The sequence below is a fragment of the Nicotiana tabacum genome, chromosome 18 (assembly GCF_000715075.1).
Source record: "Nicotiana tabacum cultivar K326 chromosome 18, ASM71507v2, whole genome shotgun sequence".
NCBI lineage: Eukaryota > Viridiplantae > Streptophyta > Magnoliopsida > Solanales > Solanaceae > Nicotiana > Nicotiana tabacum.
The window spans coordinates 13,779,745-13,851,833 of NC_134097.1; the positions used below are offsets into that span (position 1 = coordinate 13,779,745).

Consider the following 72,089-nt stretch of genomic DNA (forward strand, 5'->3'; position numbering starts at 1 on the left):
CACTTGGCTCAGTTCTGAGAAATGGTTTTGAAAGAGTTTGTTTTCTGGACTCTCCGTAATGCGTGGCGCATAAGGTTTGAACTGTTGCGTCAGGTCACTATGACGGTGTCAGAATATGCCATTAGGTTCAATAAGTTAGCCCGTCATACTCCTACTTTACTTCCTACAGCCAGAAGTGAGTCCACAGACTCATTAAAGGACTCAATTATGATCGTAAAATTTTGTACGACTTAGGATCTACAGGTTGATACTTCATTTCTGCTAGTGATAGAAATTACCAAGATATTAGAACGTATTTGTGGTGGGGAAAAAGGAAACTAAGGAGACCAAGAGGTTTCGAGGTTCTGGAGGATTCAGTGGATTTTACTCTGCAAGTATAAATTATTATGGCGGGGGCTCAAGCAGTCGGCCAGCCCAGTCCGCACATCGGATTACTCGGGGTGTTCCAGTAAGTTCTTTTAATGCACCACCGATATGAGTTTCGTACAATGGTTATTCCAGTTAACTGACACAGACTCAGTATGAGAAGCCAAACCCGCAAAGGGGTTGTTATGAATGCGGTGATACTAGGCACATCATGAGAAAATTGTCCCAGACTTGAGAGAGACATATTTCATCAAAGCACTCAGGCTACGTGCCCCATTGCAGTTATTACACCACCCACACGACCAGTTAGGGGTGAAGGATGGGCGGGTAGATGGCGTCCTAGAGGTGGAGGCCCAGCCATTGATATATTGTTTTTTATGGTATGGCTGAGGTCGTTACATCAGATGGTATCGTTACAGGTACGACCTCGATTTAATATAAAGGAATAATTTTCTTAATTTGATTCGGTTTAGAGTATCGAGACGAGTCCTCCTATTGTGCTCCACTTATGAGTGAGCTTCGTAATTCTATAATCTACTTATGTGTTTACTCATATTGGGAGATTCTATGGAGATAACTACGCCTATAATTCCATGATGGTCACTAATAAGAGCTGCGAGGTTAAAGGTGGCTTTCTGTTACTCATTTCGGTAAGTTTTGATGTAATTTTTGGATAATTAATTACAAATTATGAATTATATACCCTACCGGTGTGGGATTTATTATGTGTTGTGATTTTGTTTAACGGAAATTATTTAAAAGGAGAAAATGGAAAGTTTCAATTGGCACGATGTGCATATAACGTGTAATTTAGAACTGAGGGCGAGATCCTCGCATTTTAATATAAATTGATATGCTTAAACCGGTCTACGAGCTGCGGTGGAAGTTATATAAGGACGAGATCCTTGTGAGGAAAATTCTTGTGTTTAAGTTCTCCCTTGTGATATTAAATTTGTACTATAGTACTAATAGGGAGTCATGCCTGTTCGCATTATTTGAAAATTCTTGTATAAAATTCTCTATGCATACTTGCCAAATTCGTGTTGTAATTATTGAGTTTTAACCTACGAGGTAGGTGCCCACCTAGGTGGCGTTAAATGTGACTCGTTAATTCGGGTAAATAATTATGAGGTCTTCATGCCTCGCATCTCGTTATCAGTATTATGAAGGTTTAAAACGAGATTTTTATTAACATGAAGTTAATTGACGATTCTATAATTGATTATGAACAACTACTAAGACTAGATTGACCCAGAAGGGTGCTCCGTTCAGGTGGACCGAAGAGTGTGAGGAGAGCTTTCAAAAGCTCAAGACAACTTTGACTACAACCCAGTATTGGTATTACTTACAGGTTCGAGGTCTTACACGGTGTATTGTGATGCATGTCGTATTGAACTTGGTGCAGTATTAATGCAAGATGACAGAGTGATTGCTTATGCATCGTGGCAGTCGAAAGTCCATGAGAAGAATTATCCTATTCATGACTTAGAATTGGCAGCCATTTATCATGCGCTGAAGATTTGGAGACACTACCTCTACGGCATGTCATATGAAGTATTCACAAATCATCATAGTCTACGGTATCTATTCAGATAAAAAGATCTTAATTTGAGGCAGAGAAGATGGTTGGAGCTGTTGAAAGACTATGATATCACCATTTTGTATCGCCTTGAAAAGGCTAATGTGGTAGCCGATGCTTTGAGTAGAAAGGCTGAGAGTATGGGCATCCTTGCATATATTCCACTTGGTGAGAGGCTGTTAGCTGCAGCCTACAGATGTTCAGACTTTGGCCAATCAGTTTGTGAGCGCATCAGAGAGCGACAATATGATTATCCTCATTTGCTTGTCCTTAAGGACACGGTGCATCATGGTGGTTCCAAGCAGGTTGATGTGGGAGATGATGAAGTTTTGCGGATGCAAGGTCGTATTTGTGTTCCTAATGTGGATGGGTTTCATGAATTAATTCTTGAAGAGGCTCACAGTTTTCGGTATTCTATTCATCCGGGTGCTGCCAAAATGTATCAATATTTATGGCAACATTATTGGTGGAGGAGAATGAAAAAGGATATAGTTGCATATGTAGCTTGGTGTCTGAATTGTCAGCAAGTTAAGTACGAGCATCAGAGACTTGGTGGTTTGCTTCAGAATTAGAAATTCCTGAGTGGAAGTGGGAGCGTATCACTATGGATTTTGTTGTTGGATTCCCATGAACTCAGAGAAAGTTTGACGCAGTATGGATCATTATAGACAGGTTAACCAAGTTAGCACATTTCATTCCAGTGGCAATTACCTATTCTTCAGAGCGGTTAGCTGAGATTTACATCCGCGAGATTGTCTGCCTTCACGGCGTGCCCGTGTCTATCATTTCTGATCGAGGTATACAGTTCACCTCGCACTTCTAGATGGCTGTACAACGTGATTTACGCACATGGGTTGAGTTGAGTACAACATTTTATCTACAGACAGACGGACAGTCAGAGCACACTATTCAGATATTGGAAGATATGCTTCGCGCTTGTGTTATAGATTTTGGAGTTTCTTGAGATCAGTTCTTGCCACTTGCGAAGTTTTCCTATAATAACAACTATCAGTCGAGCATTCAGATGGCTCCATATGAAGCATTATACGGTAGACGGTGTCGTTCGCTAGTTGGCTGGTTTGAACCGGGAGAGGCTCGATTATTGGGTACCGATTTGGTGCAGGATGCCTTGGATAAGGTCAAGATTATTCAGGATCGACTTCGCACAACTCAGTCTAGGCAAAAGAGTTATGCCGATCATAACGTTCGTGATATTGCATTCATGGTTAGAGAAAGAGTATTGTTCCGGGTTTCACCTACGAAAGGTGTAATGAGGTTCGGAAAGAAGGGCAAGTTGAGCCCTAGGTATATAGGACCCTTTGAAATTCTTTAAAGGGAGGGTGAAGTAGCCTACATGCTTGCATTACCACCTAGTTTATCAGCAGTTCATCCGGTGTTCCATGTGTCTATGCTCCGAAATATCATGGTGATCCGTCCCATGTGTTAGATTTCAGCTCAGCCCAATTGAACAAGGATTTGACTTATGAGGAGGAGTCGATAGCTATTCTAGCCCGGGCAGGTCCAACAGTTGAGGTCTAAGAGTTATCCATCAGTTCGAGTGCAATGGAGAGGTCAGTCGGTAGAAGCATCTACATGGGAGTCTGAGTCGGACATGCTGAGTAAATATCCACACATTTTCACCAACTGAGGTACTTTTCTAATTTCGTTCGAGGACAAGCGTTTATTTTAGAGGTGAAGAATGTGATGACCCAAAATGTCATCTTTAATTTAAACATTCATTTATGTGTTCTATGACCACGAAAAGCACTATTCATCATTCCTCGACTTGCGTGCGCAGTCCGAATAATTTTTCGGAAAAAGTTTTATATGAAAAATTGATTAAAATGTGAAATAAAGATGTAAAACTCAACTGAGTTGACTTCGGTCAATGTTTTGAGAAAACTGACCCGGATCAGTATTTTGACAGTTCCAATAGGTCCGTATCGTGATTTGAGACTTGAGCGTATGTCCGAAATCGAATTCAAAGGTCCCTAGCTCAAATTATCGCTATTTAACGGAAACTAGAAATATAAAGACTAAAGATTTTCAAAGTTTGATCGTGGAGTTGACTTTATTGATATCAGACTCGGATTGAGATTCCGAAAATTGGAGTAGATCCATTATGTTATTTATGACTTGTGTGCCAAATTTGAAGTTATTCCGGATTCATTTAACATGTTTCAGCACAAGTTTTATAAATTGAAAAGTTTAAAACTCAAAAGTCCGAATCGAGGTGTGATTTTTAATTTCGATGTTGTTTGACGTGATTTGAAACCCCCAGTAAATCCGTATTATGTTTCAGGACTTGTTGGAATATTCGGACGGGGTTCCGAGGGGCTCGGGTGAGTTTCAGGTGGTTTCAGACCATTTCTAGGCTATTTTTATCTGCTGGTTTTTGGCTATAGCAGTGTTCTATGCGATCGTGGGTAATTGTTCGCGATCGCGATGAGTAAAATGGGAGAAATTGACCAGTGCTTCGCGATCGCGGATTACCTTTTATGATCGCGTAGAGGAAACTTCTGCTGCACTGACCCAAATTTAGAAGCTTATATCTCGCAATCTATAAGGAATTGGAGATGATCCAAAAATGAAAGTTGTATCCTTTTTTGTCTAGTTTTCATAAAAGTAAACGATTTGGCATTTGGGGTTGTGTACAAAAAGTTATGATTAGTACACTACAGGCTGTCCGGGAAGATGTTTGGAAATCGCGATGAAGAAATTTGTGTTGCACATGGCTGACTTTGACAGCTTATATCTCGAAATGTAAAAGGAATTAGGAGATGGCCAAAACGTGAAAGTTGTAGATATTGGTGTCTAGTTTTTAGAAAGATAGCCATTTGTTATTTGGAGTTTTGTACAAATAGTTATGACCATTATACTAGAGGTTGTCCGGAAGAGTTGGAGAAGGTTGTTGGAAAAATTTGTTCTTCGCGATGGCGGGAGAATGGCCGCGATCGCATAGAGTAAAAAATACTAGAAATTTTTTTTGCTTCGCGATCGCATAGGGTAAATGACTGGGCAACAGAACTTAAGTTCTGGAAATGGAATTTCATCCCATTTTTCACTTCTCACGATTTTGAGCTCGGGTAAGAAGATTTTTGGGCGATTTTCATGGAAAAACATTGAGGTAAGTGTTCATTATCCTATATTAATTATATTTCATGATTTCATACTCATTTACATCATGAATCCGTAAATTTATGGAAGAAAAATCAGATTTTTATAAAATCTTCCAAAAAAGTAAAACTGAGATTTGAAGGTCAATCCGATATTGGAATTCGATAATTTTTATATGGTTGAACTCGTATCGGAACGGTTGTTCGGATTTTGTGTGTTTTTTGGGATTCGAGACGTGGGTCCCACAGTCAAATTTTAAAATGAATTTTGGATTTTAATCCGAAATATTAGTAAAATTCATATGGAATTAATTCCTACGATTCGTGTTGAGTATATTGAATTGTTTGTGACTAGATTTAAAATTTTCGGACACTAATTCGCGAGGAAAGGGTGTATTGAAATCTGGAGTTGGTTGTAAATCGAGGTAAGTATCATGGTCAACCTTGACTTGAGGGAATAGAACCCTTGAATGATTTGTTATATGAAATTCATGTGAACGACGTATAGGCGAGGTGACGAGTGCCTATATGTCGTCAAATTAATTGTTAGCATAATTATTTAAAATCATAAATTATTTTGAGACATAAATTAGTTATTATATTAATTATTTCTCACATATTCCTTACTCAATATTATGCCTTGAATCCATGCTATAATTGTTACATATTTATTTGACTTATGTGACTTAATTGCTACTTGACATTTAGTATATTAGAAATTAAATTGCCTATTTTCTTCCTGATTTCCTCAATTAATTGCTACTTGTCATTACTTGTTCCTAAATAATTTATAAATATTGTGTTCATTGTTGCCTAATAATTTCTTACTGAACGTGGTATTTATTAGAGTATTTTTATTATATTTAAGAGTTGTTAAATTATATTGTTGGAGCGGGTTGTACGCCACAACGAAGATGAAAAGGAATATATTAGGAGATCGGGTTGCACGCCGCAACGGATTATATTTTAAGTTTATATTGTTGGAGCGAGTTACACGCTGCAACAGAAATTTATTGAAGAATTATATTGTTGGAGTGGGTTGCACGCCGCAATGGAAATGGATTGAAATAATAGTTGGTTATGACTGCCGAGTTGGCTTCAACTATTAAAATGAGTTACTTGTTTTATTTCTATTATTGTTGTTATTACTATTATTGCGTACATGTTAATGTAAGTGACCTTCCTTAGCCTCGTCACTACTTCGTCGAGGTTAGGCTAAGTACTTACAGAGTACATGTAGTCGGTTGTACTCATACTATACTCTGCACTTCTTGTGCAGATTCCTGAGTTGGTCCTAGCGGTGTATTGTAGATTTTGCTCGGATTCAGCTACAAGTGGAGACTTGAGGTATAGCTGCACGACGTTCGCAGTTCTGAAGTCCCCTTCTACTTTATTTTAGCTGTGTGCTTTCTTTCATACAACTTTATTTTATTCAGACCCTTGTTTATATTATTCTAGAAACTCGTGCACTTGTGACTCCAGTTTTGGGATAGTATTTTAGACATCGCTATTATTATGGATTATTCACTTTATTTTAGACTTTATTTCCGCACTTGTTTCTTTGTTATTAAGAAATCTAAATTTTTTTTAAAAAAATAGTTTAAATTATTCTAACGTTGGCTTGCCTAGCAAGTGAAATATTATGCGTCATCACGATACCGAAGGTGGAAATTTTGGGTCGTGACATATTTCTTTCACATGGAACACTAATAGTCCACATTTTTTAATAAAGTGATACACTTTTAGTTACATGTTTGATATGAAAAAAAAATATTTTCCGGAAAATATTTTTCAATTTTCTCATGTTTGGTTGGCTTAAATATTTTGGAAAATATTTTCCTCATGAACTCATTTTCCTCCAATTGGAGAAAAATATTTTCCCTGTCAAGAGAAGAAAACATTTTCCAAAATATTTCTTCAACCTTCCACACCCTTTTCTTCAATCTTTTCTTCACTATTTACATTTTCTGGCCATATACATAGATTATACATTTATTATACATAATTATACACATATAATACTTAAATTATACATATATTATACATCTACCGGATATTTTTAGTTTAAGTAGTTGGGTAGGCGGCTATTTGGGTTAATTCGTTTTTTTTTTTTATGATTTAGAAAAAGTATTTTTCTTTCATTTCAACAAAATAATGTAGCAAAAAGTATTTTCTTTTTATGATATAGATAAAGTATTTTCTTTCATTTTAACAAAATAAGTACTTTTTTTCATGTTGTAGAAAGAGTACTTTCTTTTTCAACCAAAAAAAGAGTATTTTCTTTTTAGTTGCGTGACACAAATTTCAACATTGTTTTTGCGAGAAAAGGTAAAGCAACACATTATTCCCTTTAGGTTTTTGTAAATTTTTAAAAGAATAATTAAATTCTTGAAGAAAATATAGTTTTGAAAACGTTGGGTAATTGGGGTTGGGAGAAGGGGACGGGAGGGGGAAGGGGAGCACGAGAAACATGGGGAATTGGGAGAAGGGGGAGGGGGTAAGAAAAGTAGCAAAAAACAATTTCTAAAAAATATTTTATTCTCTAAACAAACCAACCAAACAAACAAGGAAAAATAAATGATAACAACTCATTTTCTAGGAAAATATTTTCCTATGGAATTTTATTTTTTCATATCAAACACTACTAGAAATTCGGCAAAAACCGACTAAGGTCGACCGATCAACTTTGGTCGGTCAAACAACCGGCCAAAAAACCGACCAAAGTTGGTCGATTTTTCAAAATATTTTTTTTATTAAATTTTTTTTTACGAAACCGACCAACTTTGGTTGGTTTTCTTTGGCGCAAAAATGCGGGAAACTATTTTTGAGTCCCGCAAAATTTATTTTTCAAGAAACCGACCAATTTTGGTCGGTATTTCAATTAAAATAAATAAAAATTAATATTAAAAAAACCGACCAAAATTGGTCGGTTAATTCGGCCGGTCATTTTAAAAAACCGACCAACTTTGGTCGGTTATTTTTGTGCAAAAATACAATTAAAGAGTATAAATCAAATAAAAGACAGTCTTAAAATAAAATGCACCTATCCTGCCACAGTACAGACCCCGGTTCGATTCCCAGATGGTGAATCTTTTGATTACATAATTAAAAAACCGACCAACTTTGGTCGGTTTTTTTTTGCAATATTTTTTTTTTTTGAATTTAATTGACCGACCAACGTTGGTCGGTAATTTCCGACCAACTTTGATCGGTATGCCTTTCCGACCGTCAAAATACCGTCCACACATAAATGGTCGCGTTTTAGTCAGTAATTTGCCATAACCGACCAACTTTGGTCGGCTTTTTTGGTCGGTGTTTAGCGGATTTCTAGTAGTGAAACATGGAGACTAAAAGTGTACCACTTTATTAAAGAATGTGGATTATTTGTGCTCCATATAAAAAAAAATAGGATTAGTTTGAGTTAAAGTACAAAGATAGTTGACTATTTGGGACATTGTTTTCCTCTAAAGACTATACAACAATAACAACAATAACAACAACCCAGTATAATTCACTAGTGGGGTCTGGAGAGGATAGTTTGGATAGAGAGGCTTTTTGGATACACCCTCGTCTTACTCTCTCCAAAAACTCCCTCCTTGCTAAAGCTAAACACTATATATTTCAAAATTGGCGTCCAACCAATTTCTACCTAACATCAATGATATGGTGCCCTTATCCTATTTCGAATTTTCAACTTCTAATCTCTAAGTTGTTGGTTTGTTGAAAAGGGGAGAATTCATACATACACAAAAACAGAGAGGAGCAACCATTACATAATCTGTGTTGACTCAGTATATATCTCAGAATTTTCATCTTCAACATCAATTAAAAAGGTTAGTCAACCATGGTCTTAGCTAAACAAAGTTTATTTAACTGAATTTTTATATCTGCAATCGTGTTTTCTGCAATGACTTTCTCCAGTTTCTTTGTATTCTTTCTCCTGATTAGGTTTTATGTATATTTTATACATCAGATTTTGAGAACATGAAAGGAAGGGAAGGAACAGTTACAACAATGGAAAGAGGAAAAGAAATTGAAGGAGAAAGAGAGAAAGGGAAAGCAATCAAATTATCGGTATGTCATACAATTTGTACAATCATATATAAAAGGGAAGGCACACAACCCTTAATAGTAGTATCTGTTCAAAGTTACAAATAGGTTTCTGCCAGAAGAAAACCAAAGTGTTTTTTCTCTCACTCGCTCATAAATCGTTTTTCAAATTTTCTCCCTAATATAAGTAATACTAAGAATTCTCGAAAGAGGAAGCCTTTGAATTTATGATAATGGGACCCTCAACAGTAATTTCAGTCAAAAGCTACAATTATATACAATTTGAATATAACCTTTTATTGAACAAAATGTGGTAAAAAAATTATATATACATACAACTTATATAAAATTATGTTAGTTGTATATATTGTATGCCGTTTATACAATCGACATATAAGATATATACAATTTACTTAATGGTTGCCAAAATATAGACCGAGTCAAAAAGGAAGAGAAAAGCCTTGCCTTCATCTATTGAGTAACAAGAATATATATACAAATAGTAAATCCTAGTCCTAACAAATATAAAAAAAATACACCTACCACTTCTACTCGAAAAGTTGTCACCCGTCTTCCCTAAATTATGTGCATAAACACACGGATCATATTAGTAACATAATCATACAAACGGATTGACCGTACATTGTGCTCATAAGGGATTTTTCCGTCCAAAGTTAAGAACGATGTTCGATTAATCAAATGACATGCCGTCAAATACATTCCCCTAAAACTCTATAGGTAAATTACCTTGAAAATGCAAGGCCCGTGCTACATTCAATATGTGATGATGTTTTCTTTTCACTCTTCCATTCTGCTCTCTTCACAGTTTGGCTACTTCTTTCTTATCAATCAATAAAAAACTCTACTAGCACGCGAATAATCATCTTCAATAATAAAAAATACGATGCACCTCAAGACTAAGTCATTCGATAAAGTACCCATAAATTACAATGAATTAATTCACAAATGCTAGAAACTCTAAAATTACTCAAAGAAATTTTTTTCTCTCCTTTGTTTTGTCCGATGACACACATCACAACTCTTATACAAAACGTCATTTTTTTTTAAATCTACAACAAAAATTGATTAGGTCACTTATAGAGAAGGATGTCCCAAATGCTTGTACCAAAGATTCAACAAGTCAACGCCACTTATCTTCAGCGCACACACCCTCGACTTGTTCTAAAAAAAGTAGAATCCATCTCTTCGTTCACACACTCCAGTCAACATCCTTGAGGTGATGTCATGTATAACACATAAAATTTTAATGCATAGGAAAAAAATCTGAGTGATCCATCAATCGCGATAGATATCAATTGCACGTTAAGCCGGACACACAAAGAATATTTTTCAAAACCAAATTTCCTACAAGCGTTGTTGAACCCTCGTTGGTGGCTACAACATTGCTTTCATCAGGCGAAGCACAGGACATCTATATATTTTTCGCACATTATGTAATAATTTTAAACAACCTGTCATATGATTAGATGCCCATGTGTCAATGATCCTTTATGATCTTTCTTTGTGATTCCAATATGTTAATTTTTGAGGTTATGCCTCTTTTCCTCTCCCTAAATTGATCCTCTAACCTTTGAATCTTAGTACTCAGTGGGCAACAAAGAAATATAAAGATGAAAACGGAGAGACACGATGTGATTAAATGCTAGGTTTAAGTGATTATTTCCTCCTTTGCTTAATCACCTCTACTTACTTTACTTCACCTCATACTTACACACAAGCACGAATCCCTTTCTTAAAACTAATGACTTATGTTACTCTTCTAACACCTTATATAGAATGAATAACTTCAAATAGAATGATCATAAGAAATATTAAGAGAAAGGGATTGAAAAAAAAACTAATGACTTATGTTACTCTTCTAACACCTTATATAGAAGGGAAAATGCATAAGTACTCCCTCACCTATAGTCAGATTTCCAACTACACACTTTATCTTTGCGGGGGTCCTATTATCCTCTGAACTATTTTGAAGTAGAATAAATTCATCCTTAAAATACCACAATATTGTTTTAGGAGGTGAACCACACTCGCTTGACACGTGGTATTTCATTAAAGTTTTTATTTATTTCTTATTCTCTTCCTCATTTTCTCTTCTTTTTTCCTTTCTCCTTTCTCTATTTGATTTATGTCACCTAACCAAGCTGAACAACAAGGATTCACCCTAATGTCTTCAATCAGTGACATTTTTTTTTTTTTGGTTATGCTTGGCTTAAGGTCTTTAATGGCTATTGTGGTTGAGGGTTTTGGATGGTGGTTGTGGGCGGCGTAATCAAAATTAAAAGGTGAGTGATGGTGAATGATCTTGAGTATATATGTGCTGTTGGGTTAGAAAAAAAATTCTTTCGGTTAAAATTTCATTGACACCATTTTTTCCGGCGTAGAAAAGATTTTCCGATGATAGATATTTTTTCAGATCTGAGTATATTTTGTTTTGCATATGAATAAATCTTTTTGAGAGTGTTATTGTGTGTGAAAGGAAGAGAAAGAAGAAGCATATTAGCATGATAAATGAAAGAAGAAAAGCCGGACAACGTCGCCGACGAATGATGTCAAAAAGTGAAGACGAAACTGTAGGAGAAAAGAAAAGAAGTAAAAAAAGAAGTCTTAAGGAAAAGAACATAAAAAAGGAAACGTGAGAAATTATATATTTAATTTTAAAATATTAAGAAAGTAAATTTTTTCTAGAAATTAAAATTATAATTTTGCCTCTCACTCTCTCATGGAGAATGAAATACACACGCTCTGCCACATAAGCCTTTAGGGTGCAAATAATTCTATTTCAAAATAGTTCAGGGGTAATAGAACCCCCCGTAAAGATAAAGTGTGTAGTTGGAAATCCGACTATAGGTCATGGAGGTACTTATGCATTTTCTCTATATAGAATGAATAACTTTAAATAGAATGATCATAAGAAATATTAAGAGAAAGGGATTGAAAAAGAAAATCAAAGTAAATCGCCAACAATGGTACCTTGCCTTCTCTTCTATTACATGACTGTATCTATATTCATTCTATTTTTTTTCACGGAAGATAATGGAGCCATTGATTTGTTATATACGTGAAGGGAAATCAACTGAGTTACGATCAAGCGGACTCAATATTGTTGGAGCCATGGGGAGGCACTGGTGGATCAGAATGGAATTACATGCTGAAAAGTCCTATTAAAGAAATATTGATTACTCATGGAGATGTTATAGACTCCATCATGTTCAAAACCATTATTGAACAAGGTACTACCATCGACTCACCAAAGTTTGGTGGGGATGGTGGTCGAAGAGATAAGGTAAGTCCAAAAATATTGTGGTCAACATATTTATTTCTCGTAATTGTCACGTTCTTCTCAAGTTTATTTTGTGTCATGTCATAGCAACGAGCTTAAATTATGTAAAAAAAATTTAATTATTAAGACAATTAAACCAGTTATAACAGGTTATTCGTTTATCTTACAACCTTCAAGTTACCTTATCAAACTCTTCATATGAAAAATCATGTTATAGATTAACTTAATATGATAGTGTAGTAACGTTTTGCAATTTTAGTATACACAGTGTAAAATCTATAGTTATATAAGCATCTTTCAAGTCAAAGATATGAATGAACTTGTTGCTTCATATTTAAGTTTGCTGCTTCCTTTGCATTGGGAGGATTCAACTAAGTGTCCAAATTTGCTTTAGGTCAGGGATTTTGAATCCTAATATGACATGCTTGCACTTTTCTGAATTCTTGTCAAAGTTTCCGACTCTGCTACTTATTTAACCGATATGTAATTTGCAATAATCTCAGGTTGTTATTGAGGCGACTCCATTGGAATATTTAACAGGCATCAAGGGGACATTTGGACGTTTTTACGACCATTCGGTTATAAAATCTCTATGTTTTATAACTAATGCAAAGAATTATGGACCATTTGGGTGTGAGGCTGTGGAACCCCATTTTCACTTGTGATGAAAGAAGGTGTAGCTATTGTGGGATTTCACGGGCGTTCTGGGTTGTACCTTGATGCTATTGGTGTTTATTTGCAGAAACTTGCTCCTCCCACTTCAGCAAAGGAACTTATGGTTGAAGACATTGAAATCCGTGACGTATGTTGTGATTATTCCCACCTTCACATAATCACCTCTACTTCCGTTTCTTCACTTCATACTTCAGCAAATGAACCCGAAGCTAAAAAATATTGAGGCAAATGAATGTATGGTTGAAGAAATTGAAATCCATGACGTCTATACTTACTTTTTCTCTTAATATCATGAATCGGATAAATTTTATTTCTTGTTTGTTCTATTTTATATCTTCCCGATTAATTGTGACTTTATATACTAAACCAACAAATGCATGCCATGTGTCGGCACATAAAGTTCTTTCACTTAATATATATTCTTTCGTTATTAAATCGCTTAACCATTATAAGTTAGTATGATTTGGTATAAATACCGAGTATGAGCAAGTTTTTGCTACCAGAGACATGTGCATTCACTATTTTATAACAAAGAATAGGAACTTATTGATAGAATTATAAACTTCTTGTTGTAAGAATAAAGAAAAAAACAACTAAACATTATAAAGCTTATCAATCCTGGTTAGTTATGATTTTCAAGAGGTTGTGTTTATTATGTTTGACAGTTATTTCTATTCATCTCTTCCTCGGAATGGTTAGAATAAATCTTCACTAAATCGTCCATCCCCCCTTTTAGTGCATAATGTAGTAAACCGTTTTCTTGACATGCTTATTTTGGATACATAACTAGTTGCTCAAACTCTAAGAACATAATATATAGAGAATTAACTGTCTTTCTTTGTGAAAATTTGATATAATGTTTGGTCTTTTGGCAGGTGTCATTTTATACCCTTCGCAAGGACACTCTCAATGTTCTGGATTTCATAGAGAGCTTAAAGAATGGAGAAATTCAAAAAGCTGTTGACGTGGATCTAACTGAAAAGATGGTATTGGAGCTGGACTTCCTCCTTTTGAATCTCCATCATCTTTCCAAGTATCATGCTGAACAACTTTCTCCATTCATGACAGAATATGAGATTCTTCAGAATGTATGTGGCAATATAAGAGATTTCCACGAGTTGATAGTGAATGGTTGCGTTGGGCATGAGATTGTTGAATATGTCTTACCTCAGTTTCAACTAATGGCTGAGAGAGTAGGACGCTTCCTATGGCCTAATCAAATTGGTGGGCACTCTCGACTCTTCAAGCTAGAACATCTATTATTTGAGATTATTCCAACTCAGTTGGAGGTTATGCACATATGTTTTACAAATTTGAACGCTTCAACATCAGCAGAAGTTGGACACTTTATTAAGCAGCTCCTAGAAACCTCTCCGGACATTCTTAGAGAATATTTAATTCATCTACAAGAGCACATGATAAATGTTATTACCGCTAGCACTCCAGGGGCTCGAAACATTCATATCATGATAGAGTTCCTATTAATCATTCTCACTGATGTGCCTAAGGACTTTATTCATACTAGCAAGTTGTTTGAATTCCTAGCACGTGTTGGAGCACTTACCAGGGACGTATCAGTTATTGCTCGCGACTTAGAAGAGAAATCAAAGAATGGAGAGAGTACCAATGTAACAAACAGTGCAACTCTAGGCTTGCTTGAAAATATTGAACTCCTGAAGAGAGAACTCAAAGATGTTTACTTGAAAGCTCCAGACTCATCTCAACTCTGCTTTCCCATGAGTGACGGACCCCTGTTCATGCATCTTCTACTTAGACACATAAATGACTTGCTCAATTCCAATGCTTATTTAGTTGCTTTGATAAAGGAAGAAATCAGGCTGGTGAAAGAAAATCTAGAATTCATAAGATCTTTCTTCGGGAATGTTCAACAAGAATTGTATAAAGATCTCTGGGCAGGTATTTTAGATGTGGCATACGTGACAAAAGATGTCATTGATTCAATTATTGTAAGAGATAATGGTCTCTTACATCTTATTTTCTCACTTCCCGTTGCCATAAAAAAGATCAATCTTATCAAAGAAGATGTCTCAAATTTATTTGAGAAGATTCGCAAGAACATGGGCGTCATTGTTGTAAACTCTCCCAACAAGCCATTTGAGCGCAAGTCATCAATAGCTGGAAAAATAATCGTAGGTTTTAAAGAGGAGACATACTTGATAATTAGGAAGCTCACCAGTGGACCAAAAACGCTAGATGTCATTTCGATCACTGGTATGCCGGGTTCCGGTAAAACTACTTTGGCGTACAAAGTGTATAATGATAAGTCAGTTTTTGGGCATTTTGACATCCGTGCATGGTGTACAATCGATCAAAAGTATGACGAGATGGAGTTGCTGAAAAAACTATTTAGTCAAGTTACTGGCTCAGCTTTGAAATTCAGTGAGAATATTGATGTTGCTGATGAGCTACGAAAATATCTATTTGGAAAGAGGTACCTTATAGTCTTAGATGATTTGTGGGACACTGCAGCATGGGATGAGTTGACAAGACCTTTTCCTGAAGTTGAGAAAGGAAGTCGAGTTATTTTGACGACTCGAGAAAAGAAAGTGGCTATGCATGCACAACGCCACAGTGATCCTCTTGACCTTCGATTGCTAAGACTAGAAGAAAGTTGGGAGTTATTAGAGAAAAAGGTCTTTGGAAAAGAAAGTTGCCCTGATGAACTAGTGGATGTTGGAGAAGAGATAGTCCAAAACTGTAAACGGCTTCCTTTGGTGGTTGATTTGATTGCTGGAGTCATTGCAAGGAAGGAAAAGAAAAGGAGTGTGTGGCTTGAAGTTCGAAATAATTTGAATTCCTTCATTTTCCAGAAAGAAGAAGACGTGATGAAGGTTATAGAATTAAGTTATGACCATTTACCTGATCCCTTAAAGTCGTGCTTACTTTACTTTGCAAGTTATCGGAAGGACAGAGCAATTCCAGTCGAACTTTTGAAAAGACTCTGGAGTGCCGAAGGATTTGCGGAACACACAGAGATGAACAGTGTGGAAGAAGTGATGGATGTTTATTTGGATAATTTAATTTCCAGTAGCTTGGTAATTTCTTTCAATGAGATAGGTAAACACCCGACTTGCCAAATTCATGATCTCGTGCACGACTTTTGTTTGATAAAAGCAAGAGAGGAAAAGTTGTTTGACGAGATAAGTTCAAGTGCTCCATCATCATCTTCTTCAGATCCGATGCCATGTCAAATGAACATTGAATATGGTCAGTGGCACTTTGGGCATAACAATTTTTCCCTCTTCCATTCAAAAAATAAAAGGCATTCTTGTAAACATCTCTATTCTTTGAGGATAACTGACCACATATATCATGACAATAGTCTTCTTCATGATATATGCCACCTAAGACACTTCAGGCCACTTAGAGTGTTGCAACTGGATAGCTTTTTTATCACGGCGAATGATTCTTTGCTGAATAAAATATGCACATTGGTTCATTTGAGGTACTTATACATTCGGACAGAAGTTAAATCTCTGCCTTCGTCTTTTTCAAATCTCTGGAATCTGGAAACTCTATGGGTGAATAAAAATGGACCCCCCCTTGGTAATATTACCAACAATTTGGAGTCTTGTAAAGTTGCGAGTGCTGGGCATAGATGATTGTTCTTTCTTTGATTTGGATACAAATGAACCAATACTGGTAGCAGAGGACTCAAAGTTAGTGAGCTTGAGATTACTACGGGGACTCGAAGTTTCCTATACAAAAGACATAGAGGATATTTTCAAAAGGTTTCCCAATCTTCAAGAGCTTCGATTTGAACTCAAGGAATCATGGGATTGTTCAACAGGGCGATATTGGTTCCCGAAATTGGACTTCCTAAATGAACTAGAATCTCTCAAAGTAACTTTTAAAAGTTCAAATTCAAATGATAGTGCGCTCTCTGTAGCGACAAATCGGCTTTGGGATTTTCACTTCCCTTCGAGTGTGAAAATGTTGTGTTTGTGTGAGTTTCCTCTGACATCCGATTTACTATCAACAATAGGAAGACTGTCCAACCTTGAACAGCTGTACCTTAAAAACGCAATCATCGAGGGGGAAGAATGGAACATGGGGGAGGAAGACACCTTCCAGAATCTCAAATGTTTGACATTGCAGCGAGTGAATCTTGCTAAGTGGGAGGTTAGAGAGGAATCCTTTCCTGCGCTTGAGAAATTACGACTGCGGTACTGTCGTAAGCTTAAGGAGATTCCGCCTAGTTTCGGGGATATTTGTTCCTTAAAAAGTATCGAACTGGTGAGGAGCCGTCAACTTGAATCATCTGCTCTGAAGATTAAGCAAGATGTTGAAGATATGATGGGGGATATTCAGGTCCTTGTTTATAACTGATCAAGTCTTGAGCACTTTTACCCTTGGAAAATATGTGAGTATAGACGAATTTATTATCTCCTCATTTTTATTGTATGTGGCAGAGTTTGAGCAGTGGAATCTTCTTTTGCAGAATGCATGTAAGGAATACATCCAGCTTTAGAGGCTAAAGATAAATCCAGCATTCTCCCTGCTAGTTACATTTGTTCTTTCAAATTGTTATCTCTTTTCTTCTTCGGCATGGCTTGAATTGTTTGCATATCATATGTTACTCCTCAAGTCCAGAAACATACATGGGAGTGCAATGATGGAATAATGCTTTAGGAAGTAGATTTGGAGGATAGCAAGAAGTGGGCAACCTCTGTACTATATGAATGTTATCTTATATCTCAGCTTTTTCAAGTTTTTATTTATCTTTCACCATCAGTCCAGCATAGAGTTTTAATTGTGATGCAGGCTGGTGGAATTCACACGCACCAAGAATCAGCCCATAGACGCATTTGAAGATGTGAATTCACTTTACATAACAGTGAAGAAAGAGTAGATGGTGGTGCAACTTCAACTGTAATGCAGAAAATTCAAATTCTCCTGTCTTTATACCTACCTCGCTGACTGCCACTAAGTTGTGAACACAATCCAACGCTAATAAAAAGAGCAGACTAACTATAATGTATTTTCCATTCTCCTAGAGATTCATAGTACTTTCTGCAAACAAATATCGTCGCCTCAAAGGCTAAAGAAAGCGACTGATGATAATTTAGGCATGTTAGCCGAAGATGTGTAATGAACTATGAATAGCATAAGATTTTAAGCCCGACAAAAAGGGTGTGAGAAATCTGATGTCGGGGAACACAAGATTACAATAGGAGACTAATTAATATCATTTAATGAACTCCACAGTGCGATAAGTTTGTAGTTTCGAAGCAATTTAATCAATTGTAAAGAGAAGAGCCTATAAATAGGCAAATAGCAGATACTAAAAGTTCAACAAATGGAATTCCATTTGCATCATGTTGAAAGGTCATGACATGCAATTGACAACAACAACAAACCCAGTGTAATCCCACGAGTGGGATTTGGGGAGGGTAGTCAGAGGCGAATCCACGACTTAAATGCTATGGGTTCAACTTTTGAAATTTTTAATATTGAACCCGTTATATTTTTAAAGCTATGGGTTTATATCTACTGTTTGCTGCAATTTTAGTAGATTCTTACCCATAATTTATGCTCCGCATTAAATGTTATGGATTCAGTTGAACTCGTTATCTTAATATTACATATGCCCCTGAAGGTAGTGTGTACGAAGCCTTACCCCTACCTTGTGCAGGTCGAGAGACTGTTTTCGATAGACTCTCGACTCGGTCTAACAAAGTCGCAACATTAAAGCAACAAATATATAACAATGAAAAGAGTCATGGAAAATAGCACATACACGGGTGTACATGTCCCCTCCCGCCCAAAAATATAATAGTAACATTGTTCAACAGCACAACATGAAGAGTTCAAACTCTTTATTTGTAACTAATTCAGTATTGTCAAAGGCGCGGTTAAAGCGCTCTTAAGCCCTGAAGTGAGCACAAATCATGTTGAGCGCTTCGCGTCGCTTAGCGGGCACTTCAGTGTCGTGATCACGGCTCTAAAGCATGCTTTTCCTTGCCAATGAGCATAATCATGAAGATCGACACCAAAACGATTTATATTTTCCTTTACTATACTTTTTTTCAATTTCTTTGTCCATATATTTGTTACTCATGCTTATAATTATTAGTTTTGGACTACACTTGCATATCTGTATATTTTTTCTCCATTCACCAGATCTTCATTAAAGCTCACGCTTTATTTGCGCCTTGTGCTTAAAGCCCCAATGGACCTGAGAGTCTTTTTGTACTTTTCGCCTTTGATAATACTAAACTAATTGCTGTGAAGTCGCTCAACAAATGGTAAAATTAATGGGATATGAGCTTCGATCCTCTCCATAACTTTTAGCTCCCAATGTTCCCACCACAACTAGCAGTGCAAATACACAAGGCCCGGGCAAATAAATGCATGAGAAAGATTAACATAGAACTAATAACCTGCACTCTTCCTAAACAGAAGCCACAGAGCAATTCCTGATGTTGCATCTTCATTAATTATCCAAACAAAGTTATGTTAGGTTTCGAATTCCAATGATGACTAAAAACAAAATTTAAACACACTCTACTAATGTATCTATCACGCGTGCAGGTTAACTATTCAAATCACAAGAAGGAAAGTGCATCAGAGTAGGGAAGAAACAAAGGAAGGTCCAACGGAAACTATCACATTCAAATCCTTATATCAAGTGCGTACATCAGGAAAACAAGGAAATAAAGTGAATCAATCAACTATGCAAAATAGACAGAAGACTATCAAGGAAGGAGGAGGGAATCAATCAATTGTGCAAAATCAACGGAAGACTCAACTTCAGTGATTGGAAATAAGTTCAAGGCAAATCCAACATATTAACTAAGGATGAATCTGGCCCTGCTTCGTGCGCTGGATTCAAGAGGCAACCCTTGGGTCCTACTCTTAGAATACATTGCCTCGAAAGGAAAATTATATAATCAATGATTTTCCAAAATCTCATAGAAAGGAACCAACAGCCTCATTAAGCTCTATATAAGAAGAGAAGAAAGGACTGGGATTTTACGCAACTTTCATACAAGCTTTCATTCTTTCTACTTCTTACAAAAACACTGTATTCCTAAGCTTACTAGTGTCGCAAAAGATAGAGAGAAAAAAGAAAACGATTGAAAGATTGTGTCAAGAATTTATTTGTAACTCGTTTGTGGTAAACGTGAAGAAAATCACACTCTCATTTGTAACTATTCGATTGAAGATCTAAGAGAACCCTGGTGACCCAAGGGAACTGGATGTAGATGCTACATCAGTACACGAACTAGTACAAAAATCTATGTCTCTCCTATTTATTTTTATTACTCTCCGTTACTTTTATGAATTGTGTGCAGAACCTTGGTAGTCAACTAAGAACAAAGTTAGTCGACTAAAGAATTTTTACAATTCACCCCTCCCCCCTCCTTGTACTTTCAATTGATATTAGAGCAAGTCTCACACTCAAAGAAAAATATTTGCTTAAAAGCAAAGTGAGTAAAAAATCATGTGAACAAACACTGTTGTTGGAGCAGTATTTCAAGAAGGAACTTCACAAGTCAGGCCACCTACTTCAATTGACAGTATTTATCACATTGGAAAGTGCGCATGGAACCATATGCAAAGTTATATGACATCCAAGTCTGGCGTGTCATCAAAAAGGGAGATCTTCCTATGCCACGAGGAAAAAAGGACAAAACTACTAAAGGCCAGGTATCTTTTGATCCACTAGACTTAGATGATTATACTGACGAACAGGCTGATGTGGTGCAAGTAATTGCCGAAGTCAAGAACCTCATGTATAATGCAATAAGTGGTGAGGAATATGAAAAGATCTCAAGCTATGAGATTGTGAAGCAAATATGGGACAAGCTAGAAGTTACCTATAAAGGAACAAAAATAGTACATAGCAGAATAATAATAATAATAATAATAATAATAATAATAATAATAATAATAATAATAATAATAATAATAATAATAATAATAATAGGAGGAGGAGGAGGAGGAGAAGAAGAAGAAGAAGAAGAAGGAGAAGGAGAAGGAGAAGAAGGAGAATAAGAGAAAAATATAGCTATGCTCTCCAAAGTAGTATCAAGCATATTGAGAAGAAACCGAAATAGCATAAGAGGCAAAACAAACTTCAGGAATGAAAAACAATAGTGAATGAAAACGACAAGAATGATGGAAGATGCTATGAATGTGGAAAACATGGTCATATTCAAGCAGAATGCCCTGAACTAAAAAGAAACTCAACAAAAATTATCAAAAGAAGAAACCGCTTGGAGCATGGAACGATGAAGAAGGATCTGATCATGAGGAGATAGCCAACATGTGTTTCATGGCGATTAGAGATGAAGAAGAATCCGACCACGAGGAAGTAAATGAGTTAGGTCTCATGACAGACGAAGGAACAAGTGATGTGCGTTCACCAATGTGTCCTAAATGCAATGAACTTCAAGAATTTATTGATATTGCCTTTGCAGATATTGAAAATGTTCTACACGAACTTCGAAAGATTCAACGAAAAAAGAAAGGCTGGGAACTAAAACTAAAAGTATGTGAAATTAAAAGAGACATGCTTCAGGAAGAAGTTCATGAACTTCAATTACAGCTGAATGAATTACGAATATCCACCAGCCATAGTTCTATCAAATTAAACCATTCAACTCCTCATAAAACTCATTTGGGGCAAACAATTCTTCCTCATGCATTCGCTGTGGTAAAAATGGTCACCGATCTAATCACTGCAGGTTTAGAGATGAAAGGGAAAAAATCCCTTAGAATTTTAATGGTCCCTCTTGCTTTTATTGTGGAAAGTATGGTCATATATCTAATCATTGTAGGTTTAGGAACAATAGAAGCTGGGTTTGGCGACCTAAGGCATCAAATCTGGCAAACAATCAGAAAACTAACTAATCAGGGGTACGTAAAAATAAGTAATTTTTTATTGTAGGAACATCGCAAGAAGAATCGAAGAGAAAAATAGTATCTTGATAGCGCGTGTTCCAGCACATGACATGTGAAAAACAACTTTTCAAAACAGTCACTAAACTTGATAGTGGGTCAGTCACCTTTGGAGACAAATCAAAAGGGAATGTAATTGGTATTGGAAAAGTCCCTCTCAACTCATCTTACGATGTGGACGAAGTCTACCCTGTGGATGAACTTGGATACAACCTGCTCAACATTAACCAGCTATGTGTCAATGATTATGCGGTTCGGTTTAAAAGGCATGGGTGAATCATTGAAGACGAATCAGGTAAAATCATTCTATCTGAAAGTAGAAATAGAAATGTGTACACCCTTTGTAATATTGATATCATGTCAAATAAAATCTATCTAGTCTCTATAATTGGTGATCCTTGGGTATGGCATAGAAACATTGGTCACGCTAGCATGCATACTATTCAAAAACTTTCTAAATAGGATCTCGTCATTGGTCTTCCAAAAATTAGATTTTTCAAAAGATCATATTTGTGATGCATGTCAATTAGGTAAACAAACCAAATCTTCTCTCAAAATCAAAGACATTGTTTCTACTACAAAACCTCTTCAATTGTTGCACATGGATCTCTTTAGCCCAACCAGGACTGCTAGTATTGGTGGTAGAAATTATACTTTTGTTATATTGGATGATTTTCTCGATTCACCTGGATTATTTTCTTGAGTCATAAAGATGAAGCATTGAAGAATTTTGTAGTCTTATGCAAAAAGGTTCAGCGAGAAAGAGGATATTATATCTCTTCCATAATAAGTGATCATGGAGGAGATTTGAAAGCAAAGAATTATAAAATTTCTGCAATGACCAGGGAATCTCCCACAACTTCTCATCCCCCATATAGCCACAATAAAATGGAGTAGTGGAGTGCAAAAATAGAACTCTTCAAGATATGACAAGTACTATGATTGCAGAAAACTCACTTCCACACCACTTCTATGCAGAAGCAGTAAGCACTGCATGCCATATTATCAACAGCTGTCTATCTAATAAGACCTATTCTCAAAAAGACTCCCTATGAGCAATGGAAAGGTAAACGACCCAACATTAGTTATTTTTACCCATTTGGATGCAAATGCTTTATTCACAACAACAAAAAGGACAACCTTGGTAAGTTTGATCCAAAAAGTGACGAATGTATTTTTCTCGGATACTCTCCGTCAAGTAGTGCATACAGAGTTTACAATAAACAAACCTTATCTATTGAAGGATCTGTTCATGTTGTGTTTATTGATACTGACCCATCTTCGAGGAATGAGAAACTTCTTGATGATGAGGAAATTACTATAGTTCTAAAATATGTTCAAGCAGTTGAGGACACACATAAAGGAGTCGCTGATCAACAACATCATTCGACTGACAGTCACATGGAAAATCAGGAATCACATACACATGAACCATCAAGTCCTGTTGAAAAGGAAACACCTACAGTTGTACCAAACAAATGGAAAAGTAAACCTAGATATCCCCATAAATTTATCATTGTTGTTTCTCAAGAAGGCATGAAAACTAGAAGATCGCAAAAGAAGACTTCAAATATTTCTCTCATTTCACAGTTTGAATTAAAAAAGGTAGATGAGGCCCCTGGAGATGATTGTTGGATAAGTGCATTGCAAGAGAAACTTGATCAATTAAAAAAGAATAAGGTATGGAAGCTTATTCCTAAACCTCCTAACGCATCCATTGTTGGAACAAAATGGGTCTACAGGAATAAGCTAAATGAGTCCGGCTAAGTAGTAAGAAATAAAGCCAGATTGGTCGCTCAAGGATACTCTCAACAAAAAGGAATTGATTATGAAGAAACATTTGCTCCAGTTGCTAGTTAGAATTAATTATTATTCTACTAGCTTATGTTGCCCATAAGTGCTTTAGATTATTTCAGATGGATGTAAAAAGTGCGTTCTTAAATGGATTCATATCTAAGGATGTATGAAAGTCAAGCAACCCCCATGGTTTGTAAATGAGTCTTTTCCGAACCATGTCTACAAGTTGTCTAAAGCTCTATATGGTCTTAAATAAGCTCCTAGAGCATGGTATAAAAGGCTAAGCTCTTTCTTAGTCAATCATGGCTTTAATCGAAGTAATATTGACACCACTCTTTTCATCAAACATTCAGAAAAAGTAATTTGATTGTACAAATTTACGTTGATGATATCATTTTTGGAAGTACTGACTCAGAATTATGCAAAGACGTTTCAAATATCATGAAAAGAGAATTTGAGATGAATATGATGGGAGAATTAACATTCTTCCTTGGGATGAAAATCAAGCAATCCCAAAAAGGGATCTTTATCAGCCAAACAAAGTACACAAAAAATCTTATAAAGAAGTTTGGTATGTCCGATGCCAAAGCTATAGGGACTCCCATGAGTCTGTCAACCATCCTTGATGAAGAGAGAAATGGTAAGAGCATTGATGAAACAATGTATTGGTATGATTGGATCTTTACTTTATCTTACTGCAAGTCGACCAGATATTATGTTCGACGTTGTTAAGTCACAAGGTATCATTCAACTCCCAAAGAGTCTCATTTAACTGTTGTTAAATGAATTATTAAATAACTGATAGGACAGTCGACTATGGACTATGGTATGAAAGCTTAAATATTGTTTATCTCAAAGGTTTCTCAGATGCAGATTTTGCAGGTGACAATTGACAAAAAACGTACGAGGGAACTTCTCAGTTACTGGAAAAGTCACTTATTTTCTGGCATGGCAAGAAACAAAATTGTGTTGCATTGTCTACTACTGAAGTAGAATATCTGGTTGTATGCAACTGTTGCACACAAGTTCTATGGATTATGCATCAACTTTTAGATTATGATTTCTATTTCAAATTTGTTCAAATTATGTGTGACAATACTAGTGTTATTTGTCTTTCTAAAAGTTATGTGCATCATTCTAGAGCTAAGTGCATTGAAATCAAGCATCATTTTATTCGTGATCATGTTGCAAAAGGTGATATTGTATTAGAATTTGTTAACACTGAAAATTAGCTTGTCGATATTTTTACGAAACCTCTGCTTGAAGAAAGATTTTGTTCCTTTCGCGATAAAATAGGTATATTTTTAATTTCCTTATAATTCTCATCAGTTCCATATTTGTTTCGAAATTCTTTTACAATGTTTTAAAATTTCCGCCTAAAAAATCTTTTATTGATTGTTTACTCTTTGCATGCATTAATTATGTGATTGACGATGTTTCTCTAGAAGGCAACTTTTCAGTTGTCTTTCACACGTCTCTCTCTAGTTGAGGCAACTTTTCATCACCCATCTCTCTCTTTATTAGACACCCCCTCGTTCATATCTCACTCGCACAGACACACTCAGAAACCCTGTTTTCTTCTCATGGCTAAATCCAAACCCTCTCCATCTTTCCTATGTCTCGAAGAAGTCACCGGTTAAAACAAAATTACCCACACTGATGAACCTATTGACATTGAATCATCATAGGGCTCAGATCATCAAGTGTTTTGAAGAAGAATCCAGTTATTCTCTAGAGGAAACTCTCATTACTCAAAAAAGGGGCCGGCAAATGACTAATGGAGTCGAATCTCAAACAATCATCACAGAAGAAAGGGAAAATCAAAAGTGTGGATTTAGTCCCTAAGGATAAGATGAACTTCTATGGTCCTGAGGAGAAGTCCAAATTGGTTGCCTACAAAGGGAAGTCGATTGCTTATGGATGCACTATAAGTTTAAAATCTATGAAGAATTTTCACTATGATGTTGTCTATGTATTTTAAACTCAAAAACTCTTATCTCTATTTGCTATTGTTGGTGATACCGTTTATGAAAAGCATGTGCATATGTTTTATGCAAACTTGTTTGTGAATGACAAAGATGATTTGGAATTTATGGTTCTTGGGACTTGCATCATTCTTGATTCTTATCAGTTTGAAAATATCTTTTCAACTAAGTTTGTTGGGTATAGTTTCTTTGTACAACATTCATGGCCTGATGATTTTGAAGTATCTTTTGAGGATGCAAAAAGTGTTCTGTCTAAAAATCCCTTGATATAGGTCGCAGGAACCTAAATTTTTTAGCATCGCGTGTTAATCCACATTATTGCTACCACACTCCCACCTTTCATTGGGTCCCTTAGCACCTTGTCTATCATACATGTGTTTGTTTTGTATTGTCTTATTAATGAAAAAGCTATTGATTGGTTCACCTGGATACGTTAATTCATACTTGAGAGTATTAGGTATGTCTCTTCCTCTGCTAACAGTTTGCCCTATGGCCTACTAATCTCTCATATTTTGAAAGTGATGAATGTGGATTTATCTCCATTTCCCCCCTAAGATCTTCTCTAGCACTTATGACAAAACAACATTTGCTATGATGGGGTACACCTTAGTTGAAAGGACTTGGGTCAAGAAAGACATAGCCCTAGAATCTACAACCCCAACATAACAGGGTACTGAAGGAATTAAGTCTGAAGTCAACCAATCTTCATCCTCATATCAGTTATTACTAATGCAACAAAACATTGTAGGTATCAAGGATTTGCTAACCATTATGCAGGAACAGGTAGACAAAATCAGGGAAGTGACAAAGGAAACCGAAGCAGATGTGGCTAGATTAAGAATCAATCTTCAGACCACAAAAAGACAAAGGATTAGGACTATACAAGATGTCACTGATCGTTTAATTAAAGTCACCAAGGAGATTGATGCCTCTTATGACAATTTCTGCACCAAAATGATCGACACTCTGAAGTATTTCCTTGGAAGGAATTGTTGTATGGGATGTTTAAACCAGGACTACTTGGTTGTATATATAAGTACTGCATGATTGTTATTTTATGTCATTATCTGTCATTTTCTATGTATCTTTTCTTGTTCTTTTTTATTGATATCAAAGGGGGAGAAGAAAAGGAGTATAAAGATAGGGGGCGCAAGACATGTGGAGCATGAAGACGGCGGAGCACAACATATAAAAGGATACAATGTGAAGGAAAGTGTTACAAAATCCTTGAAACTCTTTTGTTTATTGTCATCATCAAAAAGAGGGAGATTGTTATGTTTTAAATTTCAACGATGACTCAAAATAAAAGTTAAACACTCTCTACTAATGTATCTACCACGTGTTCATGTTAACTATTCAAATCACAAGAAGGAAAGTGCATCAGAGTAGGAAAGAAACAAAGGAAGGTCCAATGACAACTATCATATTCAAATCCTTCTATCAAGTGCGTACATCATGAAATAAGGAAGGAAAGTGAATCAATCAACTATGCAAAATAGATGGAAGACTATCAAGGAAGGAAAGGGAATCAACCAATTATGCAAAATCAACGGAAGACTCAACTTCAATGATTGGAAAGAAGTTCAAGGCAGATTCCACATATTAACTAAGGATGAATCTGGCCTTGCTTCGTGTGCTGGATTCAAGAGGCAACCCTTGGGTCCTACTCTTAGAATACATTAATTCAAAAGGAAAATCATATAATCAACGATTTTCAAAAATCATAGAGAAAGGAACCAATAACCTCATCAAGCTCTATATAAGAAGAGAAGAAAGGACTTGGGATTTTACTCAGCTTTCATATAAGTTTACAATCTTTCTATTTCTTACAAAATATTGTATTCCTAAGCTTACTAGTGTCTCAAAAGATAGAGAGAAAAAAGAAATTGATTGAAAGGTTGTGTCAAGAATTCATTTGTAACTCATTTGTGGTAAACGTGAAGAAAACAACATTTGTAACTATTCGATTGAAGATCTAAAAGAACCCTTGTGACCCAAGGGAACTGGATGTAGGTTCCACATCGGTACACGAACTAGTATAAAAATCTTTGTCTCTCCTATTTATTTTTATTACTGTCTGTTACTTTTATTTGTTGTACTAACATTTATCTGCAGAACCTTGGTAGTCAACTAAGAACAAAGTTAGTCGACTAAAGAATTTTTACAATTCACCCCCTCTTGTACTTTCAAGTTAGGGGCGTCGAACCTCCGTCCTGCCATTGTCCTATATATGTAAAGTTTATTGATAGCACAACTTTCTGGTCTCATTTACAGATCACCCCTCTCATCTATAACTTCAACATTAAGCTCTGGTAACTTATGACCTAGCCGCTTACATGCTCCAAAACTTACTGAACCATAGTCTCCAGCTTTGTAGGATTGGCCAACATAGCCTCAGTGCGAAAGAAGCAATATTTGATCTCCAACCAACTTACTGAGGCTTTAAAAAGCAGAGAGCACGTAGTGGAGGCCTAGACCATTATCCCCAGCAAAAGCTATGGAAGCATCTTTAACTTCTTAGCATGGACCCAATGTACTCAAACATACAATCTATAATGAGTCCAGAAAGCCAAAGTTGACGCAATTCCTTGCAGTGTTGCACAATTTCCCCAATACCATCATCAAGTGGTCTAATGGTTAAGTAATCAGGAGTTTGAGGCTTGATTATACACGAATAAAATCAGATCATGTTAGGACAATTCCTTGCAATAGTAACTAAGCAGGCAGTCTAGAGAGGGAGAGAATCATCTCGATAATAGAAATGTATACATTGCTTAAACAGGTACTATGCCTAGCTCGCGTTACAGTACTATTCTGAAATCCACTAGGAAAAGATCAAAATGCAAAAGTTAACAGAGAAATTGGTATCACATTAACTGGAAATTGATGATAGAGGGAATTGCAGATCAGAAAAACAAAAGATTTTCTCTCCCTTTTCTCTAGATTTTCTCTCACTATGACCCAGCCCAATGACAAACCACCTCAGGACCCACCAGATCTATCAAAGCCCGCACCTAGTGAAAAAGCGACAACTAACCTAAAACCAATTCCCACATCGACACGTAGCCTAAACCCACCTACCACCACCCCTAAATTTCTTCTGATCACCAAATCTGGAAACCCCAAATTCATGAAGGAAGTGGAGAAATCCACTAGTTCTCAGTTAGAGGTACATCTGGAAAACAATAACAGCGACGATGATTCTAAAACACCAGAACAAGAGACTTCTGGGCAATCGAAGATGGAAGATGAAGTTCCAAATTCTCAAGAAGCAAAGACTAACCACAATAGTAAGAGTTCAGTTCAGAATTTCCCAAAGGTATCATCAAACTTTGATAAGATTAATCACAATAAGAAGGCAAATGCATCAGAGGCTCCAAATAGGAATGAACAGATGGGTGCTAATCCGACTAGGCCAGCATCAAATCAATGCCAGAGTGAAATATCTATGAATCCACATGGTGTTGGGATTAGAATACCTACCACAACTATGAATAGACAAAATAATCCAGGTACTTCCAAACCATCTCTTACGGCTGCTGTTCAGGCAAAGTTGGCAATTGGGAATTCAGGTAAAACCCCAGTTTCAATCAAACATGGTATGCATCTTGGAAAAACAACTGTCTTTTTCATTGTTAGGGATTACTTTGTGAATCTTGCTCAAGATTGTAAATTTACAATTATTGGGAAGCTTTATAGGGGAAAACCAACGATGGAAGACTTAAGGAAAGAGTTTGTTAGTCAATTTCAGCTTAGGGGAACTGTTAAAATTTCACATTTTGATCATCAACATGTGTATCTGGATTTTGATAATGAAGTTGATTTTACTCATGTGGGAACTCGATCATTTGTGAATATTGGAATAGCCCCAATGAAAATCATGAAATAGACCCTAGATTTTAGGCCAGAAGTGGAAACATCTATTGTTCTAGTTTGAATCTTAACACATCAGCTGCCATGGCATCTATTCAGGTGGGACGTTGTTTCTAGAATGGTAATTGCAATTTGGAATGTTGTAGCTCCTGATATGGCCACATATTCCTAGTCTAGAGGAAATGTGACTAAGATCAAATTTGAAATTGACTTGCTAAAACCAAAGTTAAATGAGTTATGGATTGGATTCAACACTTTAGATGGCAAGGAATGTGGGGTATTGATGAAGATTGAATATTAGGGTGCCCCTAGCTATTGTCAATATTGCTTCATGCAGGGCCATTTGAAAAGTCAGTGTAGAAATAAAATAAGGGATTAGAGGAACAAAGCTCAAGTGGAAGAAAAGCAGGTAAGTGCCAATCTCACAGAGATGGGGGATGATTTTCCTCACAGAGATGGGGGATGATTTTCAGAGTGTAACCAGAAGAAGGAGAACAAGAGATAATCCAACAAAAGCAAAACCATAAGTAACCACTAGCAAACCACATGTCACACAAACTAACAAACACAATAGCAGGAAGAGTAATGGGGTAGTTTTCAAGGAACCAAGCATCACACATTCAGAAAAAAGTATAGTAGAAGTTCCAGGCAAGGGTAAAGGAATTGATAAAATTCTAGAGGAGGTGAATGAGACATTCAGGGTTAGGGAAATTATGGAAAATCAGGAGAAGATATCCACAAAGAATCCAAATAAGCAGAAAAAACAAAAGAGAATAAACAAGGAAAGAAACAAGTCAAATGGCAAGAACAACAAGTGTCAAATATACAAAATGAGGAAGTAGAGGCAAATACAAATATTTCTAGACAAGAGATAGTGGGCAATAAAATAGAAAAGTTGAGGATGGTGAAGGAAGATCAGGAGGTAGACAAGTCAATGAACACTAGGGAAGAGCAAGCTACATTAGAGAAAATAGTTTCTGAATCACCTGAAATGACTCTTACGGAATTAGCAAGATACGTGAAGGGTAGAAACACAACACCTACTACTCTTATGGAGAAAAACAATGTTGGAACAGGTATAAAGCAAAATGATAACAATAAGAAGACCTCATTTGTAAAGGAGAGGCTAAGTAGACAAAGGGAGGAAGCGACCACATCTCATGTTATTGATCCTGGACAAGTGCAAAATGCTTTCAACAAGTTAATATGTGGAACCAACTTGGAGACCTCACAGAAGAAACTTGAGATTGACAAGGAGAGTCCAGGAGAACTGTCTGAATCGTTTGAGGATGAAGAGGATAGTGCAAAAGAGGCCGATTTTGAGGATGGTGAAAGCTCAGAAGATAGTGGTGACTATGCTAGTGTTGACAATGAGGATAAGAGTGAAGGCAATAGCGAAGATAGTGATGAGAATATGGAGTCACTTATTTAAGCTTTTTCTCCTCAAACTAACCCAAATGAAAACTTTGACATGGTAGTGGATGAAATACTTGGCAAGGCTCATCCGCCACCTAGAGACAGATCAAATCCAAAGAGAGGTACTGGTTCAAAAAGAGGAAGGGGTGGCAGGCAATCCAACAAACACCCTGTGAGCTTATCACAAGGTCAAAAACTCTCTGAATAAGTTTATCATGATTAAGTCTCCTTTTTGGAATTGTAGGAGCATAAAATCTATGGGGTGCCCTTGAGAGACTTAGACAAATGATTAGAAGCTAGAAATTTCCAATTATTGCAATATCAAAACTTTTCTACAAGGTTGATAAACTGAAAAAATACAAAAGAATGTTGGGTTATGAAAATACATTATCCAATGTTAATAGTTAGATATGGGTATTTTGGGATGAACTAGTGGTATGTCAGGTGGTGCAGTCTGATGAGCAACAAGTTACATGTGAAGTGACAGTGGATGGAAGTTCCCTTTTGATGTCATTTGTTTATGATAAATGTTAAGGAAGTGAGAGAGAATTCCTATGGGATAGTCTTAAGCTTATTTTTGATACATATAAGATATCCTGGATTGTGGCTGGAGACTTTAACTGCATTCTTTATCCTATAGAAAAATGGGAGAAAGTTCACATAGAATGGCTAAACGTATAGCCTTTTTACAGTGTATCATAGATTGTGACTGGATGGATGCTAGGTATACTGGCTCCAATTTTATTTGGTGTAATGGATGGAGTCAAATAGGAGAGTTTGGAAGAGATTGGATAGAGTGCTGGTGAATCAAGAATGGATGAATCAGTTTGCTACTACAAATGTCTCACACTTAGTTAGAACTGGTTTTGAATATCATTTCCCTCTATTCATCAAAGTGATTTCCAAGAGTAAGGAACCTATTAAATATTTTAAATTCTTGGACTTTTGGGTTAATGAACCTGACTTCATGGAGGTGGTGGAACAAGTATGGAATGAGGAGATTAATGGCTCTCCATTGTGGAGATTTTATTTGAAACTAAAGAATACGTCAAAGAGGATATATGAGTGGTGTAGAAACTCTATTGGTAACCTTTTTGATAAATTAAAGGAGCTAGAAGATAGGGTAGCAGACCTAGAGGCTATATCCATTGCTGATAACTCTGAATACTATAGAACTGCTCTTAACCAGGTTAATGTAAAACTGATTAGAGTAGTAAAGAAAGATGAGAATTATTGGAAACAGAAAGCTGGGATCAGATGGTTTGTAGAGGGTGAAGTCTATTCCAATTTTTTTCATTCAATTGTTAAGGGAAGGAAGAAGAGAATTTCTCTCAAGAAAATAAGGAAGGAGGATGGAAATTAAATTGATTGAGGGGAAGACATAGCCAATGAAGCTGTGGAAATTTTTCAGAAATAAGTTTCTCAGGAAATACATAATAGAGACCTATTACTAGTGAACCTACTACCAATTATTATAGGGAGTGGAGATAATTTGGCACAGAATGTTATCCCTACGATAGAGGAAATATGGGATGTGGTGATGTCGATGAGCAGCCATAGTGCAATAGGACCTGATGGAATGTCTGAAAAGTTCTATCATTCTTGTTTGGAGATCATCAAGAATGATATTTTACTAATGATACTTAATTTTTTTGCAGGTACTGAATTACCAAAGGCATTCACACATACATGCCTTGTACTCATACTTAAGGTGGAGTGCCCACAGCAGTTTAGTGAACTCAGACCAATAAGTCTAAGTAACTTCACCTGTAAGATCATCTCAAAGTTGTTGAATCAGAGACTGGCCCCATTGATGCAGAAAATGATCTTTCCTAACCAAACAGGCTTTATTAAAAGGGAGATCAATCAATAAAAATATTATGTTGACTTATGAGATAGTATATAGCATCAGAAAGCCTAAGCAGCATGGAAATGTAGTACTGAAGCTTAACATGACAAAGGCTTATGACAGAGTTGAATGGGACTATCTATGCCAAGTACTTAGACAACTTAGATTCAATGAACTATGGATAGACAGAGTATGGAGGACCCTGTCAAATGTATGGTACTCAGTGAATATAAATAGGGGTAGATATGGTTTCTTTAAGTCAACCAGAGGAATCAAGCAGGTGGGCCCTTTATCACCCTCATTATTTGTCATAGGAGCTAAACCTCTTTCAATATTGATAGTTAGTTTAGTAAATGGTGGATTTATTCCTTATGTTGTTGATAGGAAAGAGCCTTTTATTACTCATTTATACTATGTGGATGATACTGTTTTGTTCTCCTCCGATGATCTAGAATCTTTGAAGATGATGATGGTTAATTTGAAAATCTATGAACAATGCTCACGCTAATTAGTAAATAAACAGAAGTCAGGTTTCTTTACACATTCAAATTCTCTCGATGTTGCAATTGCAGAGGTGGAAAGAATCACTGGTGTCACGGCTTCAGAATTCCCTATGAAATACCTTGGGTGTCCTATTTATATTGGAAGGAAAAAGGTTATGTACTTTAACAATATGGTGTCAAATGTAGCTTCAAGATTACAAGGCTGACAAGAAAAATGCTTTCTTATGGTGGTAAAGCTACTCTTGTTAAAAATGTGTTGTAAGTAGAGATGACAAATGGGCGGGTCGGGTCGGATATGGGCAGGTCAGAAACGGGTAACGTAAAAATGGATAAATTATTCGACCTCACCCACATTTAATACGGATAATAAATGGGTTAACCATCGGATAATATGAATATCCATATTATCTATTATTTCTTTAATATGATCAATTTTTTTCATTTAGTTGTTAAGGGAAGGAATAAGAGACTTTCTCTTAAGAAAATAAGGAAGGGGGATGGCAACTGGATTGAAGGAGAGGAAGATATAGCCAATGAAGCTGTGGAAGTTTTTCAAAAATAATTTTCTCAGGAAATACAAAATAGAGACCTATCACCAGTGAACCTACTATCAAAGATTATTGTCACGACCCAAAATCCCAACCTGTCGTGATGGCTCGTATCTCAATACTAGGCAAGCCGATAATCTCCATAAACCATAATTTCTCTTTAAGTTTGAAAATACAATAATTTAAAAATAATACAAAATCCCACAAATACTGATACGAACACTCCCAAAAACCTGTTGTCACTGAGTACATGAGCATCTAATATGAATACAAGTCTGAAAAATACGGTCAATAACATTCTGAGACTAAATAATGTAAATAAGGAGATAGGAAAGGAGAGGCAAGGTCTGCGAAACACGGCTGCTACCTCTGAATCTCCGAAAAATCAACTGTACGAAAGAATCAACACCCTCTATGTCCGAAAATACCTGAATTTGCACATGAAGTACAGAGTGTAGTATGAGTACAACCAACTCAGCAAGTAACAATAATAACTAAGGAACTGAAGATAGTGACGAGCTTCACAGTTATAGTTCACTTTCAGTAATTCTAGTAAAGAATAAACATGCTTTCAAATCTGGCAGTTTAAATCAAATCAATTTTTATACAATTCAATTTCATGTAATCCGGATATAAAATCTTTTAGAAAATTTTACAACAATTACATATAGCAACTAAGTGCAACAACAAATGAAAAGCAAATACATCCTCTCAGGGCAACAGTTCAATCGCTCGCCTCTCAGCCCTCAACACTCACACTCAATGGGTACACGCGCTTACTGGGGGTGTACAGACTCCGGAGGGGCTCCTACAGCCCAAGCGCCATAATTTGCATGGACAACTCACGTGCTACACGGACAACACACGTGCTATAATATCCTGCACAGACAACTCACGTGCCATAATATCCTTACCTCACCGACAGGCCCTCGGCCTTACTCAGTCCTCAACCTCTCTAGTCTTCTCGGGCTCTTAGAAATCACAAAGATCAAACTAAACAAAGATAACATAGTGTATCAATAAATATCCAGAAAGACTGAGGTATAATACGCAAGAAAAATCATGACTGAGTAGAAGACAGCAATTAGCAAATAATTCAACAAGTACGCGACCTCTGCGGGTCCTAACAGTACTATAACATAGCCTAAGCATGATTTCTAACATGATTTATAGTCAAATTTCTTCAACACATAGAGAGCATATAGCTAACAATAAATTATTCAACTATACAGTTTCCACGGGACGGACCAAGTCACAATCCCCTCGGTGCATGCCCGCACGCCCGTCACTTAGCATGTGCGTCACCTCCAAAATAATTACGTGACACAAAATTCGATGTTTCATGCCCTCAGGACCAGATTTAAAACTGTTACTTACCTCAACCCGTGTAATTCTTTATTTCGCTATGCCCTTTCCACGAGAATTGGTCTCCGAAAGCCTCGTATCTAGCCACAATTAATTCGATTCAGTCAATACCAATTATTGTAATTAATTCCATAAGTAAATAATAATGTCTCCAATAAAATCCGAAATTAACTCAAAAATTGTCCGTGGGGACCATGTCTCGAAACCCGATAAAAGTTACAGAATATGAACCCGCATCCAACCACGAGTCTAACCATATAAATTTTATCAAAATCCGACATCAACTCGAACCTCAAATTTTCAATTAAAGTCTATGAAGATTTCTACCATTTTCAACCCAATCTTTACCTATTTGAACTTAACAATCTTTCCACAACCTTATTGGTATGTATACATAATACTCTTACACCCAAGAATCATACTATTAATCACTCATCTTTACTCAAAACCCGAAATTGAATAATTGAGGAAAGAAATTCTTACCTCTTTGAAGCCCTAGCAAGATCCTTGTGAAATCTTCAAACCTTGAACAAGAATTGATGGATAAATGACTAAGTCTTCACTTTCGCTCTCTAAAATGCTCTCATCTCTCTCTAAAATATCAGATGAAACCCTTCAAAATGACCACCAATAGTGTTTTATAAGAATGGGATCGGGTTTATAAAAATAGAAAAATGAAGCCCCGGAACAGGTTCTGCGGTCGCATATGCGACCGCATAATGGTTATGCAGACCGCATATCAGTCGCATAATCGGTGCCCAATACTGGCAAATATTTGTCTGTGTATGCGGTCACTATGCGACCGCAGAACAGATATGCGGTCGCATAGTCGACCGCAAATTTTATCCAAACTGGCCCTCTTCTGCCTCACTTCTACGACCATTATGCGGCCCGCAGAGTGATTATGCGGTCGCATAATGGACCGCATAAATGCGTTTTTCCGCCAAAAGATTTCCATTACTTTCCGGTACATTGTTCAACCCAAAAGGTCCGAGCCGCGGCGAGCTTGCGAGTTGGTTGTACTCATACTACACCCTATAATAATTGATCTACCTCGACACCACAAAACCTTAATTTCCTTAGCAAAACTTCTCCGGGTCACTACACATACGTCAACATCTGGTTAACCTTCCCGGGAACAGGTTCTGCGGTCGCATAATGGTTATGCAGACCGCATATCAGTCACATAATCAGTGCCCCACACTGGCAAACATCTGTCTGTGTATGCGGTCACTAATTTCATCCAAAATGGCCCTCTTCTGCCTCACTTCTGCAGCCATTATGCGGCCCGCAGAGTGATTATGCGATCGCATAATGGACCGCAAAAATACGTTTTTCCGCCAAAAAATTTCCTTTACTTTCCTGTACATTGTTCAACCCAAAACGTCTGAGCCGCGGCGAGCTTGCGAGTTGGTTGTACTCATACTACACCCTGTACTAATTGATCTACCTCGACACCACAAAACCTTAATTTCCTTAGCAAAACTTCTCCAGGTCACTACACATACGTCAACATCTGGTCAACCTTTTCAATTAAATTTCGAAACCTTGGAACTAGGTGTTCCAAATTATTCAAAAACCTCACCGGACCTGAACCAATTATCCCTGACAAGTCACATAACAAATGTAAAGCATAAATTGAGCAGTAAATGGGGAAATAGAGTTATAATACTCAAAATAACCGGCCGGGTCGTTACATTCTCCCCCTCTTAAACAAACATTTGTCCTCGAACGGGTTTAGAATATTACCTAGAGTCTCAAATAAGTGTGGGTATTTACTCCGCATCTCCTGCTCAATCTCCCAAGTAGCTTCTCTGAATGGCTGGCCTCTCCACTGCACCTTCACGGATGCTATGTTCTTGGACCTCAGCTTTTGAACCTGCCGGTCTAAAGTAGCCACCGGCTCTACATCATAAGTCAAATTACCGTCCAGCTGCACTATACTGAAATCCAGAATGTGAGACGGATCTCCGACATACTTTCTGAGCATGGATACATGGAACACTGGATGAACACCTGATAGACTAGGTGGCAAAGCAAGTTCATAAGCCACCTCTCCAATTTTCTTAAGTATCTCAAAAGGTGTAATATACCGAGGGATCAACTTGTACTTCCTCTCGAACCTCAACACACCCTTCATAGGTGAAATCTTGAGCAGAACCTTCTCCCCAACCATGTGAACAACATCACGAACCTTCCTGTCGGCATAACTCTTCTGTCTAGATTGTGTCGTGCGAAGCCGTTCTTGAATTACTTTGACCTTCTCTAAAGCATCCTAAACCAAGTCAGTACCCAATATTCTAACCTCACTCGGCTCAAACCAACCCACCGGAGATCGACACCGTCTCCCATATAACGCTTCATACGGAGCTATCTGAATGCTTGACTGATAGCTATTATTGTAAACAAACTCCGCGAGTGCCAGAAATTGATCCCAAGAACCCCCAAAATCAATGACACAAGCGCGTAATATATCCTCCAATATCCGAATAATGCGCTCGGACTGTCCGTCCGTCTGAGGGTGAAATGTTGTACTTAACTGAACCTGTGTGCCCAATTCTCGCTGCACTGCTCTCCAAATCTGTGATGTAAACTGTGTGCCCCGATCTGAAATGATGGACACCGGCACACTATGCAGACGAATAATCTCGCAAATATAAATCCCAGCCAACCTTTATACTAATTGATCTACCTCGATACCACAAAACTTTAATTTTCTTAGCAAAAATTCTACGGGTCACTACACATACGTCAACATCTGGTCAACCTTTTTAACTAAATTTCGAAACCTTGGAACCAGGTGTTCCAAATCATTCAAAAACCTCATCGGACCCGAACCAATTATCCCCGACAAGTTACATAACAAATGTACAACATAAATTGAGCAGTAAATGGGGGAAACAGAGTTATAATACTCAAAACGACCGGCCGGATCGTTACAATTATAGAGAGTGAAGAGAATTTGTCACTGAATGCTATCCCTACAATAGAGGAAATAAGGGAGGTGGTGATGTCGATGAGCAACCATAGTGCGCCAGGACCTGATGGAATGTCTGGATATTTCTATCATTCTAGTTAGGAGATCATCAAGAATGATCTTTTACTAATGATACTTGATTTTTTTTGCAGATACTGAATTACCAAAGGCATTCACACATTTATGCCTTGTACTCATACTTAAGGTGGGGTGCCCACAACAGTTTAGTGAACTCAAACCAATAAGTCTGAGTAATTTCACCTACAAGATCATCTCAAAGTCGTTGAATTAGAGACTAGCCCCATTGATGCAGAAGTTGATATCTCCTAACCAAACATACTTTATTAAAGGGAGATCAATCACAAAAAAATATTATGTTGACTTAGGAGATGGTAGATATCATTAGAAAACCTAAGCAGCATGAAAATATAGTATTGAAGCTTGATATGACAAAGGCTTATGACAGAGTTGAATGGGACTATCTATGCCAAGTACTTAGACAACTTAGATTCAATGAAGTATGGATAGACAAAGTATGGAGGACCCTCTCAAATGTATGGTACTCGGTGAACATAAATAGGGGTAGATATGGTTTCTTTAAGTCAACCAGAGGAATCAAGCAGGGTGGGCCCTTTATCACCCTCATTATTTGTCATAGGAGCTAAACTTCTTTCAAGATTGATAGACAATTTAGTAAATGCTAGATTTATTCCTAATATTTTTGATAGGAAAGGGACTATTATTACTTATATATCCTATGTGGATGATACTGCCTTGTTCTCCTCTGATGATCCAAAATATTTGATGATGATGATGGCTAATTTGAAAATATATGAACAATGCACACGCCAATTGGTAAATAAGCAAAAGTCAGGTTTCTTTATGCATCCAAATTCTTCCAATGATACAATTGCAGAGGTGGGCAGAATTACTGGTGTCACGGCTTCAGAATTCCCTATGCAATACCTTGGGTGTCCTATATATGTTGGAAGAAAAAAGGTTGTGTACTTTAACAATATGTGGCAAAGGTAGTTGCAAGATTACAAGGTTGGCAAGGGAAAATGCTTTATTATGGTGGTAAAGCTACTCTTGTCAAATTTATATTGCAAGTAGGGGTGACAAACGGGTGGGTCGAGTTGGATATGGGCGGTCAAAAATGGAAAATGCAAAAACTGATAAATTATCTGACCCCACCCACGTTTAATACGGATAAAAAAATGAGTTAACCGTCGGATAATATCGATATCCATATTATCCATTGTTTATTGAACATGCTCGCTTTTGGGAGAATTTCTAGCCCCACAAACTTGAGGAATCCCGAATTTGAGGCTTTATAAATGTAAAAATTAAACCCATTAGTCATCTATTTTCTAAATGGATGATATGGTTCTTATCCATAATTGACCCATTTTTAAAAAGTTCATTATCAAACCTATTTTTTAATAAATAATATGGGTAGATAACTGTTTTCTCTTATCCATTTTGCTACCACTAGTTGCAAGCACCGCCTCTTCATTAGCTGTCAGTGCTATCTTCACCTAAAACTTTCATTAAACAAATAAAGAAAATTATGGCTAATTTTTTCTGGAAAAATTGGAGGACAAACATAATTTCATTGGATGAAGTGGTCTGATTTATTCTACCCAACTTCTGAAGGAGAGGTAGGATTTAGATCCATCCAAGATTTTTGTAATGCTTTTGCCGCCAAAATGTGGTGGAATTTTAGAACTAACAACTACTTGTTGAGTAAAATTTTGACTGCCAAATCATACTATATTATAAGTGTGAAGATCCTAAGTCAAAGTTAAAAGACTAAAATATCCTTCAAAAGCTGAATGACCAAATTACCCTTTACTTAATGATTTATTTGAACTAACTTTATGTGGAGCAATTAATTAATTAGGTTAATTAACTTTAAGTCAAAAGTTGATTTACAAATTTACTTTGCCCTTACAATCAATTAGTATTCCAATAATTTTCTACTACTCTTTATTATATGAATAAATAATGAAAACATAAAATGCAATGTACGCATGAGATGTCCCTTGTAACTTGCGAAATCTTTTTGTATTCTCAACTAAGCTAATGTAATAATGCAATTGAAACTCTTGCACTTCTTTGTTATTTTTATACTCTTCTAGATGTAAAGTAAACTTTACCGGTTATACATTAAGTTCAAATTAAACACCCATAACGTTATAGCAAATAAAGAGACATTGTGTCAATGTATCAATTACTCCATGTAATTTAACGAGGAGTCATGCAAAGGTCTAAAATATTAAAGAATCAAATTTGATTCCCATGGTGCTCCAACTTATATGGCACAACTCTGGAGTACAAGATCGCTGAATTAGGATTATTGGTGTCTTACTCTTCTTCTTTTTTTTTTAATTCTTGCCACTTTCCACATACAAGTTTGCTGATTTTAGATCCATGGAGTTGGATTCAAGAGGTAGGATTTTGTTCGAGGTGTAACAGATCTATGTAATTTTACGTTGTTTTGGCAAGTTTGTTTGATTTTATTGCATTATTTATATTTTTTCCTTTTGACTTGATATATAACATCATACAATATGCTAAATTGAGCACTTTTCTTATCTTTCGCTGGAGGTATTTTGCGGGGATTGGAGTTGGAGTTGGAGTAGGGAAACGCCTGAAAACATAGATGATAAAAAGAACTACATTTTGGCTCTATATAGCAAATTTGTTTGGGGGAAGATAGATATTTATAGACCGTGCATAAGATTTCAAATAAAGGGCTACTTAAACTTTAATACGTTATTGAGGTTTTAAACCTCTTTGCCCCTTTGTTCTTTGGCCTGCTCTAAATTTCTTAAGAACATTCTCATTGTGATTTCGAATATTTCAAAGACAAATAGTTGTAATTTTTAAATCCATGTTGGTTCTTTTCATTTATGGTATTATCAAACACTTCTTGTCTATTTACGTGCTTGTATTTAGTGATCAAAAATTAAATATTCTACTATTATTTCAAGAGATAAAATAATAAAAAAAGCACAACATCAATAAATTAGAGTACATCGCTTTTATGGATTAGCTTTTATTCTCTCCACTATTGATATCCATATCAAGTGCCTTGCTTAATTTACCCTCCTATCTAAGATGTAGAACCTTGTTTACTTAATTTCTTTGCTCGTAAATGTTTTAATGATACTGGAAGGGAAACAAAAACAAACTCTTTTGTTTAGAATAGATTTTTTGCTTACTTGGTAATTCAGATTTTGAATTTTGAGTTTTGAGTTGTGGAGGTAGGTTAATCTCATCTAATAATTCAAATTCAAGGAGGTTTTTTTGAATTGGTTAGAAATTTCAAGGTTTTGCTTATAAGGCCCTTTTAGTTTTCGACTTGCCGCCATCGAAAATATTGGTTTGAAAAATTCCGGCGATTCGTTGCTGAAAAATTCCGGCGACAGTCAAAAGTAGAAAGAAAAGCTCATATTTGAACTTTTTACCCAATTGCAAGTTTTTCTCATTCTCTCTCAAGTTCAACTACTGCAGATTCTTGATCCATCTTAAATCTGAAACACCAACCTCTCCGAATCCCCATAAATCAAAATCCTTGAAATAGAAACTCCATCGATTCCTTGAAAGACTCGGTATTCGAAGACGTCCCAAGAACAATAGTAGAGCGATCAGTTCCAAACTAAAGAACAAGGGGTCCTGAAGGTGGGTGTACATCCAATCAAAGTTAAACAAGCCCAAGTCTTGAATTGTAGCAACAGTTTCTTCTATTTGGTGAAGGAGAGAAGTTCTCAGCAATAGGGGATTTTCCACCGCCGGCCAGATTTCCGTTAACGTCAAGGGTCAGGTTCTATTGTTCCTATCTTGTCTTAATATTTTAATAGTTTGATATTTTAGCGTAATTGTATCTCCTTGCCTGCCTATTTTGTTCTTGAATCTTTAGTTAGTATTTGCTCTAACATTGTCAAATTAATTGCATTAGTGATGGCTTTGCCTATTTGTTTATATTGTTATTCACTTGTTTACATCTTTATTTTGAATCTTTATTGTACATTTTCTTTGTGACCTTTAGTTGTAGATTATAACTCCCTTTAGCTCTTGTATTATATTTTTTCACCTATTTTCTATCTTTTAGTTGTAGATTATAGTTCCTTTGTTTTATTTCTTCAACTGTTTGTCTAACCTTTAGTTGTATATTATAGTTCTCGTTAGTTCCTTTATTTTATTTCTTTACCTGTTTTGCAATCTTTAATAGTAGATTATATTTCGGTAATTCATTTTATTTTTGGCGCTTGTTTTTGGGATAGTGCTTGCATAGTGACTCCTAGATTATATTGGCTTTGGTGAATGATGTTAGGGTAAGGTCTTGTCCTCGAGGGTGTCAGCGCGGGGGAAGGGGTGCGGGGGGTAAGAGGGCTAAGGGAGCTAGTAGGCTGAGAGTGGGGTCTTGGAACATAGGAACTTTGACTGAAAAATCTGTAGAGTTAGCGAAGATTCTCGAGAAAAGAAAAATTAATATCGCTTATGTACAAGAGACTAGGTGGGTAGGAGATAAGGCGCAGGATGTGGGCAGCTTCAAACTTTGGTATTCTGGGAGGGTGGGGCAGGAACGAGGTAGGTATCTTGGTTGATAAGGACCTCCGGGAACTAGTGGTGGAGGTTAGGAAGGTGAATGACAGGCTGATGACTATTAAGCTAGTTGTTGGAGGCTTTACTTTGAACATAATCAGTGCGTACGCACCCCAAACAGGCTTGGATGAGGAAGTCAAGAGGCGTTTCTAAGAGGATTTGGATGAGATGGTGCGTGGTATCCCGCATACCGAGAAGCTTTTCATAGGAGGAGATTTTAACGGTCACATTGGAGCGACGTCTGGGGGTATGATGATGTGCATGGTGGCTTTGATTTTGAAGATAGAAACGGAGGAGGAACGTCTCTTCTGAACTTTGCTAAAGCATTTGATTTGGTGATAGCAAACTCAAAGTTTCCAGAAGAAGAGGGAGTACTTGGTCACCTTCCGAAATTCGGTAGCCGAGACCCAGATTGATTATTTACTCTGCAGGAAGCTCGATAGAGGTCTTTGCACGGATTGCAAGGTCATCCCGAGTGAGAATCTCTCAACCCTTCGTAGGCTCCTGGTCACGGACTTTGAGATCACGAGGAAGAGGAGGAAAAAGGTGATGTATAGCCAACATAGGATCAAGTGGGGAGCCTTGACAGAAGCTAAAGCGTACGAGTTGAGGTTCAAGCTGGTGACTATGGGGGCTTGGAGGAGTAGTGGGGACGAAAGCTCTATGTGGACCACGACTGCGCAGTGTATTAGGGAAGCCACGAGAGAGGTATTAGGGGTATCAAAGGGTTACTCTAGTGGTCACAAGGGAGACTGGTGGTAGAATAGAGAGGTGCAAGAAAAAGTGGAAACCAAGAAAGCAGCGTATCTAAAGATAGAGAAAAGTGTAGACGAGGAAGAGAAGAGGGTGAATAGGGAGCATTATAAGTTGGCTAAGAAAGAGGCAAAGCTAGAAGTTACAGCGGCCAAAACTACAGCTTTTAGTCATTTGTATGAGGAACTCGAGGGATGAGGTGGGGATAAAAGGTTGTTCAGGTTAGCCAAGGCACGAGAAAGGAAGGCGCATGAATTGGACCAAGTGAAGTGCATCAAGGACGAAGAAAGTAGAGTTTTATTAGATTAGGGGCATATCCATCTGAGATGGCAGACCTACTTCCATAGACTCTTGAATGAGGAAGGGGACATGAGCATTGTACTGTGTGATTTGGAACTCTCCGGGAGTCGTTATGACTTTGGGTATTGTAGGCGGATTAGAGTTGATGAAGTTGAGGGGGCTATGTGTAAGATGAGCAGGGGCAAAGTGACCGGTCCGGATAAAATCCCGGTGAAGTCTTAGAAGAGTGCGGGCAAGGCAGGCTTGGAGTGGCTCACTAGGTTATTTGATGTCATTTTTAGAACGAAAAAGATGCTCGAAGAATGGAGGTGGATAATGATGGTTCATGTATAAAAGAACAAGGGTGATATCCAAAATTGCAATAACTATCGAGGTATCAAGCTGCTTATCCATACTATGAAAGTCTGGGAGAGAGTGGTAGAGCTAAGGGTGAGGAGGAGGGTGTCTATTTTCGAGAACCAGTTTGGGTTTATGCTGGGGCGTTCGACTACAGAAGTCATCCACTTTGTTAGAAGATTGATGGAGCAGTATAGGGAGAGAAAGAAGGACTTGCATATGGTGTTCATCGACTTAGAAAAGGCGTACGATAAAGTTCCGAGGGAGGTTTTGTGGAGATGTTTGGAGGCTATAGGTGTACCTGTTGCCTACGTTAGGTTGATTAAGGACATGTATGATGGAGTAACGACCCGAGGTGAGGATGGTGGGTGGGGACTCGGACCATTTTTCGGTTATGATGGGGTTGCATCAGCGCTCGACACTCAGCCTTTTTTTGTTTTCTCTGGTGATGGACGTACTGACGTGCCACATCCAAGGGGAGGTGTCGTGGTGCATGCTATTTGCATATGATATTGTATTGATTGACGAGACGTGAGACAGTACAAATGCGCATTTAGAGGTATGGAGGCAGATCCTGGAATCTAAAGGTTTTAAGTTGAGCAGGACCAAGACAGAATACTTGGAGTGTAAGTTTAACGGCGAGACTCAAGGGAGGGGGAGGGGAAGAGAAGGTGAGGCTGGACTCCCAGGTCATCCTTAGGAGAGGGAGTTTTAAGTACCTTGGGTCTATTATTTAGGGAGATGGGGAGATTGATGAAGATGTCATATATCGTATTGGGGCGGGATAGGTGAAATGGAGACTCGCTTCCGGTGTTTTGTATGACAGGAATGTGTCACCGAAACTTAAGGGTAAGTTCTACAGAGTGGTAGTCAGACCAACGATATTATATGAGGTTGAGTGTTGGCCAGTCAAGATCGTTCATGTCCAGAAGATGAAGGTAGAAGAAATGAGGATGTTGAGATGGATATGTAGTCATACCAGGTTAGATAGGATCAGAAATGAGATTATTCGCGATAAGGTGGGTATGACCCTTATTGAGGACAAGATGCGGGAAGCGCGGCTTAGGTAGTTTGGCCATGTGAGGAGGAGGAGCACAGACGCCCCGGTGAGGAGGTGTGAGAAGTTGACATTGGAGGGCTTATGAAGAGGTAGAGGTAGGCCAAATAAGAAGTTGTCATTGCAGCTTCAGCTGACCGAGGACATGAACTTTGATATGACTTACCGAGAGGTGGTTGTTGTGATTTCGTAGTTAATTGGGACACTTAGTCCCTAAAATAGAAGTTTAAGTCTTAGAATTTTGACCGTAGTTGGAATTGTGTGAAGACGACTCCGCAATGGAGTTTCTCGGTTCCGTTAGCTCCGTTGGGTGATTTTGGACTTAGGAGCGTATCTGGAATGTTATTTGGAGGTCTGTAGCTAAATTAGGCTTGAATTGGTGAAAGTCGAATTTTTGGAGATTTTGACTGGTAATGGACTTTTTGATATCGGGGTCGGATTATGATTCCAGAAGTTGGATTAGGTTCGTAATGTCGAATATGTCTTATGTGCAAAATTTGAGGTCAATCAGATATGATTTGGTAGGTTTCGGCATCGGTTATAGAAGTTTGAAGTTTCAAAGTTCATTAAGTTTGAATTGGAGGGTGATTAGTATTTTTAGCATTATTTGATGTGATTTGAGGGCTTGACTAAGTTCGCATGATATTTTAGGACTTGTTGGTATGTTTGGTTGAGGTTCTGGGGGCCTTGGGTGGATTACGGATGGCTAACGGATCGAAAACGGGACTTGGTGCATGGCTGAAGCAGGACTCTGCAAGTGTAACCGCACCTGCGGAGATTTGATCGCAGGTGCAAGCTCGTAGGTGCGGGCCAGGTTGCGCAGATGCGAAGGTTTGGACTGGGGGTTGTGGAGCGCAGATGCGGAGGGTGTTCCGCAGGTGCGAACTCGCACTTGCGCATGGAGGGTCATAGAAGCTGATGCGGGAGTTTGAGGCTGGCCCGCAAAAGCGGGGTTATGACCGCAAAAGCGGTTGGGTGGCTTAGTGGCCTCCGCAGATGCGTAGGCCGGACCGCAGAAGCGGTGCCGCAGAAGCGGCTAATGTGACCGCAGAAGCAAGAAGCCTGGGCAGTGTTTAAAACCGAAGGGCTTCGCGATTTTTGTCATTTTGGACTTTTCAAACTCGGTTTAGGGCGATTTTTGAGAGCATTTTCGAGGGATTTCTTGAGGTAAGTCCCTTGTGCTTATTTTTGATCAATAATCTTCCTCCTTCATTTATTTTTCAACCTAGTTAATGTGTATTTAAGGTGAAAATTGGGAGTTGGAGATTAGGAATTTGGTGAGTTGATTTGAGGAATTGAGTGGCGAATTTGTATCGAATTTTGGTAATTTTGGTATGAGTGAACTCATGGTCGAGTGAGTGTTCGTATTCTGTAACTTTTACCCGATTTCGAGATGTGGGCCCGGGTAGACTTTTTAGGACGAATTTCGGCTCTTGATTTCATTAATTAGATTAGTCTATTATAGTTGTATTTATTATATGTAATTGCTTTTGGTTAGATTTGGGCCATTCAGAGTCGGATAATCGAGAAAAAGACATTCTTACTGATTGATTGAGCTTGGTTCGAGGTAAGTTGCTTGCCTAACCTTGTGTGGGGGAGATCCCCTTAGGATTTGGTACTGTTGTGATATATGAGCGTCGTGTACGTGAGGTGACGAGTACGTACACAGGCTATTTGTTGTAAAACACGATTTATTTTATTGAGTAGTAACCTATTTTTTCTTTAATTTGAGTTATACCGTTTAAATGAGTATTAGTCTATTTTTCATTCTTAATTGAGCTATTCCAATATGTGTAGTTATCCTGTTTAGTCTAATATCGCATGTCTAGGTACTTTAACTGCTTATTTGAACTCTGTGAAGCATGCCTAGTTGATTCCTGTTTTTCCTTATTCTTTATCAGTATAACTGTAGAAATCTTGTTGTTAACTATTGTATTTATCGGTTTGAGCTGTGTGTTTAGTTTTGAGACTATGAGGCGGTTCCTCGGGAGTTCTCCCTGTACATTTACTTTTGAGACTACGAGGTGGTTCCTCGGGAGTCTCCCTGCACATTTACTTTTGAGACTACGAGGCGGTTCATCGGGAGTTCTCCCTATATATTTTCTTTTGAGACTACGAGGCGGTACCTCGGGAGTTCTCCCTGTATATTTATTTTGGGACTACGAGACGGTATCTCGAGAGATCCCCTGTTGTTTACCCCTGTGTGTTGTACTGTTGCCTTGTTGTGTTTTCTTTTGTTAAATTCTAGTCTCTTATTATACTGTATATTCTCCTGCCTTATTTATTATTTACCAGTGGGCCTAACCTGACCTTATCACTACTCGACCGAGGTTAGGCTTGGAACTTACTGGGTACCGTTGTGGTGTACTCATGCTACTCTTCTGCACATATTTTGTGTACAGATTCAGGTACTTCATATCAGCCCCGCTACTAGCTGAAAGTGTTTGCTGCTGTACGGCGACTTTAAGATATATCTGCCGCGTCCGCAGACCCCTCTAGTCTCTCCTATATTATTTACCTTCCGTATTTCTTTTATTAGACTTTGGTGTATAAAGATTTTAGTTTTCTTCTGTAGCTTGTGACTTACGATGTTTCGAATTTTGGGAAGACTGTGTATTTATAGGGTATTGGTTATTGTACATGTCGAGCGACATTGTTACTAGTTACTTAGTTATCCACTGCTGTTAGTTGCCAAGTTTTATTTTCGTTTTATTATTTTCCGCAATTTGTTAGGCTTACCTAGTCATAGAGACTATGTGCCGTCACGACGTTATAAGGAGGGAGTTTGGGTCATGACAGGGTAAGGTCTGCGTACACACTACCCTCACCAAATTCTACGGTGTAGGATAATACTGGGTATGTTGTTGTTGTTATTTAGAATAGGAGGAGGAAGGAAGAGAAAAGTTCTAGGCAATCAATTTTCACTGTCATATTATTACTTTGCTTTACAATATAATCATTTGTCTATATATATGACCTTTGTATAATATAAAATTTCATCTAAATATACATTTTAGTTTAACAAATTATGCTGTCACATATAGCAGTACTATTTATTTCACATTTTGCTAATTGAGCTTGAACTTTTTAATTTTAAGTGTGGTTTTAAAAAATTTGTACTAACTAACATGGGATACACATGCAACACACATGTCGAAAAACTAGTATTGTAATTGGAGTCATCCTATGTAAAAAAAAAGGAGATATGGCCAATCACATATCTGGAGAAGGATGATGGAGATCCAACTTTCATTCTCTGAGAATAAGTGATGGTGATTCTTCATTCTGGTGGACAGCTGGACTGACTTGGGACCACTGGCCAAGCTAGCAGATGGTAGGCCAACTCCAATGAATATCAAAGTCAAAGATTTCATATCAAATGGGTAGATATGGGATTTTCTTTGTATTCACACTGATAATTTTCAGCATTCTCACATCTACAATTTCTTTTCCTCTTTAATATGAGACAAACGGTATTTCTTGCTAAGCGTTACACCCAAATCTGCAACGCCCTTAATGCTGCTCAACCGCCCGACTCAATTATCGCAATGAGGTGAAGTAAGACTAGTTCTGATACATTCGATCACGAACTCGTCTGACTTTGATCACGAAAGCTAATTCATGACGTGAAGAGTTGTGAACTAGTTATCATATATATATATATATATATATATATATATACTAAAAGTAAGAAGTTCCTACCTTCAAAGTTGAATTACGATAATATCCTTTAAAATTAGAGTTAAAATTTTATCCTTGAGAAACTGAACTGATTTTCCACAAAATTATTACTCTTTATTATTACATTAAAGTGGATAAAGATGGAAAATTTTCTAAATTATTACTCCAAGCGTTTTCCATTTCATATTTGTTTCTTCTTCCACGGTAGTTACAATTTTATAGTGTGTTTGCATTCTTTGCTCTAAAAGTGATAACAGACTGTCTGATCACTAAGGCACATTATTCTATTTCTCTTGCTATATCAAAAATTCCTTTTCCCTTAAAAATTCTTTGTGGCATATCCTTGGCAAATGTGCCCTTCACGTTTGCACATTCCAGAAGTAAGTCTTTTGCTAAATTATTAGCCTAGATGACATGAACATTTGAAGATTAGAAGAATGATGTATTAGCTAATTAACGTTTTCGCTTCCTTTTATTTCTTTCTTCACTATTTCTTGATTTTTAAAATGATTTCTCTTTGTTTTAGCTCCTTTTTCAGTTGCATGTTTCACTTGGAAGTTTAGAAACATTATTTTTCTTGTCTTTTTCCTTTACAAGAATCCATGGACAAAATAGTTAATGATTTATTTTGATTAGTGACTTAGTTAGCCCATTTAAAAAGTGTAATATGCCACTTATTGTTTGGTCAATTTTAACCCCTTTTTTGTTATTATGCGAGTTTAATAGATAAAGTGAAAGTTCAACTTTCTTGAAATAATAGCCTACATGGTGCATAATGGATGTTAGATTTGACACATAATTATCGTGTTATGCTTATACACTTATATAATTTATGCAATTCAACTAATGTTCTTTTGTCAAATTTACACTTGAAAGGAGTCATAATTTTATATCAGACAAATGGTCCTTGTATCAGACAAATGGTACAACAATGATATCAATAAAACTTTTTGATGTCAATAACTATTAAATATATTTATCACAAATAACTATTGTTTTGCAGCTTTACAGCATGAAATTGATTACGATATACTAGCCACTCTAAAGAAGACCTATGTTGATCGAATTTCTTTACAACTTATACAAGTTACTACTTTCATTCGACAACAACTTCTTGATATGTATGTATCTATAAAAGTAAGAAGGCTACAATTTCTTAAAGATAAGAAAAAAACTTCTAGACGTGAAATATTTGCAACCATAGCCGATATTGCTCATATTCAAATGTAATCTACATATTGTTGAAATGTAGAAAAGTAAGAAAATTGTCACGTTGAATATTTGGTATGACAATCCTATTTAAGTTGTTCAAATGATATAATCCTCTTACCTTCAACAATTAAGTTGGAGCTTATATTTTCATCCCTTAAATTTTGGTGCAACTCATCTCACATATATTATAATATTATTCATACCATTTTAAAAGTTTTATACTTATTAGGTGAAAATCAAGTAGGAGGATCCTATCCTCAAGATATATTCACAATAGTATCTGTTAAATTCTGATTTTGAAAATTAATTTGTCCCTCAAGAAAAAACCTTCCATTATATAATTTTTAAGTATTTGTTATATTTAGAGGGTGAATAGAAGTGAAGTAGCAGTACTTCAATGCTCCAGACATTCAATCCAAATATTTTGTAATAACTAAAACTAATTATGAGAAAATTAAAAGACTATCATTACAATCTCATTATTATGTTGAATTAAAATCAACATTAAATTAAGTTTCTCAACTTTATAACTCATGTTGAAGTATTATGACCGTCCATGTAATTTTGCCTTTAAGTTGTAACGACCCAATCGGTCGTTTTCACTTCTAGAATTCCGTTTCCTAAAATAAGACTCCCCGTATCTGCTTTAACTGTTTTATGACTTGCGGGGATAGTTAGTTCGGGAATTTGAAGGGTTCAGGTTGAAATTGGAACACTTGGTTCTTTCGTTGGCTTTAAAAAGGCTAAGTGTCACGACCCAAAATCAACCGTCGTGATGACGCCTATCGTAGAACTAGGCCAGCCTCAACTCAACAACCCAACACCAACAACAATTAGTTTGAAAACATTAACAGAAGCATTTAACATTAAAGAAAACTATTTGAAACATAAGAAAATCCCAAAGTGATACAATCCAGCCCAAAACCAAGATGTCACTAAGTATATGAGCGTCTAGATCAGAAATACAGTCTACTACAGTGTCTAGAGAAATAAACTGAAAGTACGACAACGATAAAGAAGGAGAGTCAAGGCCTGCGAATGCAGTACAACTACCTTGATAGTCTCTAAAACTCTAGAATCCTCAATCAGCAACCGTCGCTATGACCGGTATCGCCTGGATCTGCACACGAAGTGCAGGGAGTAACGTGAGTACACCAACTCAATAAGTAATAAGTCCAAACTTTGGACTGAAAGGTAGTGACGAACTCAACCTCAACAGGTATAACAGAAATAAATGTGCAGAAACGTAGGCATGCTCTCAACTCAAATATACAGCTCAAACAGTAAAGGAAATACTTATCTGAATAGTGTAAGGTATACAACTCAGCTATCTTTACATGCCAATGCATAGACTGTATGAAATGCACCGTGTGCTCCACTCTCAAGTATTCAACCATTCGGTACTATATATGGCTATTCGAGCAAGGGAAATCCATCCCAGAACATATACAACACTAACTAGAAGTCACTCAGTACCGAGGAAAAAGGGCAATCCAACCCTGTAGAGAAATCCATCTCCAGGTATCAAGTACTTCGGACAAATCCATGTCCAGGGAAATCCATCCCTCAATAATATCATCTGTGCTCACTGGGGGAGTGTTACAGACTCCGGAGAGGCTCCTACAGCCCAAACGCTATCATAATCATCAATATAACCACTGCGGCGTGCAACCCGATCCCATAACTGTCACTCATAACCAGGCACTCGGCCTCACTCAGTCATCAACCTCTCCATTCTCACCACGGGCTCACAATTTCATGAAAACAACCTGGAACAATGATATTATGAATCAATAAATAACTGAGATCTAGATATGATATAAAAATGCATAATTATGCCTGAGTATGGAATAGTAACTGAAACTAGTGAGATGACAGCAAGAAATGACCGCTAAGGGTCCAAACAATACCGGCATAAAGCCTAAACATGATATCTAGTATGATTTATAGCTCAACTATTTTATCACATGATGAAAATATGGATATCAAAAGGATAGAGTCACTAAACGGTGCGATGGAATCACCCAGGTCACAATTCTTACGGTGCACGCCCGTCATTTGGCATGTGCGTCACCTCAATACCAATCACAAAACACATAACTTGGGGTTTCGAACCCTCAGAACCAAGTTTCAAAATGTTACTTACCTCAAACCAAGCAAAGTCCTACTCCAGAATGCCCTTACCTCTCAATTCGGCCTCTGAACGTCCTGAATCTAGCCACAAGTAATAAAATACAATCAATATAAGATAAAGGAATCAATTCCACAGAAAAAATACCAAATTATAGCCAAAATCCAAAATCAACTCAAACCCGGCCCCTGAGCCCACGTCTCGGAATCCAACAAAAATCACAAAATCAGAAACCCCATTCACTCATGAGTCTAACCATACCAAATTTATCAAAATCCGACCTCGTTTGGTCATTCAAATCTCCAAAAATCCACTCTCCAATTCTCAAGCCCTAAATCCCCCATATTTCTAGTTCAAATCCCTAATGAGATGATGAATAAAGCCATGGATTCATGAAATTTATACCATTATGGGTTAGAATCACTTACCCCAACGTTACTCCTTGAAAACCTTCGAAAAATCACCTCTCCCCCGAATCCCTCAAGTCCAAAATTGAAAATGAAAGATAAAACCTCGAGCTGGTGTTTTCTGCCAGCAAAACCGCACCTGCGGTCCTTATACCGCACCTGCGCGTCGGGCTCCACTTATGCGGAAATTCATTAAAAGCCAGACTCTGCTTCTGCGATCACTTGATCGCATCTGCGGGACCCAAGCCGCACTTACGATCCATCTGCATATCTGCGCCTCCCAAACCGCTTCTACGACCACCGCAGATGCTGGATTTCCATCGCACCTACGGTCTGAGCCCAGGTCTCCCTTAGCCGCACTTGTGGCTCTTCCTTCGCTCCTGCGGCCTCGCACATGCGGTTCCCACTCCGCAGGTGCAGAAACACCAGAACCAGCAACTTCAACTGCATTTCATCAACTCCAATTCTTCCGTTAACCACCCGAAATTACCCCGAGGCCCTGGGGACCTCGACCAAATATACCAACACGTCCCATAACATCATACGAACTTAGTTAAACCTTCGAATCACTCAAAACAATATCAAAACACCAAATTACCCTCGGATTCAAGTCTAAGAACTTCTAAACTTCCAAATTCCGCAAACGATGCCAAAACCTATCTATCCACGTCCGAATGACCTAAAGGTTTACACACACGTCACAAATGACACCACGAACCTACTCCAATTTCCAGAAATCCATTCCGACCCTGATATCAAAATTTCCACTATCGACCAAAATTGCCAAATTTTCATCTTTCGCCAATTCATGCCTAATTCTTATACGGACCTCCAAATCACATTCCGGACACGCTCCTAAGTCCACAATCACCTAACAGAGCTAACGGAACCATCAAAATTCAAATCCAAGATCGTTTACACATATGTCAATATCTTGTTGACTTTTCTAACTTAAGCTTCTAATAAATAGACTAAGTGTCTCAATTTACTCTAAAACCATTCCGGACCCAAACCAACTAACCCGGTATATCACAATATAGCTGAAGAACACAAAAAGAAGCAGAAATAGGGGAAGTGGGGCTATAACTCTCGAAACGACCGGCCGGGTCATTACATCCTCCCCCTCTTAAATAAATGTTCGTCCTCGAATGAGTCTAGAAACATACCTCGGTCTTCCAGGTGGCTTCCTCCACAGGCTGATCTCTCCTCTGCACCTTCACTGAAGTTATATCCTTTGACCTCAATTTCCGTACCTGCCGCTCCAAAATGGTCACCGGCTCCACATCATAAGTCATATAACTATCCAACTGAACCGTGCTGTAATCCAAAACATGGGACGGATCGCCAATATACTTTCGGAGCATAGAAACGTGAAACACTGGATGCACACTCGACAAGATGGATGGTAAGGCAAGCTTATAAGCCACCTCCCCTATCTTCTGAAGCACCTCAAAAGGCCCAATGAACCGGGGGCTCAACTTGCCCCTCTTCCCAAACCTCATAACACCCTTCATGGGTGATACCTTCAGTAAAACCTTCTCTCTGACCATGAAAGACACATCACAGACCTTCCTATCCGCATAACTCTTCTGCTAAGACTGCGCCGTGCGAAGCCGCTCCTAAATCAATTTCACCTTGTCTAATACATCCTGGACTAAGTCTGTACCCAAGAGCCTAGCCTTACCCGGATCAAACCATCTTGCTGGAGATCTACACCTCCTTCCGTATAAAGCCTCGTACGGATCCATCTGAATGCTCGACTGATAACTATTGTTATATGCAAACTCCGCGAGTGGTAGAAACTGGTCCCATGAACCCCCAAAATCGATGACACAAGTGCGTAGCATGTCCTCCAATATCTGAATAGTGCGCTCGGACTGTCCGTCCGTCTGAGGGTGAAAGGTTGTGCTCAACTCAACCTAAGTGCCCAACTCCCGCTGCACGGCCCTCCAAAATTGCGATGTAAACTGAGTGCCCCTATCTGAAATGATGGAAACTAGGACACCATGCAGGCGAACAATCTCTCGGATGTAAATCTTAGCCAACCGCTCTGAAGAGTAAGTAGTACAACTAGAATGAAGTGCGCGGACTTGGTCAGCCGATCCACAATAACCCAAATAGCATCAAACTTCCTCGAAGATCGTGGGAGCCCAACTACGAAGTCCATGGTGATCCGCTCCCACTTTTACTCTAGGATCTCTAACCTTTGAAGCAAACCACCATGTCTCTGATGTTCATACTTAACATGCTGACAATTGAGACACCGAGCCACAAACACAACTATATCCTTCTTCATCCGCCTCCACCAATAGTGTTGTCTCAAATCCTGGTACTTCTTCGCGGCACCTGGATGGATGGAATACCGCGAGCTATGGGCCTCCCTAAGAATCAACTCCCGAAGCCCATCCACATTGGGTACACATATCCGGCCCTGCATCCTCAACACGCTATCATCACCAATAGTCACATCTCTAGCATCACCTTGCTGAACCCTGTCCTAAAGAACGAGTAGGTGGGGGTCATCATACTGACGCTCCCTGATACGATCATAAAGAGAAGACCTGGAGACCATACAAGCCAATACCCGACTCGGCTCCGAAATATCCAATCTGACAAGCTGGCCAGCTAAGGCCTGAACAACCAATGCAAAAGGTCTCTCTGTTGCTGGAAGATATGCTAAACTCCCCAAACTCTCCGCCTGACGACGACTCAAAGCATAGGCCACCACATTGTCCTTCCCCGGATGGTACAAAATAGTGATATCATAGTCCTTGAGAAGCTCCAACCATCTCCGCTGGCGCAAATTAAGATCCTTCTTCTTGAACAGGTGCTGTAAACTCCGGTGATCAGTATAGATCTTACAAAGAACCCCGTACAGATAGTGCCGCCAAATCTTTAAGGCATGCACAATAGCTGCTAACTTAAGATCATGGACAAGATAGTTCTTCTCATGAGTCTTCAACTAGCGCGAGGCATAGGCAATCACCCTACTCTCCTGCATCATAACACATCCAATACCTATCCTCGAAGCATCACAATACACGGTGTAAGAACCTGAAGCTGATGGCAACACTAACACTGGAGTTATGGTCAAAGCAGTCTTGAGCTTCTGAAAGCTCTCCTCACAATCATCCGACCACCTGAATGGAGCACCCTTTTGGGTCAATTTGGTCAAGGGTGATACGATAGATGAAAATCCATCCACAAAGCGACGGTCATAGCCAGCCAAACAAAGAAATCTCCTAATATTTGTGGCTAAGGACGGTCTAGGAAAACTCTAAACCGCCTCTATCTTCTTTGGATCCACCTAAATACCCTCACTGGACACCACGTGCCCCAAGAATTCTACTGAACCGAGCCAAAACTCACACTTGGAGAACTTTTCATAAAGTTTCTCCTCCCTCAATCTCTGCAATACAATCCTCAGATGCTGAGCATGCTCCTCCTGGCTACGAGAGTACACCAGGATGTCATCAATGAATACAATAATGAATGGGTCCAAATAGGGATGGAATACACTGTTCATCAAATGCATAAACATTTTTGGGGCGTTAGTCAGCCCAAAAGACATCACAAGGAACTCATAATGGCCATATCGGGTCATGAAAGTTGTCTTAAGAATATCCGAATCCCGAATCTTAAGCTGGTGATACCCAGATCTCAAATCAATCTTGGAGAACACCATCGCTCCTTAAAGCTGGTCAAATAGATCATCAATACGAGGCAGAGAATACTTGTTCTTGACTGTGACCTTGTTTAAGTGCCTATAATCAATGCACATCCTCATGGAACCATCCTTTTTCTTCACAAATAGGACTGGTGCACCCCAATGTGATACACTAGGCCGAATAAACCCCTTATCAATGAGTTGAAGGAGTTGAATGGACAGCTTCAGGAACTCTTTGATAAGGTGTTTATTTCAACTCCGTCAGTGCCGTACGATACAGTGGAATAGAAATGGGCTGAGTGCCCGGCACCAAATCAATACCAAAGTCAATATCCCTGCAGGAAACACATCCGGAAAATCAAGTACCATCAGAACAGAACCAATGGTAGGGGTCTCTATACTAATATCCCTCACAAAAGCCAAATAGGATAGACAACCCTTCTCAACAATATGTTGAGCCTTCAAAATTGAAATCACCCTACTAGGTACATACTATATAGAACCTCTCCACTCAACCCTTGGTAACCTCGGCATCACCAACGTCACAGTCTTAGCATGACAATCTAGAACATCATGACATGGAGACAACCAATCCATACCTAGTATCACATCAAAATCGACCATACTAAGCAACAAAAGATCCACTCTGGTCTCTAGACCCTCAATGGTCACCACACATGACCGATATACGTAGTCCACAATAATAGTTTCACCCACAGGAGTAGATACATGAACAGATGAAAGTAAAGACTCACGAGGCATATCCAGAAAATCAGCGAAATACGAGAAAACATATGAATAAGTGGACTCAAGGTCAAATAATACCGAGGCATCTCGGTGGCAAACTGAAACAATACATGTAATCACAGCATCTGAAGCAATGGCATCTAGTGTGGCTGGGAGGGCATAGAAATAGGCCTGGCCGCCCCCTGATCGCCCTCCCCCTCTCAGACGACCCCTAGCTGATTGAGCTCTACCCCTAGCTGGCTGGGCGGGTGGTTAAGGAACTGGTGCTGAAGTTGAAGGCTAACTCCTTTGCTGAGATGAACCTCCCGTCAGACGGGGACAAAACCTCTTGATATGACCCAAATCCCCACACTCAAAGCAACCTCTATCGGCCACTTGGGACTGAAGGAAAGCCCGAGCACTGGAATAACCTCTAGAAGGTCCTGACACAAATGAACCCTAAGGTGATGGTGCATGAGACGAACTTTGAGCTGGTAACATACCAAATGATGTCTGTCCTTGTTGATAACCATGGGGCCTATGACCGGATGATACACCTCGGTGCACTAGGCGAGCCGTCTGAGCATGCCTGGAAGGACAACCTCTACCGTGCTGTAACTGACCCCCAAAATGAGCACAACTAAATCCTCCCAGTCCACGAGGCCCTTTGGCCTCCCTCTCGCCCCGTTCCTGACTGTGAACCACCCCAATCTGACGAGCAACGTCGATAAACTCATTAAAAATAGCACCAAACACTCTCTCTCTGGTCATAAGCAATCACAGCTGATAAGTGAGGCCATGTATAAACCTCCTGATCCTATCCCTGTCTGTGGGAACCAACCAGATAGCATGACGGGGCAACTCCGAGAATCGCATCTCATACTGCGTCACAGACATATAACCCTGACGAAGCTGCTCAGAGGCACGAACTTCTACAGAAAGATAATGGAGAATTGCTTCCAAGTAAGGGGGTGCAGCACCTACCGGCCTACGCCTCTCATAAGCCTCCCACCAACTGAAGGCAACCCCAGAGAACTAGAAAGTAGTGAATGAGACCCCATTGGCTTCTAGAATACCTGTTGTACGGAGTATCCTCTGACACCTGTCCAAGAAACCCTGTGCATCATCTCCCTCTACACCACTGAAAGATGGAGGATGGAGTCTCCCAAACCTCTCCAATCTACGCTGCTCATCCTCAGGCATAGCGGGAACCACATAGTCCTGAGCAGCTGCAACCGGCTGGGCTGGTGATGCCCCCGGTGTCTGGAATCCCTATACAACCTGCTCTGGAGTGCGGGCAGCGGGAGTCTGAGTACCTCCCTCGGACTAAGAAGTGGTTGTTGCGGCCGGAACAGAGGCCGCCTGAGCAAGTTTAGTACACGCGGTCAGAATCTGAGCTAAGGCCTCCTGAAGGCCTGGAATCACAATAGGCACAGGTGGTGCTTGAGCTGGAGCATAAACAACTGGAATCTGGTCCTGATCTGGGGCAACTGGTGGATCTGCAGGTACTGCCCCAGCTACTCTGCGGGCTGCACCTCTGCCCCTACCGCGGCCTCTACCGCGACCTCGGCCTCTCGCGGCCCTAGCTGGTGGCACTGGTGGTTGTACGTCCTGCCCGGTAGTACGAGTCCTTACCATTTGTGAGAGAATGAAACAACAAATGTTTAGTTACTAGAATCAGCATATTCGCACGACAAGAATTCAAGAATGTGATGTTTTCTAAGGGTTTTACAGCCTCTCGAAGATAAGTACAGACGTCTCCGTATCAATCCTCAAGACTTTACTAAACCTGATCATGACTCGTGAGACCTATGTAACCTAGGCTCTGATACCAACTCATGACAACCCAAAATCAACCGTTGTGATGGCGCGTATCGTGGAACTAGGCCAGCCTCAACTCAACAACCCAACACCAATAACAATAAGTTTGGAAACGTTAACAGAAGCATTTAATATTAAAGAAAATTGTTTAAAACATCAGAAAATTCCAAAGTGATACAATCCAGCCCAAAACCAGGGTGTCACTAAGTACATGAGCGTCTAGATTAGAAATACAGTCAACTACAGTGTCTAGAGATATAAACTAAAAGTACGACAAAGATAAAGAAGGAGAGTCAAGGCCCGCGAACGTAGTGCAGCTACCTTGATAGTCTAAAAATTCTAGCATCCTCAATCAGCAACCGTCGCTACGACTGGTATCACCTGGATCTGCACATGAAGTGCAGGGAGTACGTGAGTACACCAACTCAGTAAGTAACAAGTCCAAACTTTGGACTGAAAGGTAGTGACAAACTCAACCTCAACAGGTATAACATAAATAAATGTGCAGAAACGTAGGCATGCTCTCAACTCAAATATATAACTTAAACAGTAAATGAAATACGAATCTAAACAGCGTAAGGTATACAACTCAGCTATCTCTACATGCCAATGCACAAACTGTATGAAATGCACCATGTGCTCCGCTCTTAAGTATTCAACCACTCGGTACTGTATATGGCCATCTGGCCCAGGGAAATCCTTCCCGGAACATATACAACACTGACTACAAGTCACCAGTACCGAGGAAAAAGGGCAATCCAACCCTATAGAGAAATCCATCTCCGAGTATCAAGTACTTCGGACAAATCCATGTCGAGGGAAATCCATCCCACAATAATATCATCTACGCTCACTAGGGGTGTGTTACAGACTCCGGAGGGGCTCCTACAGCCCAAGCGCTATCATAATCATCCATATAACCACTGCGGCCTGCAGTCCGATCCCATAACTTTCACTCATAATGAGGCACTCAGCCTCACTCAGTCATCAACCTCTCCAGTCTCACCACGGGCTCACAATTTCATAAAAATAGCCCGGAACAATGATATGATGAATCAATAAATAACTGAGACCGATATATGATATAAAAATGCTTGATTATGACTGAGTATGGAATAGTAACAGAACTAGTGAGATGACAGCAAGAAACGACCGCTAAGGGTCCAAACAATACCGGTACAAAGCCTAAACATGATATCTAGCATGATTTATAGCTCAACTATCTTATCACATGATAAAAATATGGATATCAAAAGGATAGAGTCACTAAACGGTGCGATGGAATCACCCAGGTCACAATTCTCATAGTGCACACCCGCACGTCCATCACTTGGAATGTGCGTCACCTCAATACCAATCACATAACACATAACTTTGGGTTTCGAACCCTCAGAACCAAGTTTGAAAATGTTACTTATCTCAAACCAAGCAAAGTCCTACTCTGGAATGCCCTTGCCTCTCAATTCGGCCTCTGAACGTCCCGAATCTAGTCACAAGTAATACAATATAATCAATATAGGCTAAAGGAATCAATTCCACATGAAAAATACCAAATTATAGTAAATTTATCAAAATCCGACAAACCATACCAAAAATCTCGGAATCTAACAAAAATTACAAAACCCGAAAGCCCATTCACTCATGAGTCTAACCATACCAAATTTATCAGAATCCGACCTCATTTGGTAATTCAAATATCCGAAAATCCACTCTCCAATTCTCAAGCCCTAAATCCCCCAAATTTCTAGTTCAAATCCCTAATTAGATGATGAATAAATCCATGGATTCACGAATTTTATACCATTATGGGTTAGAATCACTTACCCCAACGTTGCTCCTTGAAAACGTTCGAAATATCGCCTGTCTCCCGAATCCCTCAAGTCCAAAATTGAAAATGAAAGACAAAACCTCGAGCTAGTGTTTTCTGCCCAACAAAACCGCACCTGTGGTCCTAATATCGCACCTGCGGAACCGCATCTGCGCACCAAGCTACACTTCTACAAAAATTCATTAAAAGCCAGAATCCGCTCCTACGATCACTTGATCGTATCTACGGTTATCGCATATGCGGGACCCAAGCCGCACCTACGATCCATCTGCGCATCTGCGCCTCTCAAACCGCTTCTGCAACCAGCGCAGATGCGGTATTTCCATCAAACCTATGGTCTGAGCCCAGGTCTCCCTTAGCCGCACTTGCGGCTCTTCCTTTGCTCCTGCGGCCTTGCACATGCGGTTCCCACTCCGCAGGTGCGGAAACACCAGAACTAGCAGCTTCAACTGCATTTCATCAACTCCAATTCTTCCGTTAACCACCCGGAATCACCCTGAAGCCCTCGGGACCTCGACCAAACATACCAACACGTCCCATAACATCATACGAACTTAGTTGAACCTTCGAATCACTCAAAACAACATCAAAACACCAAATTAGCCTCGGATTCAAGCCTAAGAACTTCTAAACTTCCAAATTTCGCAAACGATGCCAAAACCTATCAATCCACGTCCGAATGATCTCAAATTTTACACACATGTCACAAATGACACCACGAACCTACTCCAATTTCCAGAAATCCATTCCAACCTTGATATCAAAATTTCCACTGCCGACCAAAATGGCTAAATTTCCATCTTTCGCCAATTCAAGCCTAATTCTCCTACGGACCTCCAAATCACATTCCGAACAAGCTCTTGAGTCCACAATCACCTAACAGAGCTAACGGAACCATCAAAATTTACATCTGAGATCGTTTACACATAAGTTAATATCCGATTGACTTTTCCAACTTAAGCTTCTAATAAAGAGACTAAGTGTCTCAATTTACTCTGAAACCATTTCGGACCTGAACCAACTAACCCGGTATATCACAATATAGCTGAAGAACACAAAAGAAGCAAAAATGGGGCAAACAGGGCTATAACTCTCGAAACGACCAGCCGGGTCATTACACTATGATAAAGCGGGTTACCTTCACCAAAAAAGGTTTTATGTATGTCTATATGTATCCCTCCACCTTGGGTTTGGTTTCCTTGAGTGAAGGGCTTGACCCAGTGATTTTGGACTTTTGCTACTGGTATCAAATTTTCTTGGCACAAAAGTTATTTACATTTGGTTTGGGTTATGTTTTGGAGTAATTGAGATGCGTTCGGAATTTCGGGCCTTAGAATAATTCCGTATGGTGATTTAAGACTTGCACGCAGAATTTGGTGTCATTTAGAGTAGTCCAAGTGTTATTCGGCGCGTTCAGAGCAAATTGGAAACTTGAAGTTCATATTTTGATTCAATTCGGCTTTGGGGTGCGATTCTTGGTTTCGTTGTTGATTTACGCATTTCGAGAGTTCGAGTAGGTCTGTATTATGTTTATAGACTTGTTGGTGTATTTGATCGGGGTCTCGAGTGGCTCGGGTGTGTTTCGGACCGCCCGGAGCAATGTTGGAAAAACTAGAAATTCGACTTTTGGTTTCCCTCTTCGCGAACGCGGAAGGTCTCTCGCGTTCGCGATGAAGTAATTCGGGAGCTGGGAAATCTCTCTTCACGTTCGCGTGAAGGACGACGCGTTCATGAAGCCTGGGAACTTAGGCTTACGCGTTCGCGAATGCCCTCTCGCATTAGCGTAGAAGGGGCGGGGACCAGTGTAGTTCACCCTCCACGTACGCGAGAGCCCTATCGCATTCGCGTAGGGAATTTTGTGGTCTATGGAAATTTTGCTTCGCGAATGTGAGGCACCTGTTGCGTTTGTGAAGAAGGGGTCAGCAGAGCTGGGCAGAATGCCTTAAAAATGGGGCTCAGCCATTTTTGAGCCCATTTCTTCCATTCTTGGGTGATTTTGGAGCTTCTTGAGAGAGGTATTCAACTAGCAACTTGGAGGTAAGTTAATTCTACCCATTGTGAGTTAATACATAGATTATGGGTAGATTATAACATGTAAATTGTGAAAATCAAGGGTTTAGATGAAAAATCTAGGTTTTGACAAAAATGAGATTTTAACAACGAAAATGGTTATGGAATGAGATAAAACTGTATATTTGAGTTCTTGAGATTATGGGTAACGATTACCTTTGAAAAATTCTGGAATTCGTGCACGTGGGCCCGGGGTGAATTTTAGGAATTTTACCAATTTGGGTTGGGTAATTACTCTAATAGATAAAGTATGAAATTTTGAGTATTTATTGATTAAGTTATATAACATTTGGCTAGTTTCGGATTTTTCAGCACCAATTAAGGCTTTAACATAGAATTGTGATCGGGAAGTGAACTTTAAGACGAGGTAAGTCTCTTGTCTAACCTTTTAAGAAGGAAATTACCACATAGGTGTTTTAAATAAATATTTATTCTAATTATGGGGGCTACGTACGTACGAGGTGACGAGAGTCCGTGCGTAGCTACTATTATGCTATTTTCTGGGTAGTATTAGGACCCAATTCATGAACTATTTGGAATTTTGCATTGTACATGTTAAACTAAAAATACCTAAATTATATTGGAACTTGTTAGAGAAATTTGTATTACCTTGGATATAAATCATTAATAATGTTTAAGTCAAATGATTATAAAACATCCTTCTCTTTTCGTGGAGAGGGCCGAACGCCTCGACAGTAGATAGATACATCTATGGATCATGCCGCATGTCCCTCGGCATTGTACACGTCACTATGGATCAGGTCGTACGACCTCGGCATAAATCGTGCTTAATAACAACAATTACACGATGCTTTGATATTTTTATTGCAGCTTGTGAAGATAAATGATTTATTAGAAAATTTTAAATTACGAAAGAATTATTTATTTCTACTTGTTAAGGAAATTATTTTTATTTACCTACATCATGTTTATTTAAAAATCTTTATCTTAATATCATTGACCCATAGTAAGTGTCGAAATCGATCTCTCGTCACTACTTTTTTGAGATTAGACTTGATACTTACTGGAACATATTGTGTACGTACTCATACTACGCTTGATGTACTTTTTGTGCAGGATCTGAGACAGGTGCATCTGGCGGTCCTACCAGTGCGCATACCCATAATCCTGAGGCCTAGTGGTGAGCTGCTTTTCCTTAGCCATTCTGCAGCACCTTGTGTCTCTCTCTTTTGTATTTTGTATTCTGTCTATTTCATATTCAGACAGTGGTTACAAATTTGTATAATATACTAGATGCTCGTACACTTGTGATACCAGGTCTTGGCACACACACACGCTAGTAGAATTGTGGTTTGAAATTTTACTTTGGTTTTTATTTATTTAGACTTGTTATTCTTCTTAAATCTTCCAAGTAAGGAGATTTTAATTACTCCGAAATTTATTAAAAGTGGAAATATATGTTTAATTCACTAGTTGACTTGCCTAGCGGTGATGTTGGGCGCCATCATGATCTATAGGTGAAATTGGGTTGTGACAACATGGTATCAGAGCACTAGGTTCACGTAGGTCTCACAAGTTATGAGCAGGCCTAATAGAGTCTTGCAGATTGGTACAGAGACATTTGTACTTAGCTTTGAGAGGCTATAGGGTGTTAGGAAACTACCTTTCTTAATATCCTATCATGCAGTTGGTGTAGTACTGAGTATCTTTCTCCTATTTTGTCACAGATGGTGAGAATGCGCTCGACGGAGGTTCCAGACCAGGGAAGAGCTACTCCCTCTATTGTTAGAGGCCGAGGCAGAGGCCGAGGGAGGGCTCCGGCCCGTGGCAGGGGAAAAGGACGTCCCAGGTTTACTCCAGCTATGCCACCAGTGGGTCCAGCAGAGGATCCTATCATTGAGGAGCAGGACAAGGTGCCCGCAGCAGAGCCAGCTCCGGCGGATATCATGTCCGCACCGGGATTCCAGGAGGCCATGGGCCGTATGTTGTGGTTCATGGATAGTATGAATCAGGCCAGTTTATTTCCAATAGACCCAACCACATCTTAGGCGGGAGGGGGAGCACAGACCGCTGCCGCGCAAGCTCATAGGCATGCAGTTGCAGCATATCGGACCCAGGGTGCACTCTCCGTGGGCAGAGCCCAGCTAGTGGCGGCAGCTACACCTTAGCCCAGACCAGCTGCGGTCGGCGAGCCGCATAAGCTATTAGACAGATAGACCATGCTACATCCTCCTGTCTTTGGGGGTGAGCGACATCAGGATCCCCAGGACTTTGTTGATCGGTGTAGGGACAAACTGCAAAACATGAGGATATTGGAGTCCCATGGGGTAGACTTTGCTACCTTTTAGCTAGAGGGCAGGGCCCGTAGATTGTGGCAGTCCCATTTTCTTGGCAGACCAGCAGATTTTTCTCCCATGACTTGGGATAAGTTTACCCGTATCTTCCTGGATAGGTATATTCCACCCTCCCATAGGGAAGAGTTGTCGTTTCAGTTCGAGTAGCTCCAGCATAGTCAGAGGTCAGTGACTGACTATGAGGCAAAATTCTCTGAGTTGTCTCGCCATGCGCTTATGATATTACCTACTGATACAGAGAGAGTACGAATGTTTGTTATGGGTTTACACACTGGGATTGGGGGTGTGCGTCAGCATAGCCGAGATCAGGTTATGAGAGATAAGCGGTTTAGATATTCTGGAGAGTTCAGAGGTGCCCCGTCTGGGGGTAAAGGTCAGTTCGTGAGTGGTCAGTCCAGTAGGGCCCCATACCCAGCACCACTGCCACCTCGGGGGTGCTCCAGTGAGACCTTATTTCAGTGCTATGTCGGAGAGTTCTTACCGCCCACCAGCTATTCAGAGTTCTTCCAGTGGGTATTTAGGTCATCAGGGCCAGACTTCAGGTCAGCAGTCCACCGTACCGAGGGGTTGTTTCGAGTGCGGGAATTTCAGTCATATGTGGAGGTTCTGCCCCAGGCTTCGGGGTAGGCTAGTGCAGTAGGGTCAGCAGCCCATGATTACCACACCAGTTGCCCCACCAGTCGTCCGGCCGCCCAGAGGTGGAGGGCAGGTGGGTAGGGTCCATCCTAGAGATGGAGGCCAGCCAGGTGGCGCACCAGCTAAGTTCTCTGCTTTTCCGACTAGACTATATGGAGAGGCCTCAGATGCCGTGATCACATGTATTATTTCTGTCTGCGGCAAAGATGCCTCAGTATTATTTGATCCAGGGTCTACATATTCCTTTGTATCATCTCTATTTGCTCATTTAAAAAAAACTCCGGATCTTTGTAACTAAGGACGGTCTGGGCTAACTCTGCACTGCTTCAATCTTCTTCGGATCCACCTGGATCCCCTCTCCGGGTTTTGGGATTTGTTGTGTATTTTTGAATAGTTGGTTAAATTTTTATTTTTATTTCACTAGTCTGCAAAAAAAAAGTTAGTCTTACCTAGTTGTAGAGACTAGGTGTCGTCACGACGTCACACAGAGGGGAAATTGAGTCGTGATAAGTTCTAGAGATTGTACCCATACAGCCGGTAGCTCCAGCTCAGCCCGAGGTTAGGGCATCAGCTTCTGAGGCAGAGCAGCTCAGACTTGAGAGGTACAAAAAGTACCGCCCGCCTAGTTTCAGCGTATTGGCTACAGATGATACTCAAGATTTTCTGGAGGAGTGCCATCGTATTCCCCGTACTATGGGTGTAGCGGAGACGAGCAGAGTTTCTTATTTCTCGTGAGCCCTTGAGTACTCTTGTTTATGTGCCCACTCCTGTGGGCGATTCTGTTGTTATGGATCGGATCTAGCAGTCCTGCATTGTTACATTCTATGATTACGAAACTAGAGTAAATCTTCTGCTGCTTGATATGACCGACTTTGAGATCATCCTAGGTATGGATTGGTTATCTCCATATCATGCCATCCTAGATTGCCATGCCAACACTGTTATCTTGGCTATGCCAGAGTTTCCAAGATTGGAATGGAGGGGTTCGTCTGTCAGTGCATCTAGTCGGGTAGTTTCCTTTCTGAAGGCTCGACACGTGGTCGAGAAGGGTTGTTTGGCTTATTTGGCCTATGTTCGGGATACTACTGCAGAGACTCCGGCAATTAATTCAGTGCTCATAGTTCGAGAGTTATCCGATGTGTTTCCTTCTGACCTTCCAGGCATGCCACAAGATCGTGATATTGATTTATGTATTAAATTGGCTCTAGATACCCAGCCTATATCTATCCCACCGTATTGCATGTCTCCGAAAGAGTTGAAGGAGTTAAAAGAGCAGCTTGAGGAGTTATTAGCCAAAGGGTTCGTCAGACCAAGTGTGTCACCTTGGGGTATACCGTTATTATTTATGAAGAAGAAGGATGCAACTATGCGGATGTGTATTGATTATTGCCAATTGAAAAAAGTTACCATTAAGAGCAAGTACCCGTTGTCGCATATTGATGATCTATTTGACCAGTTGCAGGGTGCTAGGGTATTCTCTAAGATCGATTTGAGGTCGGGGTACCATCAGTTGAAGATTCGGGATTCGGATGTTCCGAATACTGCTTTCCGGACTAGATATGGTCATTATGAGTTTCTGGTGATGTCCTTCGGTTTGACTAACGCCCCGACGACATTTATGGATTTGATGAACAGGGTGTTCAGGCCATATATTGATTCATTTTTCATTGTCTTCATTGATGACATTTTGATCTACTCGCGCAGTAAGGAGGAACACGAGCAGTATTTGAGAGTGGTGCTTCAGACCTTGCGGGAACAAAAGTTATATGCTAAGTTCTCCAAGTGTGAGTTTTGGCTAGACTCTTGTAGCATTTTTGGGGCATATTGTATCGGGCGAGGGTATTAAAGTTGATCTCAAAAAGATCGAGGCACTTCATAATTAGAAACAATCTATCTTTAATATTTCTACTTTATCCATTTGATTTACAATCAAGCAAATATTTATGTTTTATTTTAAACCATAAGTTTCAAAAGTTTCTTTTTTGAATTTGATGACAAATCAAAAATCGACATATAAAAGAGTAGATATATCAACAGTGCTCACAAAGTTAAAGAAACTGAGACTATTTCAATATTGGCGTCCAACCAATTTCTACCTAACATCAATGATCTGGTGCCCTTGTACACGAAGTTTGAAAATAACCCCACTTCAAAACATAATTTTTTATACAAGTAAACTTTGTTCCATAGTCTCTCCTGAAAATTTTAACTCAGCTTATTGGATTGTCTCTCTCTATCATAGCAAAAAAACTTATTCACAGTTTGGCTACTTCTTTCTTATCAATCGATAAGAAAATCTACACAGCGCGCGAATAATCGTCTACAATAGTAAAAAATATGATGCATCACAATACGAAATCATTTGATAAGGTCCCCATATAAATCACAATGAATTAATTCACAAATGCTAGAAACTCTAAAATTACTCAAAGGAAAATTTTCTCTCTTTTGTTTTGCCCGATGACACACATCACAACTCTTATTCAAAACGTTAATTTTTTTTCTGAAAATCTACAACAAAAATTAATTTGGTCACTCGCAGAGAAGGATGTCCCAAATGCTTGTACCAAAGATCCAACGAGTCAACACCACCTATCTTCAGGCACACACCCTCGTCTTGTTTTAAAAATAGTATAGTCCATCTCTTTGTTCACATGCTCCAATCAACATCCTCGAGGTGATCATGTTCTGTATACAACAATAACAACAACAACCCAATATAATCTCACTAGTGAGGTCTGTGGAGGTTAGTGTGTACGCAGATGTTACCCCTACTCTGGGGTAGAGAGGCTGTTTCCGATAGACCCTCGGCTCTATCCCTCCAAGAACTCTCCACCTTGCTCTTGGGGTTACTCGATCTCACAACCTCTTGGTTGGAAGTGGAGGGTTCTCACCACTAGAGCAACCCACTCTGTATAATACATAAAAGTTTAATGCATAGGAAAACAACCTGAGTGATCCATCAATTGCGACAGAGATATCAAATTGCACATTAAGCCAGTCACATAAAGAATATTTTCAAAACCAAATTTCCTAAAAATTTTGTTGAACCCTCGTTGGTGGCTACAACATTGCTTCCATCAGGCAAAGTAACAGGACATCTATACATTTTGCGCACATTATGCAATAACTAGTGAGTATATCCGCGCTTCCTGCGGTTATATTTCTCATTCTTTGTTATTTTTCGTCCAAATTTTTTTTCCCTTTCAGTGAACTTTTTACTATTAAATATGTTATGATTATTACACTTAATATTGTTCCTGTTACAACTCCTAAATATATGTTACTCATTATTTTTGCAATTACTCAATGTTTACCATCCTCTTTAGTACCTATCATATTATAATCTTTAAGATCTTGAACTTTGTTTAGTGAAAATAATATAGAAATTTCAGTAACCAAGAGGGAGGAACTGACGACTACTCCATCTACACAGAAAGACTGGCAGTGAGCACGTTTCCTTGAAGACACATAAAAGCAAAGGAAAAAGTTGTAGAAATTGTACAATAAAATTTGTCTTCTCGATGTCAAAATTTGTGTTGGTTTTTTTTTTCACACTTTTTTTGTTTTTGACTTTCTTGTTCTTTTTTTGTTTTGTTTTTCTTTTTCCCTTTCATCTCTCCTCTTTTAATTTTAATATTAAAGGAAATGAATAAAATGAGTTTAGAATAGTATATATTCCATGAGGATCATTCCAAAATATATATATTCAGATTATAGAACAAAAGTTATTGTTTTTACTTGACTATACTTCGGCATAGCATCTCCAACAACGTTTCATCATGAAACTATTCAATTTCTATTTTCCATTTAGATTAAATCCATACATATGCAAAGAAATTGTGAATACAAAATTCCAGTGTCTCCCATTACCATGTATGATAATTAATTATCTTGAAAACTCTATTTCTAGTAATCTAAAAGGGTTGCAATTGACTGATTCACAACAGAATATTGGCAGTTGTAAAACGTATTCAACATGACATATTGTGGTGACCCGATAGGTTATTTTAAATTTTAACTTTTATTTATGCATTCTGAGACCTCGAATAACTCCATTCAACTTTTCTCGATTTACGTACGCAATCCGTATCTTTAACTGAAAATTTTTATGTGAAAAAATAAAGAAAATGTGAAATTGTGCCTTTAAAACTCATTTGAGTTGGCTTTAGTCAATGTTTTGAGCAAACGGATCCGGATCAGTATTTTGCCTATTTTGGCGGATCCGTATCATGATTTGGGACTTGGGCGTATTCCTGAAATCAAATTTTGAAGCCCCTAGCTTGAATTATTGTCATTTGACGGAAACTAGAAGTTTAAAAGTTTAAAGAATTCCTAAATTTGGTTATAATTGGATTTTTGTTGATATCGGGCCCCGATTTGGATTCCGAGAGTTCGATCAGCTTCGTAACCATATTTATGACTTATGTACAAAATTTAAAGTTATTCTGAGGTGCGTAGGCACTTTTTCCGTTAGTTTTTAAAAAACAAATAATAAAAAGTTTGATTTTATAAAGTTTGAATTTCTAAAGTTTGACCGAAGATTTGACTTTTGAAAAAAGACTCCGGAATAAAATTTTGATGATTCCAGTAGCTTCGTATGGTGATTTTGGACTTAGGCGCATGCCCGAATTTGGATTTGGAAGTCCGTAGGACAATTCGGAGCACTTTGGCGAAAGTTGAAAAATAGAAGGTTTTTGGAAAGTTTGACCGGGAGTTGACTTTATTGATATCGGGGTCGTAATCTAGTTCTAGAAAGTTTGATAGGTCTGTTATGTCATGTATGACTTGTGTGCAAAATTTGAGGTCAATCGCATTAGTTTGATAGATTTCGACATTGAATGTAGAATTTGGAATTCGTTAGTTTTTATTAAGCTTGAATTTGGGTGTGATTCATATTTTAGTGTTGTTTAATGTAATTTGAGACATAGACTAAGTTCGTGTCATGTATTGGGACTTGTTAGTATACTTGGTTGGGGTCCAATGGGGATTGGATGAGTTTTGGAAGAGTTTTTGGAACAGTTTGATGTTTTGAGCATAAGCATGTAATGATCCAAAGGTCCATTTCTAGTTCTAAAGATCGAAATTCGATTTCGAGACTTTCGAGAGTTTGATAATGAATTATAGGAATGATCTAAAATGTTTGGTCTAATTTCATCAAGTCACGATTGAGTTTTAGCGCAAAACATGAATTAATTATTTAACGAGCTAAATTGGTATCGCATTGAGCAAATGAGCTCTGAATTGAGTTTTGATTGTTCGACTAGGTTCGTATTATTATTTGTGATACATAGGAACAAGAATTGTCGAATTTCGAATTTTTATGATGGAGTTAGAGCCTCTTTAGTGAAATAATAAATTGCTTGTGCAAGTAGGTTCTAGTGCGGACCTTTAGTGACGGAAAATGGATTTTTAGCGACCAGATTAGTGTTTTTATTGGGCACCTTTTTTTATAAGCTCATTTCAACATTTTTGGAGCTAGAGAACTCGGATTTGGGCGATGTTTGAGAGTATTTTCACCAAATGAATTTGGGTAAGTGTTTCCTACTCGGATTTGGGTGATTTTTTAGAGTATTTTCACCAAATGGATCTGATTCCGAGATGCGGGCCTCGGGGTTGACTTTCGAATTAACTTTTAGAATAAAATTGGAAATTGACATATTATTATCTGGAATTATTTTCTATGAATTTTAATTATTTTATGTAATTAATATGACTAGATTTGAGCCGTCCGGAAGTCATTTCACGAGAGAAGGTCATTTTGATATATCGGCCTAACTCTGTTAAGGTAAGTGTCTTGTCTAACTTTGTGTGAGGGAAACCACCCCTTAGGATTTGAGATGATTGTATCATTCGTGTTATGTGAAGGTCGTGTACGCGAGGTGACGAGTGGGTACATGACCTATATGTGGTATTTGACCGGTTTGGCCTGTTAGGCTTCCTTCATGTAATTAATTGCAACTATCATTTCATGACTACATTTTTTGTTGTTAGAATTGTTTGTACGTGCTTTACTTGAAATTGTTAGCACATATTCCATCTTTGTTGTCAAGATCACCTTATATGCCAATTATTAATCGTAATCACTCGTTGAATTCATGCTTTACCTACTACCTGCCTTAATTGTTAATTGATGCTCATAAATTGTGCCTTGGCTTATGGATTGTCATTTTCTTGCTATTTGATTTCGTGAGCTATCGTGTAATGACC

The 72,089-nt window shown here is 38.5% G+C and overlaps 1 protein-coding gene, 2 long non-coding RNA genes and 2 pseudogenes across 6 annotated transcripts in view; 3 read left to right on the forward strand and 2 right to left on the reverse strand.

Annotated features, from left to right (window-relative positions):
* The first annotated feature begins 8,691 nt into the window (after positions 1–8,691).
* Positions 8,692–18,056, forward strand: LOC107796646 (putative late blight resistance protein homolog R1A-3; annotated as a pseudogene).
* A 9,651-nt stretch (positions 18,057–27,707) lies between these two features.
* Positions 27,708–28,525, reverse strand: LOC142172422 (protein TRANSPORT INHIBITOR RESPONSE 1-like; annotated as a pseudogene).
* A 78-nt stretch (positions 28,526–28,603) lies between these two features.
* LOC107796643 (uncharacterized) lies at positions 28,604–33,372 on the forward strand. Of its 4 annotated transcripts, none has more exons than XM_016619434.2 (2): positions 28,604–29,396; positions 32,745–33,372. In XM_016619434.2, exons 1-2 carry the CDS (start codon positions 28,754–28,756, stop codon positions 32,957–32,959), a joined length of 858 nt encoding a protein of 285 aa, XP_016474920.1. In that variant the 5' UTR covers positions 28,604–28,753; the 3' UTR covers positions 32,960–33,372. The 4 variants fall into 4 exon arrangements, 3 of the variants coding, with proteins under 3 accessions (XP_016474920.1, XP_016474922.1, XP_016474921.1); XM_016619436.2 differs by having other exon boundaries at positions 28,604–29,309; XM_016619435.2 differs by having other exon boundaries at positions 28,616–29,369.
* Positions 33,373–40,914: 7,542 nt separating this feature from the next.
* On the forward strand, positions 40,915–48,411 carry LOC142172869 (uncharacterized). The gene is made up of 2 exons (XR_012701927.1): positions 40,915–42,152; positions 47,788–48,411. It is a non-coding gene; the product is annotated as an uncharacterized LOC142172869 (long non-coding RNA).
* A 19,890-nt stretch (positions 48,412–68,301) lies between these two features.
* LOC107796647 (uncharacterized) overlaps positions 68,302–72,089 on the reverse strand; it is an 8,055-nt gene continuing 4,267 nt past the window's right edge. Inside the window, exon 2 of the long non-coding RNA XR_012701928.1 lies at positions 68,302–68,790. This is a non-coding gene — a long non-coding RNA (uncharacterized LOC107796647). The remainder of the gene's footprint in view (positions 68,791–72,089) is intronic.

Excerpts from the sequence above, each read along its gene's own strand:
- LOC107796643 (XM_016619434.2), top strand. The coding sequence starts at position 28,754 with ATGACCCAGCCCAATGACAAACCACCTCAGGACCCACCAGATCTATCA. Across the intron at positions 29,397-32,744 it reads CCCAGTTTCAATCAAACATG|GTACTGAATTACCAAAGGCA; the intron begins GTATGCATCTTG and ends ATTTTTTTGCAG.